Raw genomic sequence first — 65,039 nt, forward strand, 5'->3', positions numbered from 1 at the left:
ATTTTTGAGCTATAAAACCACCTGTAACTGAATAAATGTAACTTAGAACTGCTTAATGTCACACTGTGGAACATTCGAAAGCAGAAAAATGACATATCCATGGAAACAAGCAGGTGACGGACTCTCAATTAAAAAGTGACACAGTCCAGCTTTAAGAAGAAACAAGGTCAAAACATGTAGACGTCAAATTACACATTACAATTACAAGTTACGCAGTGCACATTTAAAGATATATTCTGTAACTTTTCTGGTGGAGGGTCCGTCGAATGCTTGTTATTGCTTTGTCTGGAATGTTTCACAATATGGCATTAAACCTTTCTATCTTCATGGAGACCAAACCTGACCAAGTTACAGGTCAGATCTGCGGAGAGGCGACCCCACTCACAGTCAGAATGCAGTGATGATGTTTTTCTAGGTATTTTTGAGCTATAAAACCACCTGTAATGGAATAAATGTAACTTAAAAGCGTTTAATGTCATACTGTGGAACATTCGAAGCTGAAAAATGACATATCCATGGAAACAAGCAGGTGACGGACTCTCAATTAAAAAGTGACACAGTCCAGCTTTAAGAAGAAACAAGGTCAAAACATGTAGATGTCAAGTTACACGTTACAATTACAAGTTACACAGTGCACATTTAAAGATATATTCTGTAACTTTTCTGGTGGAGGGTCCGTCGAATGCTTGTTATTGCTTTGTCTGGAATGTTTCACAATATGGCATTAAACCTTTCTATCTTCATGGAGACCAAACCTGACCAAGTTACAGGTCAGATCTGCGGAGAGGCGACCCCACTCACAGTCAGAATGCAGTGATGATGTTTTTCTAGGTATTTTTGAGCTATAAAACCACCTGTAATGGAATAAATGTAACTTAAAAGCGCTTAATGTCATACTGTGGAACATTCGAAGCTGAAAAATGGCATATCCATGGAAACGAGCAGGAACCCCAACCAGAAAGTTACACATTGCAGCTTCAAAACATGCAGATGTCAAATTCTAGCACAGAAATCTAACCTTTATTTTAAAGTACAGCCAATTTAAAATATTTTATGTCCCAGGATGAACCCAGTCTATCTATTGTATAACTTTATTTAAAAAAAGCACACACACAAGGTAGCTGTATTGACACGTGAGCTTTGTGAACTCGTATTGTTATCATGCCAGGTTCCAGTGTACATTTAGTTCTATTGACTTAACCATCATGTAATTACACAGTCGGATTGCTCAGACTGCACTTCCCTGGAGCTATGTCAAACAGTAGGTGTGAGGAGATAAGGCTACGGCCAGGTCTATCTGTTCTTATGTTGTTTTGCAAAGTTTTCACACATTTGGAGATTCGTGTGGGTTTTTGGAAATAATGAGAGGAAAGAAACTGTCAAGAAAATGTGTCTCTCGGAATACGGCTTGCCAGTTTAATAGCAGGAAGTTGCGGTGATGTTGGTGTGACAGATTTGGGCAGGCGGTGAAATAATAATTTGCTAGTTGAGCTTAATGGTCTTATAGGCAATGATATGTTTTATTATGGGGTTTTCTATATTGGAATAGCATTAGCAGTATGATTTACAGTTTAAAGATGCATTATGTAACTTTTCTGCGATGGGGGTGAGTAAAAATATAAAAAATATCGATATATCGTCTCGCTTAATGTGATGATACAGTATCGATATTGTGGGCTGCTGTATCGATATATCGCCAAGAGGATTTTTTGGTATATTTTACTCAGTTATTTTGTTACAGTCCTACAGTTTTGTTGCTTGTTTAGAGGAAGGAAACTTGTTTATGTGACACTTTTGACATATTCATTGTTTCGATGATTAAAATGTGCATGTTTCATAAACTTTGCACAAGAAGTGATTTATCAAAAACGTTTTAGTATCACAGCCATGATTTATCCATTATTTTTATCGAATCGATTTGAAATATTTTGTATAGAACTGAAAGTGCACTGTATCGAGATATGTATCGTATCGTGGCCTATTTATCGAGGTATGTATCGTATCGGCAACTTCTTAATAGTACCCAGCCCTAGTCCACTATCTGCTTTTCTCCATGAAGATCTTATTGCGTTGCCTGGAATGTTCCGCAGTAGGGCATTAAACTTGTATGTGTCCAGGTGATGCCGCCAGGTCAAGTTACGGGTCAGATCTGTGGAGAGGCAAGCCCACTCTTACTATGCAAGTGTCTTTTATGGAATTAAACTTCCTGTAATTGAATGATTGAATTAATGCAAGATAAGTTTAAAGATGCACTGTGCAGCTTTTCTGGTGGAGGGTCCTTCACCTGTTTGTTTCCATGGAGAGGTTATTGCTTTGCTATTGTTTGCCATTTCTGTTTTTTTATGTATTCAATTTTATTCAGTAGAACTACCCTCCCTGAACACATCACATTTTACTTTCAAACTAAAACTAGAGATTTATCATTAAAAAAATAAACAAATAAATAGCAATTACATGGTATAAATGTTTCAAGAGCTTTTTTTTTTTTTTATGATATCGAGACTAAATTTTGAAGCCAATTTTTTTATTTTTAAGCAAATTTATGTTTTGATATTTGATATTGAATCTTGTACAGTGCTTATGTGTATTTGTATATCTATGCACATGTACATTATAACTGTATGTATTCAAAGTGGAGGCCGTTATAGTTTTTTTTTGTTTTTGCCTCTTCCTGCATCAACTTTTTTATATTTTGTATCCTTGTTTTGATCTCATACACAGGCTAAATTAAAAAAAAAAGAAGAAGTCTAGACTATAATTCACATCTGTCGATTCTATACTGAGGAGATTAATTTGACGCTGAGACTCAATGAACAACACAAATGAGCCCACTTATCAAACACCTTTCATCACTTTACCTTTCATTTCCTAGAAATTTTATTGTCACAGGAACAATTGGATTCCAAGTATAAAGACACTGTTTTTTCTTATTGTTGATTTACCACATTTGCCACATTTGCATGATGGCAGTATTGTTTTTATGTTTTAATTAAACTTCATAAATATAGAAATGAATATGGAAAAAAAACTTTGCAGTTACATTCGCATTTTTAGCTTTTTTAACTATAATATCTGAATATTGTCAAAGGAATAGCCAAAAAATATATGTAATTTTTTGTTGTTATTATACTACTACAATGACAAATACTATTTGCAATGCTACTACTAAGCTACTACTTCAACCTCTATTACTACTACTACAACAACCACTACTGCTGCTGCTACTACTACTACTACTACTACTACTACTACTACTACTACTACTACTACTACTACTACTACTACTACTGCTACTACTACTACTACTACTACTGCCAATAGTACTGCTGCATCTACTACTACTACTACTACTACTACTACTGCTACTACTGCTACTACTACTACTACTGCTACTACTACTACTACTACTACTACGCTACTACTGCTACTACGCTACTACTACTACTACTACTACTACTGCTACTACTGCTACTACTAGCTACTACTGCTGTTACTACTGCTGCTACTACTACTACTACTACTACTACTACTACTACTACTACTACTACTACTACTACTACTACATTACTACTACTAAGGACTTAATGACTGCTTCAGGGGCATACTATTCACAAAATGTAGTTTTTGAACAATGCCAGATTTTTCATGTCTTTATTTTATATTTTGTGATCAAAATTAAACTAAAACTTAACTACTAGGCTATTACTGCTTTTACTGGGTCATTACTACGACCTGTATTGTTAGTTTTTGGATTCTAGAAGAGCCAGTTTTGTGTTGAACCGGATTCCTGTTGGTGACTAGGCCCAAAAACTCACTGTATTACAAAATAAACCAGCATTTTAACCATATTCATTTGAGCTGACCCAACTGTATTAAATATTGTTGACCTACAGAATGTTATGTCACCTGAAACCCAGCAACAACAACAACAACAACATTATATCACTGAAAAAAAGTTAAATTGTAATTTTTTTTCTCTCTTATTGCAATAGTAATACTAATGTTGTTTATTTGCACTCAAAGTTAAATCTTCCTTGTAATCCCCCACATATCTGTCAGTGTATGTCAACACAGCATCACCATAACACACTGAAAATAGACAGAAGGCCCTGTACTGATTTTCTTCTCCTGTCTCCTAAGCCGTCCCCTTTTGTTCTCCGGAACCCGATCGGAGCACATGGACTTGGACATGGATCACCTCCAGGATGCCCCCCTGCCCATCGCCCGCCCACCCGCCCACCGGCTAACTTTGGCTCTCCTGTCGTGTCCCTGGCCTCGGAACATCACGTCCTGGGTAATGAGACAGAGCCTGGCAGGTGGCAGGGGCGCAGATGGACACTCGTGCGAGGTATGTCGGCGCCTGTCTCTAAGTGCCTTTGACAGGGTTTCATGTTTTTCTAATAATTGCCGGGTTTGATGGGACGGTACCTGTGGTGAATGTTTATCATAGTTTTACATCAGTTAAGTGGCAGCCTGAGGGGAGAGAATAGAAAAGATAAGAAAAGTACAAAAATATGGGAAGTAGTGGTGAGTTCTAAAATGAAATGTAGGGACAAGGAAGACATTTTTCTGACAAACTTTGATTTAAAGGTCCTATATTACACAAAACTGTCTCTTGTGAGCTATAAGTCATGTTATAATATTGTTACCGCTCCAAAAACAGACCTGGAGTTGTGTTTTGTTTCATTCATACCGTTTCATTTGAGTTACTCTTTATTATTAGTCTGTCTACATCTCCAAAGCTCAAAATGTTCAGTTCCACCTTGTGATGTCATGTAGTGATAGTTTTCAAGTTAACAGTTTAATTTGGATTATCGTGATTGTTTGTATATTTTTGTTATTTTTCATTGTTGGTGCAAATGTGGTGCATGTACATCCTGTTTTCTGTAGGAAAAAAAGAAAAAAAATGCATTTATAGACTGTCACCGACCCCAGGAAAAATCGTTGCTGTATTTCAGTAGCTAATGGGGATCTAAATAAAAACAAACAAACAAACCACATTGAACAGAGTGTTTCTAAGGAAGCAGAGAAGGGTCACAACAAACGCAAACCCCGCAACAAATACAAATGCAACAACACACCAAAAAAAGTCACAATGGAAATGACCTTGGGACTCTATTCTATTTTTTTATTTCACGTTGTAGTTCTTCTTCACTTGCCGCTTGATCGGTCCGTCGGAAAATAGAGTCCCGCGGTCACTTCCGTTGTGGCTTTTTTTGGTGTGTTGTGGCTTTTTGTTGTGTTGTCGCATTTGTATTTGTTGTGGCGTTTGCGTTTGTTGTGACCCCTCTCGGCTTCCGTAGGTTTTCATTTTGAGAAAACTAAAGAGTCTAAATATACAGGGTTTGTGTGTTAAACATGTGTGAATGAAACAAAACACAACTCCAGGTCTGTTTGTGATGAGGAACCAACAATATCATAAATCAGAAAATAACGCACTATATAACATAAATCAGACAATAGTGTAATATAAAAATATATGTTTTTGTTCAATGAATTTGTATTTGTAGTTAATACATTTCAACACTCATCCAAGTAGCTTGACAGCATACTGCCTTATGTCTGTTGGAGGGAACCGGCTAACTACAGTAAAATTATAGAATATCTGTTATTAGTGCACTCAGCTACTGTAAGGTGTGATCAGTCACCTGAGTCATAGCCTTTAATTGTTCATTAGGGGCTGGCACATTTATGCAAAATATGACAGTTCACACCTCAGGGTAGATCGCTGCATGGCCTTGACTAACAACAGATATAAGGCAGTGACTCAGAACCCTGACAGAACCGAAGAAGATACTTAGATGATGAAAATTTGATCATATTTACACTTTGTTTTACTTACCGTATTTTTTGGACTAAAAGTCGCTCCAGAGTTCATGTCACACAGCCAAAAAATGCGTAATGAAGAAAAAAAAAACATATAGAAGTCACACTTTTGGGTGAAATTTGTTTTATAAAATCAGAGACCAGGAACCGACATTTTATCTTGAAAGTCAAGTTCTAGTAATAACAACAGAACAGAGAACAACAGACTCTTAACGTCACATATGAACAGTTATTCTGATAACTATAACATAAACAACAGAACAGAACAAGTTTAGCAAACTCTCCATCTCACTCCAAATCACTAAATCCATTGAATTCTTCATCCTTGGTGTGTCACTTCCACGACCTCCGGAGGTAAACAGGTAAAAGAATTATTCCAGCCTTTCTGAATCCCGACAAGATGGTTTCAGTTGTCTTTATGTTTGTTTAAATTTTACCACACAATTTGTTTATATGTACGAGACATGACAGTGGCTCTTTCTCTTTCTTCTGCAGCTGACATGTGCAGTAGAGAGAGCGAAGTGACACTGGTACAGGAGTACACAAGCCTAGAGCGCCCTCTCACAGCTGTCAGTGTGAAAATTTGAACATATAAGTCACACCAGAGTTGTAAAATATACTAAGGGTTGCTGTCTGTATTAACCCGCTGCAGGGTGACCTTGGAAGGATCAGCCAGATGTCTTGAATAGGGTGCTTTATTGAATTTCCAGTATTAGGAGAAAATGGTGTAAGTGTGTGGTTCTGTGGAAAACAAGGCATAAAAAATGTATATTAATTAACGATACTTAATAAAACACATGGATATATTAAACAACTCTAAACATAAGTAACAAACATAATATACATTAGTTATGCAACCATAATAAATTGAACCGCTCTTCTAACTATACTGCACTTTAAGAGGTGCCGTACCCAGAGTTACGCTATCTCTCCGCATGACGCACACAAATTAGGCCAAAACAGGCTGAAATATGATAAAGAAAAGTATATAGCAAACAATAAAAACAAAGAGAACATCTACTTACGTTGTATATTACGCACACACCACCAAAATGAAAACAGCCTAGTACTGAATCTAAGAAAAACACAAGAGCACTTTCATCGCAGTCTCTCTGCTAGCAGTTCTGAAAAACACTGAACCCCAATACCTGGCCCCAGCCCTGCAAGATGGGGCCACATCAGGGGGCCAGAGTTCTGTGGAAGACCCAGAATACAAGGCCTTTTTTAACAAGAGTACAAGTCGCAGGATCACCTAAGCCATGAAAAAAACTGCAACTTATAGTCAGAAAAACACAGTGTATGTATAAGAAAAACACATCATAAACTTTTAGACAAGGTAAGGACTTGTCTCCTCAAATGCCCCCAAACATTTTGAACGCTTTACCAGGAATGACAGGGTTACGTCAAGGTGCTCCACAAACTGCATTGAAAACTTGAATTATTGTCTGGGAAATCTCTTTTGCTTTTTTTCCCTCTGAAATAACTATTACTTAAGCACAGAAAACATGCTCTTTTCACTTCCTTCAAGGCCACGTCCCTAAGCAACGCTTCAGCTCTTCCTCCAGTGTTGTCTTTTTAGGTTCAACTCTTTGCTCTCGTTTCTATGGCGATACTCGGGTCAGGACCCAGTATCAAATCATAAAATGCCTGAAAAATATATGATTTCATCCGTGTCCTTGGGTAGCCTTTGTGATGCGCTTTCTATTAGCATGTGTCGATATTTTCGTGTTGACCTGAAGAAGTCCACGGGGCAAAGACGAAGATGTTCTTAGAACTGCTTTAATTTTTTTCCCAGAGAAATATTGTGTTGGAAAAACTGCAGGTGAAACATTTACGCAATAGATGGTTTTCTCTCTCTCTCGGGATATAGGTCTGCTGTAGCCGTGGGATCTTGGCTTGACCCAGTTGTAAACTTTTCACATCGGAAATAGTTCATTTTCTGAGGGCATTTCGTGTTGTGTTCATAAATTCATCATCTGTTTTGTTTGGTTTTCAATGAATTTAAACTATTCTCACTGGCTTTTTTCATTATTAATATTAGACAAACACTGGCCTATATTACCTTAAAGGCCCTATATTACACAAAATTTCATTCATACATGTTTGAGTTACTCTTTATTATTAGTCTGTCTACATCTCCAAAGCTCAAAATGCTCTGATCTACCTTGTGATGTCATGAATTGGTAGTTTTTCATTTATCACGGGGGTTACGTTCTAAAAATAACCCGCAATAGGCGAAATCCACGAAGTAGTCTACTTTATTTTTTACAATTATTATATATGTTTTAAGGATGTAAATCCCGTCACCACACATTTTATACACTTTTCTCACACAGGACAGTTACAACAATTTTTGGATCCTTCGTAAAACTTATTGCTGCCATCGTAATCAAAGTTATTTTCCTCCTTCTTTATGTAACGAACCGAAGATTCATTTATTCCGTAATGGAGCACTACAGCCGTGTAACTGCTACCTTCCTTCATTATGTCCAGAAGTCCAACTTTTTGTGCGATGGTTTGCATCTTCCTCTGCCTTTTGGGTGCGACCGCAGGAGCCTTTGTCGGTGCAGAACGTTTCGTCGACATTGTGAGTTTTGTCGGGGAGAAAACTTGCAAACAAACAGCACTTCAGAATCACACTGCTAGAGATCGAACAATTTATGTAAATGTGTACAGGAGACACGGCACAGAGGAGACTGACTGGCAATGGTCTATAGTCGCTTAGCCAATCAGGACGCAGAGGGAGAAACAAAATGCACTTTTGTACTCTGAAAAAAAAAAAAAAAAAAAGTAAAAGTAAAATCAAACTAAAATATCAGTGAAACATCGACTGTAGCTGCCTTTTACCTTTTGTTCAGCAGAGATTGCTAATTCCTGATCTGAAATTATCCAAATGGTTCTAGTGAAGGCGTATGGTGTTTAAAAACACAGTGGAGCACATCCTGTATTGCCGCATGTTTTCTGTTTGAGAGAAAAACACAGCCTAAAGATGCAGGATATGTGTGTTAATTATGTAACTGAAATAAAACACAACTCCAGGTCTGTTTGTGATGAGGAAAACATTATACCAGATCAGAAAATAGCGTGAAATTTTCCCTTTAAGCAGTACTTCTACTTCTTCTCCTTTTTAAATGCACATATTTGAATTATTCACTGTACGGACCATCAGTCTATGGCCCTTGACGAGCCCTCTGCTTTGTCTGTTTTGATACCAGGCCTTTGCTTATATACAGTAGAGTGATTCATATTGATATACAAACAGCCTTTTCTACATAACTTTAAACTAAAACTTTTGATGAGGATTTGATATTTAAACATTCCATTTTGCATAACCATTTTTTCCACTGACGCTGGCTGACAATCTTTGCTAATTTTATGTTAGAGCATTTGACAACCTGGATGACTCGCGCTTATATAGCATAATAATGGGCCTTGACACAGAGCATGGTTCCCTGCCTCAAGCTTTCAATCTCTAATTAAATTTTGCATTATTATTAGAAAATAAAGTGCTGGATAGTAAAAGCCCCAGAGCTAGTTTACCAATCACTTATTCTTTACTACAACTTTAACCCACGCAGGAGAAAAACATATTCTGAAACTGAACTGCATATAATATTTTGATTTTAAATTCCATAAACAAGAAGTGTGAGATAGAAAAAAGGTTTAACTGTTAACAGTTTTAATAGTGACATAAATCTTAATTATAAAAATATTGAACATGATGGACAGTTTGTTTATGATATAATTTGGGGTTTTGGCTCATGATTATCTATTCAGATTAGATCAATCCCTTGGTTTAAACCTAAAATGCCTTTCTCTGATCTGAATGGTCACTCCCTAAACCCCAGCACCTGCAACCATCATGATTCAGTGCTAGTGCAGACTCTGCAGCTCAGGGAGGGAATTCTGGAGGTTCTGAGCTTTCACATAAGGCCTGTAAAGATATCCAAGTCTCACGATACGATATTGTCACGTTATGAACCTCATGGTACGATATTTATTGTGATATTGTGGGAAAGCTCACGATTTGGTGGGGAGGCTCATAATGTAACAATATCCAAGTCTTGTGGTACGATATTTTCACGGTATACATCTCACAGTAAGATATTTATTACGATATTTTGTGGAGGCAAACGAAAACTGTTAATATGCTACTTTCCTCTTAAAATGCCTTGACAAGACTTAATCCAAAGAACTAAGACTTAAAAGTGCTTAAAACTGTTATTTCTATTATCCATTGTAATCTACACTGAAATGGCACAAAGGATCATGGACTATGTAGTTCCCTTTATCTTTTTTTTAGATATAGCTGCACCATAACTCTTAATATATATCGATATATTGTGATGGTCCATGATATTATTGTGAGAACTTTGACGATGCGATATCACTATATTTCGGTTATTGTTACATCTCTAGTTGTGATTGTAAGGTAGTAAGAATGTAGTCTACATACTGTTCATTTAAACAAACCCAATTAGGAACTGTCACAAAACATACACAGATTCAAACAGTGGCGCATGCAGGGTTCACCTGGACGGACTGTGCGTACCTTGAATGACCTCATTCAATCTAAATGGATGTCCCAGGTTACGCTTGGAGGAGCTCGTCAGTGATTATTGACCAAATTGTTCACTTCTTTACTAGGGCAGGGCTGTAAAACTATTAAAACCTGTTCTTTCTGACACTGGTATGTACTAGACGACCTCCTTTTCCCCTTCTATCTATATAAGACAGCGCCCCCCGCAGGCGTATTTTAAATGTGTGTGTACAGTGAGACTTAAGATGCATGGAGCACCCTCTTCTCCTGGTGTCACTCAAACGTCAGTCCTGAGGTTGCCACGACGATAACTCTATAAAACAAGTGCGCACATCCAATGACCGGTCTACGTCTTTCGCTTTCCTCGCTCTCTCCTCATTTCAGTCATTGCATTCAGGACTCTCAGGACACGGCCCCGCCCCACGTCATCACATGTTTTAATTCATTGTGCACAGAGTAGGAAATACTAAACAATGTGAGAATATGACATAAACTTACTCAGTCACTGAACTGAGCTCTTTGGGAAATTGAATGAAACACTGCAGACATCAGATGGAGAATGAGAGAAAAGAGAGACACAGACCTAAAAAAAAAACATGTGTCAGGTGCGTCAGGTGAGTCAGGTGTAAGTGTGCAGACTGTGTGAGAGTCTGTCACTCACCTGGCTGTACGTACCTTCACAAAAAATCCTGTAGGGCCCCTGGTTTCAAATATATATAGACGACCTTCTTCAAGACTCACTGCGTAACATCTCATCCAGTAAGTAAACGATTTATTCAATGATGTGCCAGTCTTCGCTCCAAGATACTAGTCACCTCTGTGGAGAGGCAAGCCTGCTCACAATATGGATACATAATAACTGAATATTGACTTTTATTCTGTATTTATTTAAGAAAATCTCAACTAGAAAAGAAAAATATATACCTATGAAATGGTCTAAGATTCTTTACCATCCACATTACAAGATTCTTTTTTTTTACTTATGTTTGCATTTTTACCATGTGCATCACAGTTTTACATAAATAATTTATTTATAATGCCATATGTGAACCACACAGTGCACGATATACTGTTGGAGCTGCACATAATCATGAACCTGACCTTTAGAGAGAAAAGCTTATGGGTCTCACTTATTGCTGGAGAATGTTCTGGGAATTCTCAATTGGATTATTCATTTTGATCTATTTTATATATTTGCGAGGTCTTTCCATGAAGGTAACTTGGGCGAAAATTTGTTTTAGTTGCTAAAATAAAACGTGGGATTCCGTTTTGAAAAATATATTACTGTAGTATGAAGACAAACACTTTTCATGTATCACATCGTTTTGTATTTGAAAACATGTGTCTGGATCAAAATGATAAATATTAGGACCGTTGCCTTTGTGATTAACAATTCAAAACTAAATATTCTATCTTTTGAATGAGGAGAAAGTCCTTAAAGCCATAGTATATAACTTTTTCCATAAAATAGACTAAAATTTAAGCATGTTTGTTCGTTATTTTGGTTGTTGGACTGACAAATATTGAAAAGCATGTGTCCTTACCGTGAGCAGGCTTGCATCTCCATAAATCTGATTCTTATTTGGGCTCCTTCTGCTTGTTTCCATGGAAATGTTGTTACCTTGGCTACAATATTCCACAATATGGTATCAAAATAATCTATCTCTATCACAAATGTTCCGAAGTATGGTTTTAACATTCTAATTCTATGGGATCATGCAGTTGACTTTCCACCTCCAGGAAGTTACACACTGTCACATTAAAATAGTCGTATATAAAAGGAAACAAATGAATAGAACCTCCCTGCATCATCTGTTTTGACAATAGACAAAACTATTTGAAGATTTCCTGGTTGTTTCGAAGTTAAACAAACTCAAAAATAGCTACAATAAACTTGCAGAAAAAAAGTCACCTCTCGGGTCACTGACTGCCAGAAAAAGCTGTTGTTGTTGCTACATGAGTCCGCGTCGCCATGGAGACAGCAGGTCGGAGGGAGATCAGACAGACCTGTGTGTTGGCGTGCCTCTACACTGCATTCATTTCACTTCATGTCTGGCTTGTCATATGCTTTCCTGTATTTGCTGTAATATATGGATACAGGTTAAATAAAGCATCACTGACATTCTGTTATGCAACGAGACGCCTTGGCAGAGGCTGAGTCACAAAGAGCATCCGCCAGTGATGTTTCTAGTCATGTGTCTAAATGCCTTGACTATGGCCGCGTTTACATGTACACGGGTATTTTTAAAAACATGATACAAGACATTTCCCTTTGTTTGTACCCATCTTTTTTACATGCAAACGGCAAATTCGCCTCTAAAAACGAATCTTTCTTAAAACTCTGACTAGAGTGGAGATTCTGGAAAACTACGGTTTGGCATTTGCATGTAAAATGAGATAAACAGAGCTTTACGAGCTGACGCACCGAAAGTGCGATCAATGTTTACCTTTTGCTCTGACGATGATGATGGAGCATCAGAGCAGCAGTCGCATTTCTTCTGGTGCAAACACTTTTCATGTGTTTGCATTTGCACACACAGCTGATGTATCATATCCATGACCAGATACAAATGAGAAGCTTCCACCTGTGTATTTATTCAGGTCGATGTAAACGAAAACTTTTTTGAAAACGATGCTATGTGCACGAGGTTATTTTGGAAAACGGAGGGAGGGAAATCTTCGTTTAGGCTGCTGTCGACTAAAGAAATTCTTGGATCATTAAAGGCATGTCTTTGTTGACTAAAAGGAGGCGAACAAGACTGCACCCGCAGTCTTGTTCATACAAAGACAACTATAGGCTCTGCTCACGCTTACGTCACAAACCAGGAAGACATTTGAAAAAATGCAATGACAACTTCCGATGTAGTTACCGACACTGGGCTTGCCGACTGACTGTGATAAAAGCCATTGAAGTAAATGTCATCAGCTGTAAAATGAAGACTGCATATGTATGTACTGTTTGGAATAATCTCGAATTTGGCGCCCTCATATCTTCTAATCTCATGTACTCAGTGCACTTGAAGTTGGGTGTCAGTGTGGAAATTATGAAAACTGAGATATGGTGGTAATTGTTGATTAGCCATACAAAATGGAACGCTACAATGACATGAAGATGAAGAAAACTGGACCATTTTCTAATTTTTCCTAGATTTTGTCAGACTTACCGCGAACAGACCCCGGTGGAAGTTGTCATCGCATGTTCCCAAACGTCTACCTGGTTTGTGACGTAAGCGTGAATAGAGCCTATTCATCCAGAAAAAGTACAAGAAAAAGATGTATTTATATAAAGACAGATTCAGCTTGTGAATCTTAATTTTAGTCTGCCTTTTAACATGAATTATGAGTCAAAGTCTTCTTTATTTTCATGATTATTTACATTGTAGAGTTTCACTGAATTCAAAACATCAATCAAACGTCAAAACATTCAATGACAGGTGGAATTTTCTCTTGAATATTTAGTTATTAGTTATTTAACTTGTCTTTCTTCGAGACATAATTCCATACATCTTGCATAATATATTTGACATCTTCTGTATGCACAAAAGTATTAAACATGAAGAAAAAAAGTCCATTGATTACTGATTTATAAAAAGATGTACCCTACTATGTCATGCTGTTTCGCAAGTCAATAAGTTCAACCTCTGGGGCTGTAGACAAAGATGTGAGAAGAAGTGTCTCGGAGGAGAAGGAGAAAGGGGAGGAGGGGCCTGGTGTTCCAACCGTGTGCGTTCCTGGCACATGACCTCACGGTTTGTTTGGACATTTAATGCAGCGAGATAATGGAGAGTAATGTAATGTAAAGGGAGCTCATGCAGTTTCACACACTATGGAGTCTGTATATGTCTGGGGGCTATAAAAAAGTGTTACATTTGAAGGTCTGTTGTAGTTGTTAATGAGAGATTTTAAGGTCCTATTCTACACAATATTGACTCTTGTGAGCTTTATGCCATGTTGTAATGTTTTTACCTCCGAAAATCATACCTGGAGTTGTGTTTTGTTTACACATTTGTGAGTAATCATTTATTATCTGTCTGTTTACATCTCTAACACTCGAAATGCTCTGTTCCACCTTGTGATGTTATGTAGTGATAGTTTTCAACCTTTTGTTTACTAAAGATTGGCAATTCCAGGTCTGAAATTATCCAAATGATTCTAGTGAAGGTGTATGGAGTTTAAAAACACAGTGGAGCACTTACTGTATTACCACATGACATCGATTTGAGAGAAGTACTGAACCTAAATATGCAGGAACTCCAGGTATCTTTTGAAACAACTTAGATCAGAAAATAGCATAATAAGTTACATAATGATCAGACTATAGACCTGTGAAACATTCCAGACAAAGCAATAACAACTCTAGCCTGATTCATCAGCCGGTTTTACTTCGTTTCACTTCGTTCAAACCGTCTGACCTCGCAGCCTTAGAATTTGTTCACTCGATGATAGGCGGGTACTTTTTTTCATTTGACCAATCTCTGCTATTTGGTCGCTAACTGGTATATTAAGCTTTTCCCAAATCCTGTAGGAAGAAGAGCAATAACGTCTTTCCCCTTGATGAAATTCACCAAACATTCTCTTTGTTCCAGCTTTAAATCCTCCATCACGGGAATCGTTGACAACACTGAATATATCACTCTTCGCTGATTGGCTGGTGCTTGAACTCGCACTTCCGGGGTTTTTGCAAACCGTCTATTGTATTTTGATTCCTGACCTAGTTGCTGGAAAGAAATGAAATTGAGTGGAGGCACTAGATGGCGCCAGCCTGGCTAATAACATCTCCACCTCCACCAGAAAAGTTACACAATGCACCTTTAAATTAATAGTTATGGTGAAGCAATAGCTATAAAACAACAACAACATCAACAAAAACATGATCATTTACTTCGTTTTAGTGCAGACTACAAGAAGAAATAACAGTTATGTGCACTTTTAAATCTTAGTTCTTTGAATTAAATCTTGCCAAGGCATTTTAAGCGGAAAAATTAGAATATTCACAGTTTTATTTGCTCCACAAACTATCGGAACAAATATCGTACCGTGAGATGTATATCGAAATTTACATCCCGAACTAGAACTAGAATTGCATTTGTGCCCTTTTTAGTGAAGTTTCTCCAAATTTATCATTCATTTACATTTATTTCAACCCTTTTTGTTTTAATACCTAACATAAACAAAAGTAATAGGACACTTATAATTGTTTTCAAACTCTGTAAGGAGTCCTTCAGGGCTCAACGCTTGCACCAGTCTTCTTTTCACAGTTCATTTTGTTCTCGCACAACCACCCACATATCCATGCAGATAAAAAAATTATCTGATAATTACTTTAAAAGCTAACGATACACGTGGGTCATTTTGTAACATTTTTCATCAAATGTAAATTGCATATCACTATCCTGTCTCCCCATAACCTCCCACTTTACAACCAAGCCATGGCTCTGTGTGGGTGGTTAGTTATCATTAGTTGTGCTGGTACTCTCAAAAGACAATGATGCATTTTCATTGTGATTATAAAAAAAGAAAAAGAAAAGTAAAACAAGCAGAGGTCACGGAACATCCCACACACTCACCTCCAGCAGTTATTCTAATGATCTATGGACCACTTAAGGGAGGCACCACACAACTAGACACTTCCAACAGGTCTGAAGTCTGTTCGTTATGCAACTTATTTACCCAGAAGATGTCATTTGAGGGAATACTGTGGTTGAGTTAAAACAGTGTACAATAATATGTAAATTATATCAGTTTAACAATATTAGCCACGTTGTATTAGCTTATTTTATCATAATTTATATTGAAATATTCATTATGTTGCGTCATACCACTGAAGCAAGTTCCTACATTTTGAATTTGGTGCAAAAGTTTAAATTATATCACAATCACGTTTTCTGAATTTAATATGCTTTATTTTTCTAAGTAAGAATAATAACATTTAGCAATTCTAAAAAATGTAACACATTATTAGTACCGTATATACTTTTTGGGGGAAATTTATTTTATAAAATCAGAGACCAGGAGTCAACATTTCAACTTGAAAGGCAAGTTACAGTAATAACAATAGAACAGAGAACAACAGGCTGTTAACATCACATATGAGCAGTTCTTCAGATAACTATAGCATAAACAACAGAACAGAACAAGTTTACCAAACTCGCCATCTCACTCCAAATCACTAAATCCATTGAATTCTTCATCCGCAGTGTCACTTCTGAGCAACTCTGTGACCTCCTGAGGTAAATGGAGCACCGCTTCTATGTAGCTATGTCATGAGACTCAGCATCAGTTCCAGTTAGAATTATTCTGGTCTTTCTGAAACCCAACAGGATGGTTTTGGTTGTCACTGAAATCCAGGCTTTGTCAATCCATCCAGTGACTTCCAAGAAAGTTGCATGTGGCACCCTCCTGATTACCATGAACCTGTGTTCTCCATCCCTGCTTTCCGCCAGCCCCTCACAAGTTTCTCGCTCACTTCAAACTTTCTATCTGCTGCTTGATTACCGTTTTTGGCTGCATATTTCACTACAGAAGGGCGCCAAGTGACAGTTGATACAGTATTAGCAGACACTGGCACACAACCCTAGAGCACCCTCTCGTGGCTGTCAGTGTGAAATAATATAATATATAATATATAAGTTGCACCGAAGTATAAGCTGCAGGACCACCCAAACCATGAAAAAACGTGTGACTTATAGTCCAAAAAATACGGTAATAATATTTTGTGAAAGATTGTAATTATTGTACTCTAGGCTCTTTCTCCCTCTTTTTATGACAATTTTTAGAGAATAAGAACTTGCACACTACGCTAAATACACAAAAAATAGATTTGGAAAGCATTAAAGACCTAAATACGAAATTGTTGGCATTGATAGATAGTTCACTAGTTCAATAACATAATTTTTTCAGTAAAAAGACAACTAAAACCATAAAGTAAGTCACTTAAATGCAGGTAATTTGATTATTAAACTTGATCACAGATACAGTACTTTAGTAGGGCACTCATAGACCCATTTCCCGATCTTGTTGCTTGTCTTGGTCAGGACTATCTTAGCTGGAGGATTGTACCTGTTGTGCGTGTTTTGAGTTACATACAATGGTGCTTTATTTGCACTTTGTGTCCTGTCTTCTTTCTAAGTAAGAGCACTTTTTCTTTGTCCATGTTGCAATGCAGGTGCAATACAAAGAGTGCGCATTCCTCCTCTGAGCCATTGTGCTGCTGTAATGGTGCTGTAAGACCTGGACCACACGAGTCCATAAAGACCTGGGTCATACAAGTCCATAAAGACCTGGACAACACGAGGCCTTAAAGCTGCCAGAATACATGGAGTCTTTGTTGACAGTGACAGCAGCTCATCCCCACATAGTGCAGCTGTTGTGCTGTTTTGAATAGTCGGATGTTGTTGTTTGGGGGTTGTTTTCAGATTCAAAAATACAATGGTGTCTCTCTGGCTGGCATTTCTGTATAAAATAGATTGTATTCTAAAATTGTAATTTCATATTTTCACACAGAAAAATCATGAAATATTCAGAAATGATACTCAAAGTAGGGACCAAAAATGACATTTCCTTCAAACAATTACTAAATATGTCCAAATGTGTTATAAAAACTTCAAATAACCACTTGAGGAATGCAAGTTCAAAAAGTATGAGAAGTTCTAGGCCAGTGTTTCTTTTTTTTTCTGGGAGACCCATATTTTAAAAGTCACAAACCTTCTCGATCCAAGTCAATAGACATTATTCGTAAACAAAATAAAGGGGGATTTGACCATTATCGAAAATTAATGAGGATGTTTTATTGTTGACTAAGTGATTGTGTCTCTCTGAACAATTAGTATTACTCAAGTTTTAAACAATGAAAAACTGTAATTGAACCAGCAATAAAAGGATCCATAAGTCGCCTATTTGGACATTAAATGTAGCCCCTTTCTTTTCAACATTCAATTGAACCAGCAATATTGGAACAAAATAGTCAATAAAATAATTACAAAAAGATTAGAAATTATACACAACATGTCTTAACATTTCAACATTTCTAATGAGATAGGTGGGCCTGTCTGCGTTTTTGTAACGTGTCCAGTCCGGGGTGCAGGAGGAAAGCACAACAACAGATCAGTGTCAGAGCTGTATGTTGTAGACCTTCTTGCAGATCGTGACAAGGCGACCCAAAAAAATTCTCTTGCGACCCACCTGAGTGTTGCGACCCAGTCTTTGGGAAACAATGTTCTAGGCCTACATCATAAATAGTCTTATTACCTACAATTACAGGCTAAACCAGGAGAGGAGCTAAACCCTTTTATTGAGGTCGATGCTTATAGTGCCTCCGCTCAATCTCATTTCTCTCCAGTGACTAGGTCAGGAATTGGAATACACTAGACGGTTTGCAAGAACCTTGGAAGTGTGAGTCCAGGCACCAGCCAATCAGCGAAGAGCCATACATTCTGTACTGGCAACAATTCCTGAGATCGAGGATTTAAAGCCAGAACAAAGAGAATGTTTGGTGAATTTTATCAAGGGGAAAGATGTTCTTGCCCTTCTTCCTACGGGATTTGGGAAAATATACCAGTTAGCCCCGTTAGCAGCGCATTACATACATCATGACCAAAGAGCAGCGTTTGGTTAAATGAAAAAAAGTTCCCACCTACCATCGAGCGAACGAAATCTAATGCTGCAAGGTCACACGGTTTTTACGAACTGATGAATCAGGCTAGATATTTGATACCAGTACCAATGTAAGTACATCCATATTTAAAGGTTGGATATCTAACCTATGCTGCCAGTGCTTTAACCTACATATAATAAACACATGCAAGTTTTTCTCATTCTCAGTGGACACGCCATGCTTCATGTGGAAGCTGAGAACCCAGCTCCCTCACTAAGCTGCAGAGGCGGCACTAGCACAGATTCATGATTGGCTGCGTGTGCTGGGGGTTAGGCAGTAGGCTATTAGTTAGATAGGGTTAAATACATTTCCTCTTTTCACAGTTTGAAAATCAGATGCTCAAGCTACAACATTCATTCATCTGTACTTATCTCAATTTAAAAACATGCTGGGCTATAAGAACCCTATGAATCAGTATAGGTTCAACCAGTGACATTTGCATTGTTATGAATTTCTTTTATATGATTGTCTCTTCAGACCTGTAGAGATGTTTGTGAATGTCCCTTTGTTCCACCTCACTATAGCATATAAACTCTGAAATATAAATCCATTCTGTGAAGGTTTCTGTGCTGCCATGAACTCATTGCCATATTCAGGTTGGGAGCCATTTGCAGTCTGAATGGAACTCAACTTTTGTTACTTTTCTCAACACAACAACATCATTTATTTCAATCAAGCAGAATATTTTAGTTTTGAGGCTTCAGTGGTCCATTTCCTGTCACTGTATTCAGTGATGGTTTCTGAAATCATCAACAAGGTACATCACAATCTCACCCATTTCATGATAATTGGCAGCTCTAAAATGGTGCCAAGGTGCTGAGTGCAAAGCTAAATGGAAGAAAATAGTCCAAATCTAGACTTCAACTTCTACATCATCTGTTCTGTGGTAAATACATCAGCTGCAAAACAATTTTGCAATGAAGTGTGTAAAGTACTGCACTTAAGTATACATTTTATGTATCTGTACTTTACTTTTTAAAGTGAATACTTTTTACTTTTACTTCACTGCAAATAGAAACAGCTAGGAAAAATAAAGATACTGACTATTAAATTCTTTGTACTCTTTCAACATTTTCAAACTTCAAATATATTTGTGGGAAACACTCAAGTATATTGTGTAAATATATATCCACATACATCCATCTATTTTCATTGTAACACAGTAGTCTGTTTACTGAGGGCCACAGTAGCTTAGATGGTGTTTATCCACTGATCCAAAGGTTGCTGGTTCAAATTTCACTCTCAACATAAACATCACTGGTTGAGCGGTGAGATCCACTGATCCACAGCTTGGCAGCGTGATTCCACCTCCCACAGATGAATTCTGTTGTCATTAGACAAGAAACCGTCCTCACCGTGTGTGTGTGTGTGTGTGTGTGTGTGTGTGTGTAGGTGTGTGTGTTGTGTGTGTGTGTGTGTGTGTGTGTGTGTGTGTGTGTGTGTGTACACTCTATGAATGTGTTTGAATGGGTCTTTGAGTGAAAGAAAGACTTGGACACAGCCACTTTGAGAGACTTGCTCAAGGACACATAGGCAGTGAGTATGCCGTTCAGGTAGCATCTCCATTTTTTTTTCTCTACACCTAAAATATTAATAATGATGGTACACACCTATAGCCAGGCTGGTGCCACCTAGTGCCTCCGCTCAATTTCTTTTCTCTCCAGCTACTAGGTCAGGAATCGGAATACATTAGACGGTTCGCAAAAACCCTGGAAATGCGAGTTCGGGCACCAGCCAATCAGCGAAGAGCCATACATTCTGTGTTGGCAACGATTCCCGAGATCGAGGATTTAAAACTGGAACAAAGAGAATGTTTGGTGAATTTTATTAAGGGGAAAGACATTACTGTCTACTGCCTGGGATTTGGGAAAAGCTTAATGTACCAGTTAGTGGCGCATTACATATGTCACAACCAAGTAGGAGCGATTGGTTAAATTTAAAAAGTACCCATCTACCATCGAGCAAACAAATTCTAACGCTGCGAGGTCAGACAGTTTTTACGAAGTGAAACCAGCTGATGAATCAGGTTAAGGTATCTACACATGTACTGCAAATACCTAGTTTATTACACAATATAATCATAAATAGAATTTAAAAATAGGAGTTTTTCTTTCTAAGCCAAACCACAGGGGTCCCAGTTTATATCCAGTAATTGACATGGTTACCAAGAGCATGCATCACCGCTACAAGGATCGCAAGCTTGTGTATTGTAGAAAGCTTGGTCTAGCTGCTATCTTATATAAAATAATGAGAATGTTACATAACTCGTGCATTTGAAGTCAGTCTACTGCCAATCTATCTGCGCTCCATTCAAACATCTCCTCACATCAGTGCCTTGTGACTGTGCCCGTTACCAGGAAACCCCACCAAGCATTTCACCATTGAGGAACAGTGGCCTTTTGGAAAATAGAGCAAGCCAGGAAGAATATTTTAAGATAAGATAATGCTATGGGGGTGGTGGACTGGCTGAGTCTCATCTAAGTTCATGGTTCAGTGCGATATACAATAAGAAGAGCATTGCAATTTGTAATCAAAAGGAAAGAAAAAATTATAAACTGATTCAAAATTAGGGTTGCAACAGTGATTATTTTAGTAGTCAATTCAATTCAATCTTTATTAAGAACACGTAATATCTGGTTCACAGTATTAAAAAGAAAATAGTAGGAATAAAAAAGTTAAATACAGTGCATGTTATAATGTATACAGACAAGACCGCCAGTGTCTCCACAGCTTAGAGGTGAATCTGACAGAGCTCCTCACAGGACACACTAGAGCTTCAATGATTTGATTGCTCAGATTCATGGCTCTACACATAAGTGAATAAATACAGCATCTGATTGTGACAGCACAAGGTCTCACACCACAGTTTACAAACATTTCACTGGCGCTACAGAATCTCAGCACTTTCAGTGATATTCTCAGAGAGTCATTATAGGCCACTGTCAAACTCTGCAAACTCTTTATCTTGTAGTTGCGCCAAAGATGCGCAGTATACAAGGGTGAGCAGAAACATTTAAAAAGTTTCTGCTCACTGTAATTTTTCAAGTGGATTATTTATTTTGCACTTTGATATTTTTCAATATATATTTTTAACAAATTGAAGGTGAAAATATAGTGGGCAGCAGTTAAAAAATGTTAAACTTGATTTCGATACTAAGGAATAGGATACTCAGTACCGATTCCACAATGATAATTAAAAATGCTCTTTATTGAGACAATAGAATGTGATTTTTAACATTAAATAATTGTAGTTTCTTTGATAATCCGATGTGGTCTTTGCAATTTTTTTCTTTTAAAATGTCTTGACAAGATCTTAGTGTGAATCATTATGGTCAGAACAGAAAGAATTCAGATTTAAAAGTGCTTCTCAAGTCTTCTCAAGTCACAAGGCTCAAGTCCAAGTCGAGTCCCAAGTCTGAGTCCATTTTATCAAGTCAAGTCTCAAGTCCTAAAAATAGTAACTCAAATCTGACTCGAGTCCAAGTCACGACTTGCAAGTCCCCATCTCTGGTGAAGGTACACAGACTTTAAAAACACAGTGGAGCATTCACAGTATTACCAGTTAATGACAACACAAAGTGAAAACAGAGCATTTCAGTTTGAAAAAGAAACTAGATATGCAGGATCTGGAGTTAAACATGTGTGGATAAAACAGAACTCAACTCCGTGTATGTTTGTGGTGAGAAAACATTATAACCTAGATAAAATATTGTGCAATAGGCCTTTTAATGCAACAACAACAACAGCAAAATACATTTCACCAGTCGAGCCACATCTCAAAAACCTCTCAGTTTGAAAAGTAGGTCAGTCGAAACAAGTGAGCGAATCTGCTTTGCTTTCCCCGTACTATTCTGTCTCTCTTTTCAATGTCATTTTTATGTGTGAAGAAGTGGGACAGAAAATGGTCTTACGGATTCACCTGCATGTGCTCTAAACATGCACTGTACGTCAAGTGCATAGATACACGCAGTACTTTGCGGTTCAGAAATACCGGCGTACAATTCCAAACTCCCTTTTTCTCCAGCGCTAAAACCCTCTTCACTTAGCGCGCCATTCAGAGTGTATCTAAAAGCTCATCAGATGGACTTGAACGAGATTGGAAGATGGAAAAAAAAAAAAAAAAGAAATTATAGGAGGGAAATCAGGCATAATGCGAGCGCTGCGGTGTTTCCACAGATCGCCATAGCAACCAATAAGACTACTTTTGTTGCGGGGTCCAAGTGGTTTAGCGGGGATGCAATTTGTGCTTTCAGAGAGGAACAACAACAAAAAAAACTGCTCTGAATGCTTTGATTGTGTGTAAGAGACAGTAGCTGACAGTTAGCAATATGTGGCTGTTGTGGTTTTGCCCAGAATGTCCCACAGTGAGACATTAAATTTATCTATCTTATGTTTAATCAAGCACATGTTTTTATTGCTTAAAAATACCTTAAAAAACATGCAACTTCAGATGGCTGATCAGGCTATAGGTGCTAGAAATACTGATTGGGATTGATTTTTTAAAAGTATTTTTGTTTACATTATTTCTTGTCTTATGCTTTAACCATTACCGTCCATAAAACCATCGCTATCATCACACCGAACCAGTGCACGATGAGGCTTTCTGCTCTGGAAAAGGTTAAAGTTCTCACTGCAGCAACCGCCGGATAGAACATGTCAATTCTAACGTGCATCCAGAGTGAACATGTATACACACTGGAGTAGGATGGATCCTTTCTTAACCTTCATGGTGCTAACAACAGTGAACAGTCCTTTCTCGTTCTCTGTCACAGTTGTAGTGGCCAGGTGAGAAATGCTGTCGTCGTTTCCCTGTTTCCATGAGACTCCCGATCTGGGGAAGACATCTTCGAAAATGCAGGTTCCATCAGTTGAATTCACTCTTACTGTACTTTTACCAACACACTCTGAAAAATGCAAAAAAGAGTCACAGGTCAGATGCTGTCACTACGTTTACTTGTATTCAAGGAAAACTGAATAATTAGCCTAGTCCAATTTAAAGTGTTTTTTTCAAAATGCAATTGTTCCTGCCCCTGATGGGTGATTTGTGAGCTATCACTATACTCTGATGATCCCTTTCTTTATTGCACTGATACTCACTATTTTTTTCACTAGAGCCACACTGGAAGAGCAAAATCAAGAGGAGAGCCACTTACTCACCTTTGCAAATGTGCATTTCTACCATTTCTACATGTCTACAAACTGGACATCCCACAAAAAAGAAACACAGCCAATTCATTTTCAGTTAAAACCATATTTACCTGAGCGGAAGCTGGCATGCATGTCCTTCACTTTCTTCATGTTCATTAACGTTTTTATATTAAAATTATCATCATTATTATTACTATTATTAATCTGCATAAATAAACTCAACTTTACTCAACTCAACTAGAGCCACATTAGCCCGTTTGAGATTATAATGTGTTTGATGCAGCTCTGACACATTTGTTTATGTTTTACAGAAACGATGATGAAAACAACTCGCTCCTTGTGCGCTGATGCGGTTCAGCTTCTGTCGGACAAAAGGTCACGACTCAGTGGGATATGAGTGTTCTCTCTGTGACAAATGGATGTTGATGATGCTGATGGTGAGTCTGTTCTGTGTGTGTGTGTCGTGTTGGAGATGGTTCATGTTTTCAGACATCAGACGTGTGCGCAGCTCTTTATTTAATGCTCATTTAACTCACTTTATTTATGTTGGTCACTTTATTTAGATGATGTTAATCAAGAGCATGGGCTACTTTTTAAAATGCGGGTCAGGTAGCGGGTCGGGTACAGTATTTTCTAATATTTTTTTGCAGTCGGAGTTGCAGGTGGGTTAGTTGAAAGCGTCGGTCGGGTACTGGTCGTTTATACGTGGACCCGCCCGTCACTGGTTGCAGGTGTCATGGCGCCCCCTTTAGGAAACACTATTAATGAAGCCTTGATATATACTTAGTGTAATGCAGATGTTTGTGTTGCGATGATCACTATATGTTTATCTAGCACATTTGAAAAATATATTGGCTGTGTTACTGTTTTTGCGAGCCACCAATTAAAGCAATAAGTGTCCCTGCTTTATTGGATAACAAAGACAGTTGTGACATTTCACATCACATAAAGTCCTCTAGTTAATTTTGTCTCGATCAAGCCTATCTCAAGACCTGGACATGGGTCCCCAGGCACGGCACTGCCCTCAGATTGCCCCATCGACATTTAAGGATGGGTCAAATACACACACTGCAAAAAACAACATCTAGTCAAGTTAAGATAACTTGAATTAAGAAAGTTTTACCATGATTTGAGTAAATTTCACTTGACAAGTAAAACTATCTACTAAGGGAACAAGACTTTTTGGACTTAAAATATGAAAATGCATCTTGCTACACTTAAAATAAGAAAAACAACTGAATGCTGCTTGAATTAAGAAAAATACACTTATTCCATTGGTAGATAATTTGTCTTGTCAAGTTGAATCTACTCAAATAAAGTAGATATTATTTTTCTTAATTTAAGTCATTTTTAACTTATCTAGATATTATTTTTTTCAGTGCAGGGTGAATTTCCCTATGGGGCAATAAAGTGTACACAAACCAACTGTTAAAAAAAAAGTTTGCTATGTAAGAATGAAGCTTAGAAGAGGCTTTCTTGTTGTGTTCACCAGAAACACAGTATATGCTTCTGTAACTAAATTTGGAAATTTCCTTGGTATCAATAAAATCTCTCTATTTTCAGGTAGATTTAAGGCAGTTCTTACAAAATCCTGTCAGAAATAAAGAAGCCTCTTGGATGAGTGGCCCAGTGAATTCACTTTTCACTCCACTTGACAGTATTCTGTTTTCACATATTGCATATTGTGGTACTCACTGTGAACTTGAACAAAGGTCTTGCCGTTTCTTGACCCTTGTTTGGAGTGTAGTTGGCAGTGGTAGGCCCCCGTGTGTTTGGGCTGGATATTGTAGATGGTCAGGGAATAGTTGTAGCTGTTTGTGGAGGTTGCAGTCATGCATTGCATATCTGTTCGATTTGTTGGTTGGCCCCAGTTGCAAATATCTTTACTGTCCTTCCAGCTAAATTCTGTGATATCTAGAGCGCCATCTGTGGTCACGTTGCATCTTAGAACGACATTGTCTCCGCAGGTTGTCATAAGTCCACGAATAGTGTGCATTTTAAGGTTCTCTGGATACAAAAAAGAAACTTGTTTATTACAATGACAGGAAAAATAAAAGAGAATGGGAATGGATCTTACCCGCTGCACTGAGAGTAGAAAGGACACTCAAGAGTCCAAATAGGCCAAAAGGGTGAAACCTCATAGAAGCCATTACTCTAAAATAAAACAGATAAAAAAATACAATGATAAAAAACATTAACGTGAATATGACAGATAATATCAATTTAATACAACCATTAACCATTGCAATTAGATCTCCACTAAAAATCATGTTTCATTCACTTTTCTACAGATTTAAGACGTTTTATCTACAGCAATTGTGTATATCTTTTTTACAATAGAGTTGGTTTGGATTCTTTATGTTAAGAAATAAGATTTTTACTGACACAAGTTTCACCATTAGAAACACCTTCATTAGCTCTAATGCGCCCCCAGCTGGCTGCCAACGTCACTGCACGTTTGCCCATCAAAACAGATTTAAACTAATAATTTGTGAATGAATGATTCACATCAATGGTAATAATAGTTGTCTGCCACTTTTTGCAATAAAAAAAAATCATTACCAGTGTAAATGTTTATTTTGTAGTTTTCATTGGATTTTGACTTACTGAACTTGTGAAAGATTATTCTTTCTTCGCTGTTTGTATTAATAAAATTGTCAAAGAAGGGAAGTAAAGTCTGTTGTCTGAAGCAGTGGCCATGATGTATAGAGGTAATTTGATAATTGTTGACACAATAATTATGATTAGACTGAATTATGAATTATGATTAGACAAATTGAAATCAGTTACAACACATTTATTTTGATAAATTATATATATTTTTTAAACAAAGGCATTTTGGATAGAATTTTTGGTATTTATGAATTATAGGTAGAGCTATTCTCTTTTAGAATTTGTTTATACCTAAAGTTACATATAAAACATGATTAAACTTATGGTACATTTTTAATATTAATGGAAAGTTTTAAAATCATGTTTCTAAATTGAAGTTTTCTTCCTTCTCACCTTCAACATGTCATAAGTTAATTTTATCACTTTTTGAGAGTTAATTTTAAAATCTTTACATAGAAAATACAAGATTACAACCCACCTGTCTTTGGCAGTTTCTTGGTCCAATTCAAATGCAGTTGTTGCAATACAGGAAGTACGACAGAATGACTCTTTTTAGGGCAGGGCTAAAAAGGTACTTTCCGTTTTCCCAAGCATTCAGCCTCAGACAAGCCCAGCTCCTGTAAACTGGTTTGTGTGGATCATGTTGAGTCTTGCACCATCCATTTTCTTCCGCTTATCCAGAGCCAGGTCATGGGGGCAGCAGTGTAAGCAGGGACTCCCAGACTTCCCTCACCCTAGACACTTCCTCCAGCTCTTCCGGTGGGACGTAAAGGTGTAACAAATAGTTTTACCACCAGGTCACACCAAAGAGAGCCATGAGTGAGATTCCCACAAATGAGATATTATTAAGCTACTATAAGACTGGGTTAACTAAAGACATTCAGGTATGTTGTAATGAGGAGACCAAATATACAGTGAATCAGAAGTAGTATTTTGAGAGATACAGATTTGTGCTGAATTTTGTGCAGCAGAAACATTTGAATACATTTTTTTCTACCTAGTTTTATTTGTAAATTTTACTATGAACACATTGTTTTTTCAGTCCATTCGAAACATATAGTGGGGTAGAAAGTACAGATACCTGCTCTCAAATATAATGAAGTAAAGTAAAAAGTTCCCAACGGCCATCTTGACACCAGCTTCTCAGTTGTTGCTTATAGAACAACATATGTACAGGAAAAACTGTTTTAACAAAGCAACTCTAATTTATTGATTTGTACTGCTACTTCCTTATTATTGTAGGCTCCCTCTGTAGGCACCCTCTGTAGGCTCCCCTTGTAGGGTGCCTCAGTAGGTTCCCTTTGTAGGGTCCCTCTGTAGGGTCCCGCTGTAGGGTCCCTCTGTAGGTTCCATTTGTAGGGTCCCTCAGTAGCTTCCCTTTGTAGATTCTATTTTGTAGGGTCTCTGTAGGGTTCCTCTGTAGGTCCCTCCGTATGGTTCCTCTGTAGGTTCCCTCAGTAGGTTCCATCTGTAGGCTCCCTTTGTAGGGTCCCTCTGTATGGTCCCTTAGTCGGGTCCCTCTGTAGGTTCCATTTGGAGGGTCCCTCTGTAGGTCCCTCAGTAGCTTCCCTTTGGAGATTCTATTTTGTAGGGTCCCTCAGTAGGTTCCCTGTGTATGTTTCCTCTGTAGGTTCCCTCAGTAGGTTTCCTCTGTCGGCTCCCTTAGTAGGGTCCCTCTGTAGGTTCCATTTGTAGGGTCCCTCTGTAAGGTCCCCCTGTAGGGTTCCTCTGTAGGGTCCCTCTGTAGACTGCCTCTGTAGGCTCCCTTTGTAGGGTCCCTCAGTAGGGTCCCTCAGTAGCTTCCATTTGTAGGCTTCCTTTGTAGGGTCCCTCTGTAGGGTCTCTCTGTAGCATCCTTCTGTAGAGTCCCTCTGTAGACCCTCCCTGTATGCGCCCTTTGTAGGATTCTTCAGTAGGTTCCCTTTGTATGGTCTCTCTGTAGGGTCCCTTTGTATGGTCCCTCAGTAAGGTTCCCTTTGTAGGGTTCCTCTGTAGAGTCCATCTGTAGGCTCTATTTATAGGGTCCCTCTGTAGAATCCCTTTGTAGGGTCCCTCAGTAGCTTCCCTCTGTATATTCCCTCAGTAGGGTTCCTCAGTAGGTTCCCTTTGTAGCCTTCCTTTGTAGGCTCCCTTTGGAGACTCCCTCTGTAAAGTCCCTCTTTAGGTTCCCTCTTTAGGTTCCCTCCGTAGAGGTCTCATAAGGTCAAGCTGTTCTAGTTTTATCGGATCTTCATTTGTGTCAAGTATTGAGCAATTCTCCATCATTATGTTAACAAGGACCCCCCATACGTGATGTCAATGGATGCGATCGTTACTGTAGATTGGTATTGATTGTTAGCTCGTTTCCTTGCTCTCCAAGCTAATTGTGCGTGTAAATTAGTTATTGTTGTTGTACAGTATAAACACAAAAGCTACATTATGCACCGATGTTGTCAAGATACTACAATTTCAAACTCTAAGGGGGTGCAAAGGAAAAGGCTCAGTACTCCCAAATCTTTTTTTTTTCTATACCACAATTATAATAACAGTTTTTAAACTATATAATTACATTTTAACTAAGAATAATAGCTGTTTCTTTAATATTATGTGGTCTAGAAGAGTTCTCATATAGGTCATGATCATTCTAAACTTATTCAGGAAATGTACAGCTTTGTGATTTTTTTTTAAGGCAGAGTATTTGTTTTTTATTGTCTAAAAAAACATGGAAAACAGATCTAGTTCACTGTAAACGGTTTGCAGTCGTCCAAAGTGATTCCTCTCTTACCAAATGTGCTCCAAGTGTTTTAATTATTCACCATGATGAGTTTATGAGTGCTTTTTCAAACTCAGAGACAAGTGGGGAAAGACTATCATGCTAACCACACACTTTCTGATTATGAAACAATAAAATGTTTTCTAAATAGACACACACAACATGCAGCAGACTTATTTTAACCTCAAGAGCTGCTTATACAATGTGTCTGTACTGGGGCGAGACAATTTTGTTGAAATACATAAGAAAAAAAATAATCAAACATATTTTTTTATTTATTATATTCAAAACAATATTATAATTTCTGATGTGATTAAAATTGAGGCACATTTTCCAGGATTCACATAAAATACAAAACCTGACAAGGATGCTTCCAAATGATTTCTGTGATCTAACCTTTACTAAAATAATAATAATCAAATCAAGTCATCAAATACACAATGAAAATGTCATTGTGATGCACGCTACATATAGTTTTAAATATAAGCAATGAATTAACAGTGCAGAACAATCACTCACTCTCACTGGCCTGCTCAAATCAGAGGATATGCCGCCCTCCAGTGGTGATCATGATGCACTGCAGTTTGTCTAACGCCTCCAAACAGCCTCAGTTTCAGCCTCCTGTTAGTGACAACATTTGCATCGATTTTTTCTAGATAATATTTGTTTTAAATTGGTCATCTCTCCATGGCAGAGGTCCAAATTTCGCAATTGTTACTGATACAAAGAAGAGCTGTCCCCTTCTAACAGTTCTAAACCTATGTATATATTATTATTTATATGTGTGTTGTTGTTTTTTTTTTACTTTTATTTATGCCAATTTGTCTCATAACTCTGCATTTATTAATTTATTTAGCTTCAATTAGAAATGTAGTTTAACAGTTGCAGATTTTATGGGCATTTAAACATACAATACGTCACGCTCAGTTGTAGGCTGCTAATCAAACTCGTACCATCTTGTGTTTGCCAGTGCTCTACATTAACTCTGTTGTTTATTTGTTTGTTAAGATCCCCATAAGCTATTGAAATATCAGTAGCTTTCTTCTTGAATACATAAACTTCTCACACACAGACACACAGACACACACACAATAACAAGACATGAAAGCTCATGTATAGGAAAGGTAATGAACAAAATGTGAAAATAAACCACAATTAAAACAGATATCAGTAACAATAATACATAAAGAAACTGTTTAAATTTTTTGTTGTTCTTTGATTACTTCTTTATGCTCTAAATAAATATTCAAAGATCCTATATTATTTGATTGACTACTTTGAGCTTTAAAGGTTGTATAGAGGATTTTCCAAGGAACGAGAAATCCAGCGACTGTTTGTCCTTTTTCAAATGTTGCGCATGTGTGAAACCACCCCCCCTCCCCTACAGCTCTCTACGTAGAAACGCCTCCTCCCGCCTCCTCTTTACGCCAGAAACAGGTTTGTTTACAGCCGGTGCGCTGCACATGACTTGTAAACAACTAACTACAGTGTTGGTTAGGCAAGGCGGAGAAGTGAGGAGCGGGGGGAGCGGGTGTGCGGACATTTCGTTAGCGGACGAGAAGTGAGGAGCAGGGAGAAGAGCGGAGCAGGGAGAGAGGAGAGGACAGAGGAGAGGGGAGCGGTGCGCGGAGATTCCGTGCCCGGAGAAGTGAGGAGCAGGGGGAAGAGCGGAACGGGCAGCGGGGACAGGAGCAGGAAAGGGGTGCAGAGAAGGTTGCGCGGAGATTCCGTGCGAATGAACTAGCTACAACACGCAGCAGCAAGCGGACTCTTTCTTTGCCTTGAAAATTACGTTTTCAGACATAGGATATCGCTTTCGTGTCCTGAAAAACGTTTGTCTCGCTCTTGGAAATAAAGTACGTTTTCATAATAAGCAGAAGTGACCTGTCCAGGAGTAATTTGGCGACCAGTGCGTCAGTCTTTAGACCCTTTGTCTGCTTCAGTCGCACCATCGCTGGAATGAATCTATAAGAATCACCTTAGTTTGGCTTCGCTGCTTTTCCCCTTGTCTTCTTCTTTCAGCAACCTCAAAAATGGACTTTCTTTTGTGGCTAACTGCTCCTGGATTCTTGTCACCATTGCAACAAACTTTGTGCTAACTGCGAGGAAGATATAGGTCAAAAAAAGCCGCTAAGAACTGTTGCGTTGGTGGAGTAAACAGCGTCTGTGCGGCTTGCGTCTGTGGACTACGTGACAGGCGTACGTAAACGTCTGTGCGGCTTGCGTCTGTGGACTGCGTGACAGGCGTACGTAAACCACGTACCGGCGGCGCGCAGGCAAGTCAGTTACGCTAGAAACGTAGGGAGATTGATTGACAGCCTGTCAGCTAACAGATAACGAGGCAGTGTCGTTATCTATTGGCAAATGTTTAGCTGGCCCCACCACGTCCAGAGTTTATGAATTTTTATTCTCTTTTTTTTGGTCATCATAATTACAAGGCTACTGCATCTCTATAATGTTATCATTGACAACTTGAAACAAAAAAAAATCCTCCATACAACCTTTAAGCCTTGTTATAATGTTGTTACCTCCTCAAAAACAGACCTGCAGTTGTGTTTTGTTTCATTTACACACGTTTGAGTAATCCTTTATTGTTACTTTTTATATTATTATTTCTGTTAAACTTAAATATGCAGGACAAAACAGTAAAACAATACTTTCTCTTAATAGAAAAGCATGTAGAAATTCAGATGGCTGACCAGGCTATAGGTGTTAGAAATACTGATTGATTTTTAGAAATGTTTTTTGTTTACATTTTTTCTTGTCTTATGCTTGAACCATTACCATCCCTAAAACCATCGCTAGCATCACACCAAACCAGTGCACGGTGAGGCTGTCTGCTCCGGCGAAGGTTATGTTTCTAGCTATGTCAAGCTTCTGTTCGCCCAGCTCATTTTCAAAACTCAACATGAGTGAACATGTATACAAACCGTGGGTTGGATCCTTTCTTAACCTGATGGTGCTAATAACGGTGAACTTTCCATTGTTGTTCTCTTTCACAGTTGTAGTGGCCCAGTAATACACGCTTTCATCATAATGCTGTTTCCATAAGACCATAATGGGCTTAGGGAAGACCTCTTCGAAAATGCAGGTTCCATTAGTTGAAGTCACTCTTACTTTACTATTACCAATACAATCTGAAAAATGCAAAAAGAGTAGTAGGTCAGATACTTTACCCTGATGGGTCACCTGTCAGTTATTGGTATACTCTGATAATCTTATATAACAAAAACAATTGTGACATTTCACGTCATATAAAGTCCTCTAGTTCATTTAGTCTTAATCAAGCTTATCTCAAGACCTGGAGATTCATCCCCAGGCTCCCAGATTACCCCATCGGCATTTAATGATAGGTCAAATACACAGGGTGAATTTCCCTATGGGGCAATAAAGTGTACGCAAACCAACTGTCAAAAAAAGTTGAAGTGTAGTTTTCTATGTAAGAATGAAGCTTAGAAGAGGCTTTCTTGTTGTGTTCACCAAGTTCCCCCTGGATGCTGACTGCCCTGCCACAGGATCTGCTGACCTACCTCACCAGTCCTCTAAAACTGTACTGACAAACAAAGGCAACTGACGAGCACAGTATATGCTTCTGTAACTAAACTAGAAAATTTCCTTGGTATCAATAAAGTATCTCTCTATTCAGAGAGAGAGTTCTTACAAAATCGTGTCAGAACTGAAGAACCCTTCTGGATGAGTGGCCCAGTGTATTCACTTTTCACTCCACTCAACAGTATTCTGTTTTCACATAGTACATATAGTGGTACTCACTTTGAACTCGAACAATGGTCTGGCCGTTTCTCGACCCTTGTTTAGAGCGTAGTTGGCAGTGGTAGGTCCCTTTGTGTTCGGGCTGGATATTGTAGATGGTCAGGGAATAGTTGTAGCTGTTGGTGGAGGTTTTGTTCATACACTGAATATCTGTTTGACTTGTTGGTTGGCCCCAGTTGCAAATATCTTTACTGTCCTTCCAACTAAATTCTGTGATATCTAGAGCTCCATTTGTGGTTACGTCACATCTTAGAGTGACATTTTCTCCGCAGGTTGTCACAATCGCAGGATTGGTGTGCATTTCAAGCATCTCTGAATACAAAAAAGAAACTTGGTTATGGTTACAATGATAGGAAAAATAAAAGAGACTGGGAATGGATCTTACCCACTGCACAGAGAGTAGAAAGGACACCCAAGAGTCCAAATAGGCCAAAAAGGTGAAACCTCATAGAAGCCATAGTTCTAAAATAAAATAAATAAAATAAAAATAAAATTGATAAAAAATACAATGATATAAAACATTAACATATATATCACAGGTACTAATTTAATACAGCCATTTAAGATTTTACCCAAAAATTTGTCTATTTTTTTATTTAAATTTTTTGGTGAAATTTTTAATTATTTGAACACAGACAGCAAATGTGACACCATAGATATCCTCAGAGGCGGTGCTACCATTAGGCAAAAGTAGGCGAGTGCCTAAGGCCCCGAAACCTGGAGGTGCCCCCAACAAATTGCCCTCAGTGCCACTAATGACCGAGGCCTCAGAGCAATTTAAGTTTCTCTCAATGACATTAAATGAGATTAGTTTATTTTTAAACAATAATCATAAGAAAAAAAATAATTATATGTAATGGATGTAAACAAAAATGTAATTGTAGTAGCAAAAAAATAAAACTTCTTTCAGCACTGACAATCCACTGTAAATAAAATAAATAGAGATGTGCATGTCTCAAGACCAATTGGGAAAAGCAGACAATAAATACATAAAAAAAAAAAGGTCCATTATAGTGAGGGCCCCAAACTCAAATTCGCCTTGCTGACTCCGCCACTGGATGTCCTAGTCAGTGTTCTAAACCTGTGGAGCGTGTTCTGACAGAACAAGGGCCTTGTCAGGACACAGCACATGAACATCTCTCATAAGAATCAATGCAATTAGATCTCCACAAAAAATCATGTGTCATTCACTTTTCCACAGATCTGAGAGTTTTTATCTACAGCCACTATGTATATCTTTAACACAATAGAGTTGGTTTGGATTCTTGATGTTAAGAAATAAGATTTTTGCTGCAACAAGTTTCACCATTAGAAATACATTCAGCAGTCTGCCCATCAATACAGATTTAAACAAATAATGTATGAATGAATGATTGAAATCAATTTTAACAATAGTTGGCTGACCCTTTTTTGCAATTTAAAAACCCTCATTACCAAAATAAATGTTTATTTTGTAGTGAACTATGTGTAATGATGTAAAACTATGCTCTGACCAAAACCTCCTGTTAAAGTTCCAGCTATATGTTTAATTTTGTTTCAGTCATGATATAAACTCACTCAAATAATAAATAAGATCTAAAATGCTGTAGTCCCCTTTGAATTGTAAGTTTTCAGCTGAGTTTAAAGTGCATTTTGTCCCCTATTTTTCAGGTATATGTACAGTATAAAATGTTGTCCATTTTTATACCTAAAATTACATAAAAAACATGAAATTATGTTAAACTTGTGCTACATTTTTATAATATTAATGGGAATTGAAGTTTTTTTCCTCCTCACCTGCAGGATGTCTTAAGTTAAATTTAACACTTTTTGAGAGTTAGTTTTAAAATCTTTACATAGAAAATACAGAATTACAACCTACCTGTCTTTGCCGGTTTGTGGTCTAATTCAGATGCAGTTGTTATAATACATGGAGTACTCTCTCTCTATATAATATACATTTTAGGGCAGGGCTTAAAGGTACTCTCTGTTTTTTCAAGAATTTAGCCTCAGACAAACCCAGCCCCTGTAAACTGGCTCGTGTGGATCTTGTTGAGTCTTGCACATTAAAAAAACACTGGTATGCAACTAAGGAAGATCCATCCATTCTCTTATAGCTTATCTGAGGCCAGGTCGCGGGGGCAACAGTCCAAGCAGGGACTCCCAGACTTCCTTCACCCTAGACACTTCCTCCAGCTCTTCCTGTGGGACGTAAAGGTGTTCCCAGCCCAGCCAAGAGACATAGTCCCTACAGCGTGTTCTGAGTCTTCCCTGGTGGGACTGTTTATTGAAATTTGTGGTCCTTAAAAAACACAATGGGTGATGAGGGTGCATTAAAGTTAAGTTATATGTGAGCTTGAAATTTCTGATACTTGATGAGACAAATACCACCAGGCCACCCCAATGAGAGGCATGAGTGAGTTTCCCACAAATGAGATATTAAGCTACTATAAGACTGGGTTCACTGAAGACACTGAGGTATGTTGTAATGAGGAGATGAGAGATGAGAGAGAATGAATCAGAAGTAGTATTTTGAAAGGAAATGGTAAGATTTTCAAGTGAGATGTAATCTTCTAGCAAATGCTAAGTTAAAGGTAAAGGTACACTTTATTGTCCTCATAGGGAAATTTGTCCTCTGCATTTTGACCCATCCTTCAGTGACACTAGGGCATCTCCTCAGGAGGGGATTTTGTAAACAAAAATTGTAAAGCAACTTATGCATTTTTATTATGTGTGTGAGAAACCAGGTGTGTTTGAAATCCCATTAAAGTCACTTTTCTTTACACTAGATTAAGAAATAGTGATTGATGATCTGTTTTTATTTGACAGTATGTCAACATGCTTTAATCACAGTGGATGTGTTCTGACCTGGCCAGGAATGTGACAGTGAGATGCCAAACCAATGAATGAGCTAAGACAGGGGTGCCCAAAACCTTTTACTCAACCAGTTTTCACCCCACAATGATTCTGGTTTCGAGTAATTTGAATTATAAGTAGGACTGGGTAATATCCATCTATTTATTTTCTTTTGCTTCATTTGGGGCCAGATTGCGGAGGCAGGAGTCTAAGTAGGGAGGCCCAAACTTCCCTTTCCACACTTCTTTATCCAACTCTTTCGGGTGATCCAAAGGCTTTCTCAGGCCAGCTGAGAGATATAATCCCTTCAGCATGTCCTGAGTCTTCCCCAGGCCTCCTCCCAGTGATATGTGCCAGGAACACCTCCCCAGTGAAACATCCAGGAAGCATCTGGGGCAGATGCCCAAGGCACCTCAGCTGCTCCATTTGATGTGGAGGAGCAGCAGCTCTACTCTGAGCTCCTCCCATGTGTCTGAGCTCCTTATCCTCTCTCTAAGGGACCACTACCCAGAAATATTTCTTGCACATCTGACAACATCCCTAGTCGAGGTCACCGGCTCTCCACCCACACTGCAGACAGCATTGATGAAGAACTGCTTCCTCCGGCCGAGGGCACCTTGGTGCCACGTGCACTGATGAATGACTTTGTGCTTGAACACTGTGTTTGTTATGGGCAAACTGAGTAGCACAGAAGCCCAGTAACACAACACCATTTGGGTTCAGATCAGGGAGGCCATTCCTTCTGATTACCCCTCTCCAGGTGTCACTGTTTTTGCCCTGGTGGGCATTGAAGTCCCCCCAGAAGAGCACAGCAGTGAGCGGGCTGCTCAATATGACCAAAATAATACATACAAATTGAAAAAGCGGAAATCAAGATAGTTTTTTCCTCATATTGATCAATCACAGTTTATTGTTTTTAAGTTTTAATCAGTGCCATTTGCCACAAAAAAAAGTGTAATTGTTTTCTACAAAGTCTGAACTCTGCTCCAAACCACATACTTTGACTGATAGGACCAGAGGTGGGTAGAGTAGCCAAAAATTGTTCTCAAGTAAGAGTAGTACTACCCATCTCTGCAGAGGACCGGCTGCAGACCTCTCTGTTAAAAAGACCCAAACTGATCACTGACGATTAGAAATAACTAAATCTTATCTTGATTTCACAATTGGGAATATTTCTAACATGTGATCTATAAGTGCCTGTTAGAACTGAGAGAACATGCAAAAGGAACAAGCCATGCCCAGACCGGTTTAGACACTTCAGGTAATATGAGTTTTATTACATTGTCAGAATTGAAGATACAACAATAACAATACATAACATTTGTGTAGTGCTTTTGAAGATACCCAAAGGTGCTTTACATAAGGAAGCAAATTAACAACAGAAACTTCTAGAATCACAAATATTTACAACATCTAAAATCATTGTTAAAAATAAATATAAATGAATATTCAAAAAGCATCTCAAGCACATAGTTACAGCATTTCAAATGTTCAAAATGACATCGGAATTTGACCGTGCCACATTTTTAACTGGTTTATTTTACACCACTTAAATTACACTGAATGAAAGCAACATCAATACAAGACTTTCTCTCAATAGAAAAACAGAATACAGGTAGAAATTCAGATGCGTGGCTAGGCTATAGGTCCTCGAATTGCTGATTGGAATTGATTTATTTATTCTTATTTTTTACACTTATGCTTTTACACTTTCTTGTCTTATGCTTGGACCATTAACATCCCTAAAACCATCGCTAGCATCACGCCAAGCCAGTGCGCGATGATGCTGTCTGCCCCGGAGAAGGATAAGGATCTAACTATCTGCGATATCGTTTGGTTCATCTCATTCTCAGTGGGCACCAAGAGGGAACATGTATACTGGCCTGTAAAGGCTGGGTTCTTCCTCAGCTTAATGGTGCTAACAACTGTGAACGATAAGCCGTCTGAGTTCTGTGTCACCTGAGTAGAGGACAAGGAATTAAGGTCATCTCCTCCCTGCGTCCAGTTGACCTTATCGGGCTTGGGGAAGACGTCTTGGAATCGGCAAGTTCCATTCGTTGAAGTCACTCCTGTTGTACTGTTGCCAACGCACTCTGAAAAATGCAAAAAGAGTCAAGAGTCAGATGCTGTCACTACATGTGCATTATTATTCATTTATTTATTTATTGCTCATTTTTATGCTATTATTTTGTTGGCATCAAAATTAACATAAATACATATTTCTACGATTATTTGCCTCATCTTTGCTGCATGAAAAAAAGGAACAGGAAGAAAATAAATCTTATAAACCCTGCTCCTTTCATAGATCAAAAAATTTAACATTCTTTTAGTAATCGTTCTCCACACCAAAAATCAAACTAAGTCACCGATCCGTAAGCCATATGCGTGTAACAATATCTCTCTTGAGCTTTCATTAACTTTAAACATTTTACTTAGTCACATAGTCTGTCATTATTTTATCTTGTATATATACATGTGCATCAGGAAAACTGGATAACTGGCTGAAGAATTTTTCACGTAAGCGTTGGAACTACGAATAAGCCATGTTATAATGTTGTTATCTCCTCAAAAATATTCCTTGAGTTGCCTTTTGTTTCAAAGCTCCAAAACTCAAAATGTTCGGTTCTACCTTGTCATGTCATGAAGTGGTAGTTTTCAAATTAAAAGCTACACTATCGGTCAAAAGTTTTGGAACACCACACTTTTTTTTCCCATTTTCTACTATTTACTGTTGACCAAAACATATTCTAAACTTTTGATTCATGAAAGTGTCCACCTTTGGCAGATATAACAGCTGAACACACTCGTTGCTCGTTCTTTTTACAATAGAAATCAAATATTCTTCAGAAAGTTCTTCCCAAGTCTGTTGCAGAAGTTCCCATAAATATGTGGCACTTGTAGGTTTTTTGGCTTTTACTCTTCTGTTTAGTTCATCCCAAACCAGCTCAATGGGGTTTTAATCTGGACACTGCGCTGGACACTCCATGTTTTTAAGCTTAACATGTTTTTTTCCTGAGGTAGTTTTGTCAGAGCTCGGACTTGTGTTTTGTATCTTTTTATCTTTTTTTTTAAACCTCTGGCTGTTCAGTATTTACCTTTGTACCATTTCAAGCTCTTCACTGGACTTGCACGACTTGAATTACAATAAATAACTGGAAAATTGTGTTCTAAAACTTTTGACTGGTAGTGTACATTTTATCTTTTGTTCAGTAGAGGTCCGAAATTTAGGACTGAAATCATCTAAATGATTCTAGTGAAGGTGTAAGGAGTTTAAAAACACTTCTTAATGACATCACAAGTTGGAATAGACTATTTTCAGTTTGAGAAGAACAACAAAACACAACTCCAGGTATGTTTTTGATGAGGATACAACATTATAACATAGATAAAAAATGTGTGTAATATGGGCCCTTTAAGGCATTGTTTCCCAAAGACTGGGTCGCAACCCTCAGATGGGTCGCAAGAGATTTTTTTTTGGGGTCGCCTGATATGTGCCTGATCTGCTGTCATGTTCTCCTCCTGCACCTGGACTGGAACGCTCTACAAAACTCAGACAAGCCCACCTATCTCATTAGAAAAGTTGAAATGTTTAGACATGTTTTGTATAATGTCTAATCTTTTAGTAATCATTGTATTGGCTATTTTGTCCCAATATTGCTGGTTCAATTAATTGTTGAAAAGAAAAAGAAAGGAGCTACATTTCATGCCCAATAGGCGACTTATGGATTCTTTTATTGCTGGTTCAATGTCTGTTTTTCATTGTTTAAAACTTGAGTAATACTAATACTACAGAGAGACACGATCACTCAGTCAGCAATAAAATATCCTCATTAATGTTCAATAATGCTCAAATCCAGCTTTATTTTGTGATTAAAAAATAATGTCTATTGACTTGGGTCACGAAGGTTTGTGACTTTTAAAATATGGGTCGTCAGAAAAAAAGTTTGGGAAACACTGTCGTAAATCGAATCTCAAATATCCCCAAAACTGAAGAAGCCAATACATCCTCAGACACCTGCTCTAGACAGCCCGATTTATATTACTGTAGGTGCAGATTAGCTGAGGTGTTTGGACCTTTGGACGTCACCCATGCACCTTTTTGGAGTGGTCTGATGGTCTGAGGTTTTGGGGCATAGATGATTTAAATTTAAATTATTGTACTGGGATTTCCCCATCCATCTCTCTCGTCTAAGTTGCCTCTTCAGTAAGACCGTGCCCTAAATATTTGTCTAAAGGGCGGAGTTAACCAAAACTAACACACCCTACTTCTTTACAGTAAGGTGTATCTGTTATTAATTAATACCCTTGAACTTCCTGCTGTGAAGTGTTTCCTGAGTCATATTTGACATAGTTATTCCTTCCTACTGCGTCATCTCGAGTTATGATCATACTCTGATAATCCCTGTTACATTCTTTATTTTAAAACAAAGACAGGCGTGACATTTTACATCGCTTAACGTCATCTGGCTAAGGTCTGACCAAGACCTGGAGATGGGTCCCAACAATGGGTCAAATACACAGGGTGATTTTCACTATGGTGACAATAAAGTTTACTAACCGACTGTGCAACAACAGCTAGGGTGGGATAGTTTGGGTGTAGTTTTCAATTTAAGAATGAGGCTTAGGAGAGGCTTTCCCTGTTGTGTTCACCTGACTCACCCTGGACACCGCTGTGATGCTGCAGGACACGTATGTTTCTACAACTAAACGTGAAATTTACATTGGTATCAATAAAGTATCGCTCTTCCTTCAGGTAGATTTAAAGCAGTTCTTTCAGAGTCAGAAGCCTCTTGCATGAATGACCAAATCTATTCACTTTTCACTCCACTTGACATCATTCTGTTTTCACATATTGCGTATTGTGGTACTCACTTTGAACTCGAACGATGGTCTGGCCGTTTCTCACCGGCCCACTTTTTTGGCGTACTTGGCAGTGGTAGGTTGCTTTGTGTTTGGGCTGGATGTTGTAGATGGTCAGGGAATAGTTGTAGGAAGTGAAGTTTGTGGCGGTTGTGTTCATACACTGAATATCTGTTAGATTTGATGGTGTGCCCCAGCTGCAAATATCTTTATTGTCCTTCCAGGTAAATTCTGTGATCTCAGTAGGACCATCTGTGATTGCGTCGCATGTTAGAGTGACATTTTCTCCGCAGGTTGCCAAAATTTTAGGAATGGTGCGCACTTCAAGCACAGCTGGATACAAAAAAGAAATGTTACTTGGTTATTATAACGATAATATAAAAAAAAAAAGAAAAATAAAAGAAAATGGAAATGGATCTTACCCGCTGCACTGAGAGTAGAAAGGAGACCTACGATTCCAAATAGGCCCAAAAGTTGAAACCTCATAGAAGCCATGGCTTTTACCTGCACCACAACAAACAACAATTGTAAAAATAAAATTACAGAACTTTTTTTTTTTTTCTCGCCGCATGTAGGTCTGCAATATACAGTTCTGACACATGGGGGAGCTAGTGAGTCAGCGAATCCTATCTGCCTGGCCAACAAGTGTTCCTACAGCTAAAGTTGAGAAATGCTTGCTTGGTTGTCTAAAAAGAAGGGTGATAAATCAGCAAAGGTCAGAGCACTTCAGGATACTTATAGATATATACATTTTATTGCTGGGTCAATTACTGAGCAACACTAACTGTTCAGAGACACGATCACTCAGTCAACAATAAAATGTCCTCATTAATGTTCAATAATGGTCAAATCCACTTTTATTTTGTGATTTACGAATAATGTCTATTGACTTGGGTTGTGAAGGTTTGTGACTTTTAAAATATGGGTCCCCAGAAAAAACTTTGGGAAAACTGCCATAGATATCCTGGTCAGTGTTCTAAGCCAATGGAGCGTGTTGTGGCAGAACAAGCTCCACGACAAACGAGCAGCTCCCATAAGAATCAATGCATTTAGATCTCCACAAAAAAAATCATGTTTCATTCACTTTTCCACAAATTTGAGACTTTTTATCTACAGCCACTATGTATATCATTTTTTATACTATAGAGTTGGTTTGGATTTTTTATGTTAAGAAAAAATAACTTTACTTCAACAAGTTTCACCATTATTCACACATATTTACATTCAGTAGCTGTAATGTAAATAAAATGGCCAGAAAAGGAAAGTAAAATTTGCATCACTTTGACATAATGGTCATAATAATTGTTGCCTAACAACAGTTACATATGTAAATAAAACAATAGCTGTAAATTATAATTAGACTAATAAAAATAAATGACAACACTTTTATTTTGTTAAATGACGATGTTTAAACTGCCAGAAAAAATGTCTTCCTTGTGCATAATTGCTCCTGTATTTTGGATAGGATTTTGATGTTGATGAAATATATGAAGAGTTTTCTGTTTGGAGAATTTTCCTCTTTACTGATATAAAACTCTGCTAAATATTTACCATGGGTCCTATCTCACCAAACCAAGTCAAAATGAGAAACATAAAAACCTGTCATATACACTTTAAGACACAACACGTCATGTGGGGTTTTCTGAAGTGTGTTTTTCTCACGCTCTGACCAAATCCCTCAATTAAAGTTTCAGCAACATGCACCATTCCAGGTCACTCACTCAAATACTAAATAAAACCTCAATTGGTGTTAGAATCGTAAGGTATGATCTGATGTTTTTGTCAGAATTTAGTAATTCCTGTTCTTGTTCTTACATCTTCTCTACTTTTTGCAATGTGTGGTTTGGTAATTATTTAAGCCTGTCTGAGCAAAAAGAATATTGTTTCCTCATTCTTTTCTGTAATATGAGTGGTCAGAACATTAAACTCACCATAGCACGATAAGGGAACATGAACTTTAATATCTAAACCAAATTCACAAGTCTCATTTACCTTGCTGTAACCAATATTCAGAATTATGTACATGGTGCTCTGGTCCAAAAAACTTTTTGGCTTTTTGACTAAACATAATCTCAACATAAAAAGGTTTAAAAAAAATATATATATTAAATATGCATTTTTCCCCCATTTGTCAGATGTATGTACAATATTGCAAATATTGATGGAAAGTTTCTAAGTTATATCTCTAAATTGAAGCCTTCTTCCTTCTCCCCTGTAGTATCTCACAAGATAAATTCAACACTTTTTGAGACTTGTTTTAAAATCTTCACAAAGAGCATACAAGATAACAACTCACCTGTCTTTGCTGGTGGCTTGGTCCAATTGAGATGCAGGTGTCGCGTTTCAGGGAGTACTATGGAGTGACTCTTTTATGGGCAGGGCTAAGAAAGGTACAGTCAAGCCTCAGACAACCCCAGCCCCTATAAACTGGCTTGGGTGGATCGTGTTGAGTCTTGCGCATAAAAAAAAAACACAGTGCGTCATTGTTTCCGACTAAAAGTAAGCAAGATAAGCAGCCAAAAGAATGATAATTGCTATTTGAGAACATTTACGATCTCCAAAAATAAATGATCACCTAAACAGATGACATAAATAGAGTGCATATGACAGGTTTTCATTTTTTTCTAATCATGACGTAGTTTGCTTGGATAGTACCTACGGTAAATATTTGTCATAGTTTCACATAGTCATATGGCAGTTTGTGGAAAATTACGAGATAAAAAAATATATATCCAGGATGTGGGAGCAGTGGAGAGGTTCTCAGAATGGGCGTGTTTTGTTGTCTCAAAAAATACCACTATGACAAACTTGTAATTCCACAACTTTTGGTTCCGTGAAGGTTCAATTCTTTGTGTGTATATTATGTTGTAATGTCAATTGAACCCTGTTTAATTAGGTTTATGGTCATTGAATAGGGGCATTAAAAAAACACAATCACTGGTGAAGGTGTATTAAAAAGTTATATGTGAGCTTGCAAGTTCTGATTATTGATGAGACAAATAGTTTTACAGTTTTGAGTGAGTTTCCCACAAATGAGATATTATAAAGCTACTATAAGAGTGGGTTAACTAAAGTCATTGAAGTATGTTGTAAGGTATGTTGAAAGGAGATCAGATAGTAGTATTTTGAGAGGATTTAGTAAGAATTTCCAGTGAGATGTAATCTGCTAGCAGATGCTGGTAAAGGTACACTCGTCCTTCTGAATTTTCACCCATCCTTCAATGTCAGTGGGGCATTTCCTCAGCAGGGGACCCTTCTCCTAGTCAGGTTGTGCCACCTAGTGCCTCCGCTCAATTTCGTTTCTCCCCAGCGACTAGGTCAGGAATCAGAATACACTAGATGGTTCGCAAAACCCCCGGAAGTGCGAGTTTGGGCACCAGCCAAACTCCGATGAGCCATATATTCTGTGTTGTCAATGATTCCCGAGATCCCGAGAATTAAAGCCGGAATAAAGAGAATGTTTGGTGAATTTTATCGGCATGCAACATGCAAATACCACACAGAAAGGCCCAGGCGACTCTGGGATCGAACCAGGAATCTTCTTGCGCCTGAGTACATTTGTCTTGGTCAGCAGTTATTTAGTGAGTGTATCCTTGTACACCAAGTTTTGTGATTTAAAATTTGTAGTGATGTAGTGAACTGGAAATGTATTACCAATTATTTAACTATTTATTTAACATTATTTAGTTTTTTTAATTGGAAAAATGTTGGTTGCGTTAAGGACATTTAGATGCATTTCCTTATATGATTCCCCGTACATGTTAACTGTGTGTTTTTCCGTTTCAGTGCATCACACCTACATTTGCTTGCTCTTCTAATTGGCATGCACCGATGCACTGGTAAAATAACAGGTGTGTCAGTAAGTCAATGTAACCACTTGAATAAAAACACAAGCCTTAGATAACGCCTTAGATCTTCAATCATGTGGGGAGCCAATGGCCAGTGGTTGTGTCCTCAGGCAAGACACCAAAACTGCCGAGTACAAATGTGGTGGTCAGATTGGCTGATGGTGCAGATTGGCAGCCTTAGTTTACCCCAGGGCACCTGTGGCTACAATAGTACAGTGTCTAACCATCACAGAGTTTGGAGTGAATGATTAATGCATGAGATTGTAAAGCGACTTATACTTTACTATACGTGAGAAACTAGGTGTGTTTGAAATCCCATTGAAACGCTTTACTTTTCTTGATACCAGACTGAGAATTAGTGAGTGATGTTTTTATTTGGCAGTATGTCAACATGCTCTAATCACAGCAGATATGTTCTGACCTGAACTGGAATGTGACAGTTAGATGCCAAACCGATGAATGCTCTAAGATATTATCAAGTCCTGTTGAACTAATTAGCTATTGTTTTTTCAAGTGTAGTTTTATTAGGCTGAAAATATGAATCTCCACATACAAGAATGAACTTGTTTTATTTTTTATTTTTAATACACTTTTTACATGTCCATAAGTTTTCTCAGCGTTCCAGAAAAGCTACTTTTTAACTCCACAATAATTCTGGTTTGGAGACATTTTAATTATAAGTTGGGCTGGGCAATAGGACCAAAACGAGTAACGTTACTTCAAAATATTACTCAAGTAGTGGTCTGAAGCGTAACTTAACTAAGCGTAACTGTTGGAAAGTAATGCCTGATTTATAATTTCATTTGTAACTAGAAGAAAGAGAAAACATTAAATAATGCACAAAGTCTGATATTTACAAAGGAGAGACCAAAAATTTGAAAAACTAAATCATAATGGAGTAAAATATTCGACTATAAAAGTGCAATTTCTTTAAAAAAAAGTTTCAAACTGATCATTGACAATTAGAAATAACTAAATCTTTATCTCAATTAAATATTATTATTATTATTGCACAGTTCAAATTATAAATAAAATCTAGATTATCAAACGACTTTGGTTTCATAATAGGAAATATTTGTAACATGAGGTCTGTAAGTGCCAGTTAGAATAAAGAGAACATGCAAAAAGGGAACAAGCCATGCCCAAACCGGTTTAGACTCTTCAGATAATATTACAAAATTACAGTAACACTATGTAGGAAATGAATAAAATTTATTTACTTTGAAAGAGCAATAAAGAATCACCTTGTCATCATTGAAGATATTCTTATAATAACAATACATAACATTTGTATAGTGTTTTTTTTGAATATATATATATACACAAAGGTGCTTTACTTAAGGAGACAAACATCCAACACACAAACCACAGAAATATCTAGAATCAGATCAACAGAAGTCTTGATCAACATAATGAAAATCAATGGTAAATAGGAGTGGCCCCAGCACACACCCCTGAGGCACTCCCTTCATCATGAACCAATTTTCTGGACATCCTAATTATTTCCTGTTTTATCATGTGGTCATTATAGTTCAGACAGCTCACAGAATTCAATGAGTTACTGTTTTTTGTTCCGGTAATTATGACGTTATTAAGTTGAAATGCAACAAATCCAGTAATTATGTGTGTCACGAGATGAGCTAGCAAGCTTTTAATAACTGCTTGTGTCGTTTTGTTTTGACGATACGTTCATTATTTATTTGTAGACTTATGAATACAATTTAAAGCACAAGTAATACTTTATGTTACTTTTCAAGTCGTTTACCTAATTTTTACACTTTAAAGTCTTTTTTTTTTGCTCTTTAATGAATTCTCACCAGCTAATGAAGCCATCACCGTGCAAGGTTTTGGGGGGCATGGTAAATGGTCACATTTTTCTATAGCGCTTTTCCACCTTCAAGGCACTCAAAGCACTTTACAACAAGGAACCACTTACCCATTCACACACCAGTGTACGCAGACACTGTGGGCAAGGTGGGTTAAGTGTCTTGCCCAAGAACACATCTGTGGGAGCTGGAATCACACCAGCCAACCTGTGGGTCAGTGGATCTGACTGCTCAACCAGTGATGTTTATGTCGAGAGCTGGATTCAAACCACAAACCTTCAGATCAGTGGGCAAATGCTCTACCAACTGAGCTACTGCCGCCCCAATTCATCACAATCATCCATCGCAATTTTATAAACCAAAATATTCAAAGTGGCAGATTGATATTTTTTTCTGATTTTCTGATTTTTGAAAGAACAAGACTACAGCAACTTGAAACAATCAATTAGTCTAATTTTCACATTTGAAACTTTAAAAGCAACCATGGTTGTCCAAAGTGCTTGACAGGTTTATTATCCCAAAAATACACAAAATTATAAAAATACAACAAAGTCATGCATCAGTGTTCAAAAGTAGACTCTGGTGTCTGCTCAAACAGTATCAAATGTCAATGAATAAAAATAAGTTTTCTTTAAGTGTTTGGTGTTTTAAAATGCTCAAGATTGATGCTGCTGATGTGAGGAGGGAGACTGAGAAACACCAATTCCTGCGAGAGAAGACCAGTTTGAACCAGTTTTGTACATAATTTCATCTTGAATCAACTAAAATAAAGTGTAAAAATAAAACACCTCTGTGTGTTCTTAAGCTAAATCAGGATAACCCTACAAAGTGTTATCCATTTACTCTCAAAGTGTTATTATAACTCTTGATTTTGGGATTAAACAGGAACTTTGGTCCAGTGCTACTTAATCAACATTTCAAAAAATGTGAAATTCACTCTAGAACAAATTGCACTCATATAAATCCTGAGAAAAAAAGTGGATTGTTAAAATTGACCCTCACAGAATAAATTTTAATACTCCACTTTACTGTGCGCCTACATCAGCTGTGAGCAGACCTCAGGGATCTGGCAGGTGTGTGCAGACGGAGCAGCTCAGACAAGAAGAATGGGGCAGTGCCTTTTTAACATTTGAGCACCATCATTAAAGTCTCAGAATTAAGTCTAAAATGGACTGGAAGCCAAAGGAGATCAGGTAAAACAGGTTACATGCTGGCCCGTTTACGGTTACTGTTAAATACTTTCCATTTCACTGAATGGTTCACCCTGTGCTGTGATTTCACTGAATCAGACTAGTATCATTTCTCTGTATGGAACAGAAAAAAACACAGAGTACAGCAGTTGATGTCCAGGTTACTTGAACCTCTGATTGGGAACCACTGCTTTTCAGATGCAAATTTAAGACTTTTGGACCATAAACTGTATATATAAATGCCGCCATGTTCCAAAGTTCACATGTGGGCACCGGGTCCTTCTGACTCTGGCTCATATTGACGTATATTGGAATATCGTGGCCCCTCTCTCTGTAACTGCTGCAGCGAGCCTCATTATTTTGGTCTTAAAATGACAAGGCTCTACATGATCCTGGTATTTTTTTGTTTGTTTGTTTGTTAAAAAAAATACTATTCATAATGTAGAGCCTGGTTCCAAATTCACTCCTGTAACCTTTAGCTTCGCGAGCTTTGTTTGACTGGAGCTGAACACTATCGGTGGCGTGACTCTCACCTAATCTACTTTGGCTACGTTTACACATAGCCAGGTATGCTGAAAAAATTCCCTCCCTTAGTTTTCCAAAATAACTTTGTGCAGACAGTATTGTTTTCAAAAAAAGTTTTTGTTTACATCAACCCGCATAAATACAACATTGAGCGGTGTCCTAACTACACCAAGCCTCTGGGCGGCACCTGGATTAGATTCAAACCTGTAGCATTTATTTCATTACAGTTGTAAGTATTGCTCAAAAATACCTTGAAAAACGTGCATTACTAAGCGGGCTCGTCTCTCCACAGATCTGTTAAAGAATTGGCAAAATTGCTGACCTCCGAGCCTCATTCGTCTCTGGTCATCGATTTGATCCATCAGCTGTGTGTGCAAATGCAAACATGTGAAAAGTGTTTGCACCAGAAGAAATGCGACTGCTGCTCTGAATGCTCCATGATCATAATAGCAAGAGATAAACATTGATTGCACTTTTGGCGCGTCAGCTCCTAAAACTCAGTTTATCTCACTTTACACACAAACGACAAACCGTAGTTTTCCAGAATCTCCAGTCTAGCTGGTGTTTTTAGAAAGATTAGTTTTCAGAGGTGAATTTGCTGTTTGCGTGTAAAAGATGGGTACAAACAAAGGGAAATGTTTCCATTTCTAAAAATACCCATATAAATGGGGCCTTCTTTATACAGTCTGTGTTTTGAACATTGCATTACATCAGTGATATCAGTGTTTAAAGATGCACTACTTTTCTGGTGGATGCTCTGCTATCTCCTTGTCTCCGCTGATGTATACTCTTGCCCTAAATGTTCCACAGTAGAGCATTAAACTGATTTGCATTTATTCAGCTTGGAAAAACATGCATATTGTGAGTGGGGTCAATTCTCCACGAATCTGACCTATAACTTCCATGGGAATATTTATGATTAATACCATTGTGTGGAACATTCTAAGCAAAATAACATTCGGTGCTTGACCCACCATCAGAAAAGTTACACAGTGCACCTTTAATTTATCAGCAATATTATCCACATCTGCTTCAAATTTTACTCAAGTTCTTGGTTATCTTTTGTCTACCTCTAATTTACATCTGAAATAGTCCTGGTTTAAATCTGGCGGTACCCTTGAAACCAAACCTTTTCTTAAATTGTTCTTGGCACGTTTGCAGTTAAACCAGTATCATCCCGAAAACCATCGCTAGCATCACGCCAAACCACTGTCCAATGACCTTGTGTCCATCTGAGAAGCTCAGAGATCTCACCCACTCCACCTTTGTCTCGTTCTTCTCGTTGTCCAGGTTGAGAAAGAGGGAGCAGTTATAATGGTACGGGATGGATGGGTCCTTTTTGAGCTTGAGCGTGCTAACTGCAGTGTAAAGTCCAGTTGTCTCGTTTAGCGTCACCGTCGTCTCTGCCAGATGGGTCAGGTTGTCATATCCCTGGTTCCAGAAGATTATGGGTTCGGGGTAGACATCTTTGAATGTGCACGAGCCGACAGTGGTAGACACACTGGTGCTACTGTTGCCAGCACAGTCTAAAAAAATACAGAGAAAAAAAATATGAATGAATGTAAGTAAGTAGGGAGGATACATGACATCATTTCTACAAGATGAGATGAGAGACAACATAGTACTTTAAAAAAAAAACAAGCATAATTTTACTCCATCTTGAATAATGTTTTTATTGCAATAACTGTACTCTTAAGTAAAATTTGGGGTTTCTCTTCCAAATTTGAGTAAGTCTACAAGTGACAAAAACATTTGTGTTTCTTGCATCGTTCCTTCAGATAGTTTTTCTCATTTGTGTGTCTATCCTTTGAAAATACCTCATTCTGTGCATTGTTAAATGTTTAATTTACTTTTTAGAAATCAGATACCCTTACTTGAGTAGAAGTTTTCCCAGATACATTATTAAAAATATATTTGGGAAAACACATTTTTAGTAACATTTGAACTAATATTATTTACCATATTTTTCAGACTATAAGTTGCACTTTTTTCATAGTTTGGGTGGTCCTGTGACTTATACTCTGGTGTGACTTATATGTTAAAATTTTCACACTGACAGCTGTGAGAGGCTCTAGGCTTGTGGGTCAGTATCTGCTGCTCCTATTACTCCTGTACCACTGTCACTTCACTCTACTGTGCATGTGTCCTGCAGAAGAAAGAGAAAGAGCCATTGTCCTGTCTGGTATCATGTCAATTGATTACACCATTGCTTTTGTACCACTGAAAATTTAAAATTTAAGCAAACATAAAGACAACTGAAACCATCCTGTCTGGATTCAGAATGGCCAGAATAATTCTAACTGGAACTGATGCTGAGTGTGACAACAGCTACACATGAGGAAGTGGAGCTCTGTTTACCTCTGCAGGTCACGGAGTTCCTCAGAAGTGACACTGAGGATGAAGAATTCAGTGGATTTAGTGATTTGGAGTGAGATGGAGAGTTTGGTAAACTTGTTCTGTTTTGTTGTTTATGTTATAATTATATGAAGAACTGTTCATATGTGATGTGTTGTTCTCTGTCCTATTGTTGTTACTATAACTTGCCTTTCAAGATGAAATGTCGGTTCCTGGTTGTAGTACTATAGCTGTGAGGGCTGTGTGGCTTTAGCTTGACTCATGTGTCTAAGATGAAAACTGAAAGATTCAATGTCCAAACTTACAGAATATTGATTATGAGGTTTAATTGTAGATGCAGCTTCCATAACTGAAGAATACACAAAATATCCTGATCACACAGTCAAAAAACTGTATGGCCTCAACCCCCTACAGCTTCCACACAAAGAATAATCAGGCCACAAAGGCCACCTGGCTATGAGCCACTAGGCTCCACCCCTAAGGCTCCACCCCAAACACCTTGAACCAATGTGGGTCAAAAATGGCCGTAACACTGGTATCTGATTTTATAATAAATTTCCCCCAAAAGTGCTACTTATAGTCCGGTGCAACTTATATATGTTTTTTCTTCTTCATTATACATTTTGGCGACTCTACCCACCTCTGAACGAGAGACAAGATTAGGTCAACAAGAACAACAAAACAAGATGACATTTTAATTCTAGATTTTATTGTCGTTGTCTCTGACTTTTGGACCTTGTGAAATGAGCTGTTTGTTTTTCTCATACCCATGGACACCATTTAAGAGGCTAAGGAGCTAGCTATGGACATTTGAGATGCTACAGGCTTACACCATATGTGGCAGCAAATGTAGCAGAAGATCTTCCAGAAGAAACATTTTGAAGGAATGAACCATTTTGTCAAAACACCAGAGCGGTGTAAGAACAAGGCCTTTCCTGTTGTGTTCACCTGCTCCCCCTGGACTCTGCTGTGATGCTGCAGGACACAGAGAGAGGACACTTTTTGACATTTGACGGACACACAAAGTTCACTGAGAAGCACAGTGGAAATGTTGCAGTAACAGCAACAGTGTGCTGTAGCAAAAATTGAACTTCCTTCGGGATCAAAAGATTATTGCTCTCTCTCTAAGGCACAAGACCCGATCCAATAATGCCCATAATTTACTATGATTAAACTGTGCAATTGGAACAATACGGCTTCTCAAGAGGAGTAACAAACCAGTTCTTAACTCTCTTATGTCTGACCAAACTAGACAAAAATGAGAGAGAAATGAGAAATTATTTTACTCATTTGTTTTGCAAAATCTTGTGTCATGAGAAATAAATTGAAATGGCAGCACATGCACATGTTGTTAGTGGTACTAAAATGTACATGCTGCCTCACCCAGAAATTAAACTCAGTAGGATCAGTTTTGGTGATAGGTTTGTTGTCATGGAGATGTTATTGCTTTGCTTGGAAACTTCCCCAATATAAATTTAAACATTGGCCACAGGGGAAGTAAATGTGGAGGGGTTTATTTTTTTCAAGGTATTACTTGTAAGATAGATATATTAAATTTCATATTTCATGGTGTTTCAACTTTCAGCTCAACAACCAGCTGTGTGGCTCGTTAATGTTTACGGGCATAAAAAAATTATTATTATATTTACTTTCTTTGGGCTCATTCTTTTCAGACGCTTGTGTTATACATTTTGATACAAAATATTTTGATAATTTTTATGATTTTAACTTTATAAAGGCCATTTGTTATAATAAAAGAATCACATTTGGTGTTTTTTTGTGACAAAAACACAATAGCCTGGTGCATGCATTGTTCTCTTCAGTGTAATGTTAAATACTCACATTTGTATGTGAGTAAGAATGGACATCTATAAAAATATTTAGTCCATTATTATATTTTACTTTCTTTGTGCTCATTCTTTCCAGCTAAAATGCACCATCAAACTGCAGCTTTTGACTTCCCTCCCAGTTAAACATTATACACGCATTTTTATATATGACAGTTTCTGACTGAGCTTCTGATGTGATCATATCACTTTTCATAGTATCACCAACTACTGGACGTCAGTGTTTATTGGCTTTTTTAAAATTGTATTCTTCTTGTCCAAAATGATTAATATTTATAGACCACTATTAATTAAGATGTGTTTTTTTGATACAAGTCCCCCCTTTTGGAAAGCCACATCATCGCGTTTAATGTTTATCAAGAAACTATAAATCCAATACTACAACAGCACACAGAGGTTACAGTGAGCAGAATCACTGTACATGTTTATTAGTGTATGTGCACATACATGTACATGTGTGTGCGTGTAAATAAGCCTATAGAAAAATGAGCATAAATAGCCTTTTGAAGTCCTTTAGATGGGGCAGCCGCAGAGGCTGGAGGTCATGTAAAGCTGTTTGCTGAGGCTCGGGGCAGTGTCTGGGACAGACCTGGTTTGTGAAGAGCAGGAAACACTGGGACTACAGCACAGGAGGGGTGAGGTTCAATTGTGTTACAAGAACATCTTTTTGAAGGGATGAGTCAATGCTTGTGCAAAAGACTAAGGCATTGTACTCCTACAATATGCTCTTCATACCACTCCTTTGTAGTATTATTTATCATTTGGGAAGTTAAAATGACTTAAATTTGACTTCATGTGCGGTTTAAAAGGTTTATTACCCAGCATTTCCTCATTGGTGTATATGTAAACTTATACTTCTCTTTAGTATTTCCATGTGAGGCTGTAGACACCAGGGCTGTAAGAGGAAGCCCACAGTGGTCTCCCAAACTCTGCTGGGGCTTAATGCTGCTTTCCTTATCCTTTGTATTCCTCTTGATCCCTCTTGGTATTAGTGAAATAAATGTCTTACACCACAAATGATCACAAGACACTGCCATCCTCACACATGCATGTGTACACACAACACACACACAACACACACACACACCCACCCATGCATATGTACACACACTAATCCATGCATGTGTACACACACTCACACCCACCCATGAATACATACTCACATGCACAAGTGATTTTGGTCACTGTTGGTACTTGTTTAACGTCTGTGTGTTGTTGTGTTGGGTTCATGGTTTCTTGATAAACACTAAACATGGATTTGTCGTAATAGATGTTTATGATGATGAATAATCTTGGGCAGGAAAAAACATCAAAAAAGCCCATTTGGAATAAACACTGATGGCTGGAGACACTACTGAGAGTGGACTGAGATGTCCCTATATGATTATAATGCAGTTTAAAGGAGAAAGTTGGTTTGTTTGGGTCTGGACATGCTCAAACCTGTGTCATCCGGTGGAGAGCAGTAAATATGATCACTTTCCAGTCAGAAGCTTAGTTAGAAACATTCATAGGTAAAAATGCATGTATTATGTTTCCATGGGGGTAAATCAAAAACTCTAGTTTGAATGGTACAAGCATGAGTATTTGTCTGTGCCAGTTATTGACCTGTACCAGACTCCAATTAAACAGCACAAAGAGATCTGATTTGCATTTACCATAATGAAAAAATAACAAACTATGTGTTTCTTTTGTCAACACAAAATTTGGTATTTTTACTTGTATGATAACAAATGGAATTTAAAGGATTAAAATCATTAAAAAAAAAGAAAGTTCTGAATATTTTATACAAAAATTTTGAGCAGACACATCTGAAAAGATTAAGCCCAAAGAAAATAAAATATAATAAAGAACATGATGACCACAAGTTCGAATCCAATTCCTCCCTTTTCCTTCCGATTTCTAACTCCTCACTGAGAGCTCCTTCACAACTGAGCACAGGTTTCTTCATCTGAGCGCTCAAAGCTTTGGCTTTCGGACACACTCTCGGGGGAGGCATGCCCCAGCCACAACTCACGCAGACGTCCAGAGTTTTAGATTTAACAACAATAAACTTTATTAGTCCCACAGCTGAAAAATACTTTTGCCAAGGTAGCACTAAATATATAAAATATTTAAAACACAAAGCATTTCAGAATCGTGGTGACATTAAGGACATATTGCACATTTGGGCCTATTAAATGATGTGGTTTATGGTCACAGAACACAAAGATAAAATGTGGGTGTTTTAAGTGCAGATATCCTTGCCAGTCAAAAGTGATTATTGCAGTGGTATTTTTCAGCGCCAGTAAAAGCGTATTTGACATCAGCACTGTTCTCTAAAAGTCTGTGAGGCAGTAATAAAGCCTGTTGGTGCATCTAAATAAACATGGAACTAAAGCTGATGGTGCAGGTTTCACGTGGGGCTGCTCTCCGCTGTAACGCTCTCGTGACCTCTCTGCGGGAACTCTCAAAATGAAAATAAGGGCGCATTTCATTTTTCTTTCCTCACTCCCTTCTCCTTGATTCCTCTAATCGATTTTGCAGGAAATTGGTGTGGAGACAGAGCGAGGAGAGAGGAACACAGGAGAGAGGGAGACACGAATGGGACAGGACTATACTAAACATTATTGTATATTATTATTTCAGGACACTTAAATCAAAGTCAGACCAACAACTTTATTTTAAGATAAATGTGTTTTTTAAATTAGTTTTAGTGTCAGATTCAAAAATGCCTTGCCACTGTCCGTGTACTTTTGTAGTTGCGACAATACAAACGCCTCACTGTGAGACAATTTTAACTTGAACTGATGTCCGTCTCTTGAACCCTCGCTCAGGTTTCCTCTGTGGTTTCCTTCCTTTGTCTCCTTTAAGCTTTGGGACACCACTTAATCTGGCACATTTGACTGACAGCTGAAAAATGGAGGAACGAGGAGAGGAATCAAGGAGAAAGAAGTGAGGAAAGGAGAGAAAGAGAAAGTGTGGAGGAGGAACTGGTTTCGGAAAGGGACAAGTATTAATCAGCGTGACCGCTAAAATAAACTTGGGTCCTCTATTTGCAGGTTAAGACACAACCCAGGTTCAGTTGTGATTGAAATACATTTTTAAACATACGTACAGTGCCTTTAATTCTATATTTACTTCTGTTTTATGAAATATTTTGAAAATTCTGTACTTACTTTGGACTCGAAGTATAGTCTTGCCATTCATCGTGCCTTCTTTGGAGCCTAGTTTGCAGTGGTACGTCCCCTTGTGCTTCGGCTGGATATTGAAGATGGTCAGGGAATAGTTGTAGATTTTTCCAGCAGGGTACGTATAAGATAGTCGTCTACATTCAAAATCAGTGCCGTTTTGGATTTTCTGTGTGTACTCGCAAATCTCTTTCTTCTCCATCCAGAGAAATCTTTTAATGTCAAGAGCACCTTTCGCAGTTATGTCACAGTTTAGAGTCAAATTCCATCCACACTGTGCCAGGACTTTAGGAACGGTGTACATTTCCATAGCATCTGAAAACAAAAAGTACTCATTTCAATTTTAGGTTTACAAAGCAGAAAGCAAATCTTTTGAAAGCAACAACATCGTACCTGCTTTACTCAGAGTCGAAAGTAGACATAAGATCCCAAATAAGCCACATTGAATCCTTACAGAAGCCATTGCTTATCCCTGCAGTAAATCAACATTACCAACTGTAACGTAAAGGTGTTGTTATATTCTACTTTCTCTCTTTTAGGGCGGGGGGAAACCAAGAGATTTCTCAAGACTTTAGCCTTAGAAATCCCGGCCAGTAAAAACAATGATGGGACATGCAGGTCTTCTGCAAGGCGAGACATGTCGTGGTATGCAAGTGCACACTTTACGGTGGCATCGTAAGTGTGCACGCAGGCTAAAGCATACTGACTACAAATGTGTATAGACGTTATAAAATGCTATTTGTTATAAATGTTATAGTAAGTAAATTAAATATTGTTTTTATTTATTTTGCAACTTGTAAGTTTTGGACAAATGATGCTGATCCTTCCTGATTTGAAGGACACAAAAGTGGTAAAAAATGTTTAAACTTATTAGTCTGTTTACATTTCCAAAGCTCAAAATGCTCTACTCCACCTTGTGATGTCATGTAGTGATAGTTTTCAAGTTAACAGCTACCTTTTTTTTTTTAACCTTTTGTTATATATATCTACTGAACTGCAAAAAAACTAAATCTAGCGAAGTTAAGATGACTTGAATTAAGAAAGTTTTTTCATGATTTGAGTCAATTTTACTTGACAAGTAAAATTATCTGCCAGTGGAATAAGATTTTTTGTACTTTAAATATGAAAATGCATCTTTCTACACTTAAAATAAGAAAAATGACAACTTTTTGCACTTAAAATAAGAAACAAAATTGAATGATGCTTGAATTAAGAAAAACACACTTATTCCATTGGTAGGTAATTTGACTTGTCAAGTTGAATCTACTCAAAATAAAGTAAAATGTGCTTCATTTAAGTCATTTTAACTCACCTAGATATTGTTTTTTCCAGTGTAGACAATTTCAGAGCTGAAATTATCCAAATGGTTCCAGTGAATGAGTATGGAGTTTTTAAAAACACAGTGGAGAACTTTCTGTATCGACATCACAAGGTGGAACAGAGTGTTTTCTGTCTGAGGGAAGAACTCAGCTTAAATAAGTAAGACTTGTGTTAAACATGTGTGAGTGAAACAAAACACAACCCCAGGTTTGATTGTTTTGATTGAAACAATATAACAGAGCAGAAAATAGCCGAATATTGGACCTTTAAGAGTAGGATTTCACAATTTTGGTCAAATATTGCAATGAGACTTGCAAAATATATATATTTTTTAAAACAAGACTAGGGGCATTTGCATATAAGAGGAGACTGAAACATGAATTGCGAAATTAATACAAGAATCCCATGAGTTTCAGAACATGTTTGATCACAGAAGTTACAGCTGCTACAGGCAGCTGCAAGATTATAATTGCCTAATATTTTCTGCTTTTGCAATGTTATAATTACAATTTAGCCTTTGATTGCATTATATTGTGCAGTTTTATTGAAGACATTTCCCCTGTTAAAAGATACAGTATTGTTATCTAAATGGCCCATCTATATTACGCTATTTGCTTATCTATGCTATCTATGTTGTTTTCGTTCATTCACTCATGTTTAACACACAAACCCTGAGTTCTTTTCTCAAAGTATGCCTTCAATTTGATGTTTTTTTATGTTTTTCGATGTCATTTTGATGTTTTCGTCCCTGGAATTGCCTCTTTACTGAACTTGAAAACTGCCACTTCATGACATCACAAGGTAGAACAGAGCATTTTGAGCTTTGCAGATAGACAGACTAATAATTAAGGGTTACTCAAACATGTGTGAATAAAATAGGCATGTTTTTGATGAAGTAACAACATTCGAACATAACTTAAAGCTCACAAGAGACAATTGTGCACCTTTAAATTGGCAAATTGAACCATATGATTAGAGATAAATGAATATGTGAGACCTTTCTTTATAACAGTATTGGGTGACAGTTCACCTACTTGGCAGTTTGAATACCGGGTGAGACCAGTGCATACTGTTGTATTTAGGGGTGTAATGGTACATGTATTTGTGCCGAACCATTTCGGTACGGAACGTTCAATTCGGTGCAATTTGCTCAATTTGTGTGTGTTTACATTCTGCCACTACACGGAAGGCTCGGCTCTTTAATATTCATGAGGGAACTCGTCCGTGATTGGGGTGGCAGTGTTTCCCACAACGATTTATAGTTAGGGCGGTCACCTTGACAACAATTGCCCCCTGCCTTGACTATGTCCCTCCGAACCTCATGAATCCTCGCAAAACTACGGTCGTTGCACCGTGGTCTTCACTTTTGCTTTTCGCCGGCACAAGGAATTTATTTTTTATAATATTTCATACATTTGTTGCTTATTTGGGAATATTTTATTTTATTTATTAGTATTACCAAGCAGCATTTTGCATTTATTCCATTTCCCGTTTGTATAATATTAAAACAAATTGTTGGTTTAATAAAAACACAAATAAACAATAAGAAAATGGTTTAGCATTTTGTTCCCATACTGTACTGAAAATGAACCAAACCGTGACCTCAAAACTGAGGTATGTACCAAACTGTGATTTTTGTGAACCGTTACACCCCTAGCTGTGCTGCCCTTGGGCAAGAAAGTGTGTTTAGTCCATATATGACTGTGGAATGTGAGGAACTGGTGTTGGGAGGTTCTTCCATCAGTCTGTCAGTCAACTATCAGTAGAAAATGATCATCATGGACAATAAATTAATTATGACAAGAGTGTATTACTTAAAGAGTTGTGTCAAGTCTTAAAAACGTGAACAGCTGAACTAGTTTTAAATGCTTAAAAGTTACTCTTCACTTACCTTATGCATTCTGAGTATTCTGAGTTTACAAGCAGCTTTTAGAGACCAGTGTGGAGCTTTACTTAGACTGTAAAACTAACAGCAGCTCACATGCAAACGTGAACTTCCTTTATCGCATTATGGGACAATAAAATGCTTTCTAATTAGATGCAAACAGTACACAGCTGACTAATTTTCACCTCAAGAGCTGCTCATACAAGACAAGACTAGTTTTGCTTAAATATATAGGGAAAAAAATGTGCAGTGGTCCTTTAAGTACACAGCTGTGCTTCTCAAACTATAGCGTAGACTTGTTTACACATGCTTCGGTGGTACTGATAAACTACTGTCTGTACGAAGCAGTGCATTCCTGTAGACTCCCCCCATGCAACTATGAATATAAGATAACAATGTTTTGAAACTGCTCTTGTGACACATGGTAAATTGCATGTTCTTATATCCTTCTCATTGAAATAACAGAGAGAGACTATTGATCCCAAGGGAAACAGGTGTGCCTACATCTGAGAACGTCAACAAACTGAGGCACTCAACCTCTTAAAACCAAAGCTTAAGTGTAATCCTACTGAAACACTGCTGTACTAGTACTACATGTAAGATTAAGCGTAAGAAAATATGGTCATCTGTTTTCATGATGGTTTAGCTGGCGAACATATCCAGCGTGGCATGCAGTTGTGTTTATTTTATTTATTTGGTTTATTTAGCAGGGGGCATTCATCAGTATTAACAACATGGTAACCCTAAAAACACAACAATAAGAATTATACAAAAAAGTGCAATTGTACATAACAGTTCAATTAAAGGTCGGTTTCTACGACGTGAAATCGACTGCTGAATGACCTCGCAGTGTTAGAATTTGTGCGTTCGACAGTAGGCGGGTACTTTTTATCATTTCACCAATCGCTGCTATTTGGTAGTCACGTATATAATATGCCGCTAACGAGACTAACTGGTATATTAAGCTTTTCCCAAATCCCATAGGAAGAAGGGCAATAACGTCTTTCCCTTTGATGAAATTCACCAAACATTTGCTCTTTGTTTAAATCCTCGATCTCGGGAATCATTGACAACACTGAATATATGGCTTATGTTATTAGGTTCTTTTTTTAGACCAAGAGTTTGTTTTCATACCTGACAGTTTCGACTGCTCACTAGCGGTCTTCCTCAGAGTGGTCACGTGACGTTACTGTGACGTGTCTGGTCAGCTCATTTAAGGTTTTGGCGCTGTCTTCCTACAGGTGGAGGCAGGACGACAGCGCCATCTGCAGTCCGACTTCCTCAGGACAGTATCCCAGGTGTGTGAGAGTAAAAAAAGCCCCCTCATCCCGGTTTATAGTCCCGTGGGCCCATTTCCGTATTTCGATTGCCTCTTTAATCCAGCGATGATGTTTGTTTTCCTCTGTCCCAGTGATTTTTGCTCCATCCCAATCCATAATGTGGTTCTCACTTTTACAGTGGTCAGAAATGGCCGATTTGAGTTGTTCCTGTTCTGGTCTTGGTCTGAAAAAAGGACCTAATAACATAAATTATCAGAAGACCAAATGAACCTCATCGGACTACTGAATATATGGCTTTTCGCTGATTGGCTGGTGCCCGAACTTGCACTTCCGGTGTTTTTGCGAACCCTCTATTGTATTTTGATTCCTGACCTACTCGCTGGAGAGAAATGAAATTGAGCGGAGGGACTAGGTGACGCCAGCCTGGGTATGAGAATACAGACAGACACTAACAACCATAACCAGAATGTACACAGTGAGAAATAACACAAACAGACTAGAGCACACAGACAGAAGACAAACTGTACGCTCGGATAGGAAGGGTGGGACACTAATGATCACAGTTGATGAGTTATTAGCCAGTTCTTAACATGTTTTTTTTTTTTTTATAGATTTTGAAGCTGTGATGGAAAAGGTGCTCTGGCTGAACACAATTTTCCTCAGGGGAACAGTGCAGTGTCCATGTTTGCCCCTTCTGATCCTGATGAACTAAGACAGTGGAGGAGATGACTAACCATGGTTGATTTTGTAAATGAGACAGAGGTTTGAATACTTGATGAGGTTTTCCCAGCTTAACAGGTTTGTGCTTTTGTAGAAGATTGCAGTGGTGATAGCTCAGGGGCTTTTTGGCCAATATTTGTGTTGTTTGTTTGTATAGTGATTCTGTTGGTTTTAGGGGGGGTTTGTTTGCCTGAGACCAAGTTGTTAAACAGTAAGTCATGTGTGATAGGACCACTGAATGTAAATTTTTGCAGAAAAAGGTAGGATCTTGTGTACCGTAAGTTTGACATACAGTATTAAATCTTACACGAGTGAATACTTTTTATTTGAGACTTGAATGTGACTTTTGAGTGTGTTGTTATAACAAAGTATTTGATTTCTGACACAGTTTGCAGTTTTTCACCAGCCACAAGAACATCTGCAGGTATGTTTATAATTGTGGATTTGGAGAAGAACATTAAGTTTATTTTGCTGATGTTGAGTTTAAGTCAGGACTGATATAACCATTCTGAAATTGGAATCATCGACCGTGTTAATTGTTCTGCCACTTGTAGAAATTTGTTTTTGTTTGTTCATTGAAAAAAAAAAAATCTGATGCACGAACATGTTTGGTTCTGACCAGACTGGCATAGATCTTATCTTCTAGGAAAATGGTTGCCTTTTCCCTAGAAGATAAAGTGGATTGCCAAACACTTTCACTTTGGGCCTTAGGCAAGAATCAAAGTCTAAATTATAAATGAAGTGACATGCCACAGTTGATCTGGTGATGTCATGTCTAAACCAGTTTACGCTCTTTGAGGCAAGATTATAACACTACAAGTACTGGCACAATTCTATAGTGACTTTATTGCTGTAATAAAAATCATTGATGTGATTATGATGTAGTTAAAGGCCCTGTACCCGATTTTTCTCATGTATTTGAGTGAAATATGTCTTGCCTCAGTACAGATATATTGTCTAAGCAGCTCTTGAGGTTAAAATAAGTCTGCTGTCTGCATCTTATTATGCACCGCGGTGGCTAAGTGGCTAAGTGGCTGACATTTCACCGCAAAACGGTTCCTGCCAGCTTCAATTCTCAGGTCACCTTGGCCTTTCTGTGTGGAGTTTGCATGTCTCTTCATGTCTGGGTGGGTTTCCTCTGTGCACTCCGGTTTCCCCATTGACCCAAAACATGCAAATATTCCCCCTGCTAAGGTCGTCCTGAACAAGCCTAGCAACCTCGCACTTCACTGCGGCGCACACTGCCCTGATGGTTTGCCCCAGCAGCACTGAAGGATTGTTGTTAGTTTTACGATTACACGCACCGTTCTGTTTGCAAAAAGCTCTTCTAAACTCATCAGTGAATAAGTAGGATACTCAGAATGCATAAGATGAATGAGGAATAACATTGGATGATTGCAAAATGTTTAAAAAGAACTATTAATTGAAAAAATTGATGATATAGTAATTGTTTTTATTATAGTATATTGTGAAACGCAACCAACACCACATTAATTGAACAAGACAGATGACAACAAAGCATGTTCTTGATTGTTGCCTGGTGAGGTTCATTTGATTTTTCAAGCCTGACATGGATGGAAATCAAAATTTTGGGGTTAAATTCAGCGTGTTGTGGTGTTAATAAAGCAAAAGGGCTTGTTTAAATTCTATTCACTTGCCTTCTCGACTTCACAATTCCTCAGCCCTTAATTAGGTTTACCGAGAGGAAACCACCAATTGGAAACCACTTCTCTATGGCTTTTTTCCTCAGAGGGCGGTACTAACAGGTTGTTGAATTCAGAAAACATGGAGACAAGTGAATAGAACTGAGACACAGCCATAAACTGTGGCAAACTAAACAAGACCCAACCCTGGTTCAACTCAAACTACAGTAAAACAGTAAAAGTGATGTCAGAGTGTGGATTTGAGCAACACCTCCCTCACTTTGCTCTCCCATCTCTCCTAGCCCACGACAGTCGCCCCCACCTGGTCTGGAGTCACACCTTGGGCAGTGACGTGGCGACCGTGAGCCAGGTTAAGCAGAAGGGAGGTGCAAGAGATTCAGAGGAGCAGTGGAGTGCTCAGAGGGGACTGAAAACACAGGCCCACCACAGAAGAAGAGGTGGCTAGACTGATACAGCTCCAGGGACCTGTCCATGGACCCTGAAGTTGTATAAGCATGTGAATGAGTGTTGCCATGGTTACTCTGGACCTCTAGCCTTACAAATCTGAAAATCTTCTCTGTGTGTTCCAGGACAGAGAAGGTCTGGAAGAAGTCCCTGTTGGTGTCATCGTGGAAGGCCCCCATCTGGTCTCTGGCTCATAGATGGTGAAGGCCTTTGGAGCAGATTTCACCTGTGGGAGACTGCTCTTTGGTGAGATGTCCCAGATGCTATGAGCCAGAGAGCTGAAGAGTTCACCATCCTGGCCTTTGAAAGCCGAGCAGTGCCCAGGAATTAGATTCTGCTCTAGAAGAGTTTTTGTGACAGCCTCTTCTGCCTCAGGGTAACTCTGGCCTCTAATGACACTAGCCAGAGAGTTGAACGTCACCCAGGAGGCGCTGTTTCTGGACTACCTGTTGGAAGTTCAGGCTATGTATAACCTGGGCCCAGATTAATACAGACCAAAGTCTCCCAGAGAGATGGCCTGAGGGTGGAGCGTGGTGTGGGGGCAGGTGGTGCAGGTCCTGGTGCAGTGGTCTCAGCTCCGTCTGTAGCCTGATTACAGACGCCTGGTGCTCACATTCCAGGGGGTTTATCAAAGACAAGCTGTAGAATGTGGCTCTGAAACCATAGCGCATGATCAAGAGGAGAGGGATCATGTCCCAGGTGAGGACGAGCACAGGTCTTGAGGGCAGCACATTCACAATCACTGGAATACTTCATATGAGATTCAATCACACAGTGTGAGTTTGGGAATGATTTGAAATGTCTATGGTATGGAGTCTATGGTAACAACACATTTTTCTTTCATGCAATCTCATTACAAACAATCCACTAGTGACTGGGCATAGATTTCAATATAACAGGCAATACCCTGTTACTACACACACTCAGCACTGCTATCTTCTCAGATCATAGACCGTATATGTGAGTGGACATAGCCGTCAGGTGCCAAATAGAAAGTTCGCTAGGAGGCTCTTCTGGCTCCTTCTGACTCTGGCTCCAATTGAGGTATTGGATCTTGTCACCCTTCTCTGTAACTTCTGCTATGAGCCTCGTCATTTTGGTCTTAAAATGTTCATATTTATCCGCTCCACATGATCCAGATTTTTTTTTCACTTTTTTGTCCATCAGAAAAGTCCTATTTATAACATAGAGTCTTGCTCTAGATTCACTCCTGAAACCATGAGCGTTGTGAGCCTCATTTGTGCTTTGCTGAACACTATGGGTGACACACTCATTTAGTCCACTTCTTTTCTTCTACAGTCTATGTCTCAGATACACTTCTTTTACTTTAGATCATTTGAGTAAAATCCAACAATTCATTCATTCGGTCCTAGAACATTGTGATAGTAGCCCAGTTGTTTTTAGATTCTCATCTGAGCATTTCAGAACACAAAACACTGAGGATCTCCTCTCTTTTGAAAATAAATCTCATTATTAATCCAAATGAAAAAAGCATGTTCTCATTGTTCCTTTTTCATATTCAACTCAGCCAAAAGTGAAGTGCAGATCAAGGTAGTCTTCAAAATAACATTTAATTGCTGGGTTTCAGACGACATCACAGCATTCTATAGGACAATATTAATTAATACAGATGGGGGCACCTAAAATTTAAATTGCTAAAATCCTAAATTATGTTGTAACGCAGTGAGTTCAAAGGCTTAGTCAGTAATTGAAAATACCAGGTTCAACATCTGTGAATTTACCTTTTGGATATTACATTGCCGCTCATTTGGGACATCGTCACATTCTAAAGTATGAAAACCACCAACACAAATAAAGCAGCGAGGCGTCACCTAGTGGCCACTCCAGTCATTACACAAGAGAAGGACAGGATTAAACCAGTGCATTTTGCCCTTAGGTCAGTGCTGATCGGTGCTGATACCAGGACTCTCTGCTTACTGTCTGGAGGCCAAGTGAATGAGAGAGCAGTT

The 65,039-nt window shown here is 38.1% G+C and overlaps 4 protein-coding genes across 4 annotated transcripts; all 4 read right to left on the reverse strand.

Annotated features, from left to right (window-relative positions):
* Positions 1 to 21,585: 21,585 nt before the first annotated feature.
* Positions 21,586 to 27,296, reverse strand: LOC110160598 (uncharacterized). The gene is made up of 4 exons (XM_020925276.2): positions 27,259 to 27,296; positions 26,245 to 26,321; positions 25,863 to 26,174; positions 21,586 to 23,923 (listed from the first exon to the last, which is right to left on the reverse strand). The coding sequence occupies exons 2-4, from the start codon at positions 26,315 to 26,317 to the stop codon at positions 23,682 to 23,684; spliced, it is 627 nt and encodes a 208-aa protein (XP_020780935.2). The 5' UTR covers positions 26,318 to 26,321; positions 27,259 to 27,296; the 3' UTR covers positions 21,586 to 23,681.
* A 4,289-nt stretch (positions 27,297 to 31,585) lies between these two features.
* LOC110160702 (uncharacterized) lies at positions 31,586 to 35,228 on the reverse strand. Its single transcript, XM_020925383.2, has 4 exons — positions 35,165 to 35,228; positions 33,689 to 33,765; positions 33,304 to 33,615; positions 31,586 to 32,669 (listed from the first exon to the last, which is right to left on the reverse strand). Exons 2-4 carry the CDS (start codon positions 33,759 to 33,761, stop codon positions 32,299 to 32,301), a joined length of 756 nt encoding a protein of 251 aa, XP_020781042.1. The 5' UTR covers positions 33,762 to 33,765; positions 35,165 to 35,228; the 3' UTR covers positions 31,586 to 32,298.
* Positions 35,229 to 37,385: 2,157 nt separating this feature from the next.
* LOC110160629 (uncharacterized) lies at positions 37,386 to 43,390 on the reverse strand. Its single transcript, XM_020925307.2, has 4 exons — positions 43,295 to 43,390; positions 41,421 to 41,502; positions 41,011 to 41,331; positions 37,386 to 38,231 (listed from the first exon to the last, which is right to left on the reverse strand). Exons 2-4 carry the CDS (start codon positions 41,491 to 41,493, stop codon positions 37,858 to 37,860), a joined length of 768 nt encoding a protein of 255 aa, XP_020780966.1. The 5' UTR covers positions 41,494 to 41,502; positions 43,295 to 43,390; the 3' UTR covers positions 37,386 to 37,857.
* A 6,158-nt stretch (positions 43,391 to 49,548) lies between these two features.
* LOC110160618 (uncharacterized) lies at positions 49,549 to 56,226 on the reverse strand. The gene is made up of 3 exons (XM_020925296.2): positions 56,150 to 56,226; positions 55,745 to 56,071; positions 49,549 to 49,913 (listed from the first exon to the last, which is right to left on the reverse strand). Exons 1-3 carry the CDS (start codon positions 56,217 to 56,219, stop codon positions 49,549 to 49,551), a joined length of 762 nt encoding a protein of 253 aa, XP_020780955.1. The 5' UTR covers positions 56,220 to 56,226.
* Positions 56,227 to 65,039: the final 8,813 nt, after the last annotated feature.

This window comes from Boleophthalmus pectinirostris, unplaced genomic scaffold (genome assembly GCF_026225935.1).
Source record: "Boleophthalmus pectinirostris isolate CB_2022bp ecotype Guang Dong unplaced genomic scaffold, ASM2622593v1 HiC_scaffold_17, whole genome shotgun sequence".
Lineage (NCBI taxonomy): Eukaryota > Metazoa > Chordata > Actinopteri > Gobiiformes > Gobiidae > Boleophthalmus > Boleophthalmus pectinirostris.

Excerpts from the sequence above, each read along its gene's own strand:
- LOC110160598 (XM_020925276.2), bottom strand. The coding sequence starts at position 26,317 with ATGGCTTCTATGAGGTTTCACCCTTTTGGCCTATTTGGACTCTTGAGT. Across the intron at positions 26,175-26,244 it reads TTCTACTCTCAGTGCAGCGG|AGAACCTTAAAATGCACACT; the intron begins GTAAGATCCATT and ends TTTTGTATCCAG. Across the intron at positions 23,924-25,862 it reads GACCTTTGTTCAAGTTCACA|AGTGTGTTGGTAAAAGTACA; the intron begins GTGAGTACCACA and ends TGCATTTTTCAG.
- LOC110160702 (XM_020925383.2), bottom strand. The coding sequence starts at position 33,761 with ATGGCTTCTATGAGGTTTCACCTTTTTGGCCTATTTGGACTCTTGGGT. Across the intron at positions 33,616-33,688 it reads TTCTACTCTCTGTGCAGTGG|AGATGCTTGAAATGCACACC; the intron begins GTAAGATCCATT and ends TTTTGTATTCAG. Across the intron at positions 32,670-33,303 it reads GACCATTGTTCGAGTTCAAA|ATTGTATTGGTAATAGTAAA; the intron begins GTGAGTACCACT and ends TGCATTTTTCAG.
- LOC110160629 (XM_020925307.2), bottom strand. The coding sequence starts at position 41,493 with ATGGCTTCTATGAGGTTTCAACTTTTGGGCCTATTTGGAATCGTAGGT. Across the intron at positions 41,332-41,420 it reads TTCTACTCTCAGTGCAGCGG|CTGTGCTTGAAGTGCGCACC; the intron begins GTAAGATCCATT and ends TTTTGTATCCAG. Across the intron at positions 38,232-41,010 it reads GACCATCGTTCGAGTTCAAA|AGTGCGTTGGCAACAGTACA; the intron begins GTGAGTACCACA and ends TGCATTTTTCAG.
- LOC110160618 (XM_020925296.2), bottom strand. The coding sequence starts at position 56,219 with ATGGCTTCTGTAAGGATTCAATGTGGCTTATTTGGGATCTTATGTCTA. Across the intron at positions 56,072-56,149 it reads TTCGACTCTGAGTAAAGCAG|ATGCTATGGAAATGTACACC; the intron begins GTACGATGTTGT and ends TTTTGTTTTCAG. Across the intron at positions 49,914-55,744 it reads GACTATACTTCGAGTCCAAA|ACTGTGCTGGCAACAGTAGC; the intron begins GTAAGTACAGAA and ends GTATTTTTTTAG.